At 37.3% G+C, this 72,089-nt stretch overlaps 6 protein-coding genes across 12 annotated transcripts in view; 3 read left to right on the top strand and 3 right to left on the bottom strand.

The window, feature by feature from the left end:
- The window catches only part of stmn4 (stathmin-like 4), a 7,001-nt gene extending 3,408 nt beyond the window's left edge, over positions 1-3,593 (top strand). For all 7 annotated transcript variants that reach the window (XM_055149458.1, XM_055149460.1, XM_055149459.1 and 4 more), the window contains 2 exons: positions 1,750-1,941; positions 3,534-3,593. In XM_055149458.1, coding sequence (XP_055005433.1) covers positions 1,750-1,941; positions 3,534-3,593 — 252 coding nt within the window. The remainder of the gene's footprint in view (positions 1-1,749; positions 1,942-3,533) is intronic.
- A 1,748-nt stretch (positions 3,594-5,341) lies between these two features.
- Positions 5,342-13,286, bottom strand: il17a/f3 (interleukin 17a/f3). Its single transcript, XM_020919853.2, has 4 exons — positions 13,225-13,286; positions 12,065-12,270; positions 7,797-7,940; positions 5,342-6,835 (listed from the first exon to the last, which is right to left on the bottom strand). The coding sequence occupies exons 1-4, from the start codon at positions 13,231-13,233 to the stop codon at positions 6,712-6,714; spliced, it is 483 nt and encodes a 160-aa protein (XP_020775512.1). The 5' UTR covers positions 13,234-13,286; the 3' UTR covers positions 5,342-6,711.
- Positions 13,287-16,336: 3,050 nt separating this feature from the next.
- Positions 16,337-26,643, bottom strand: mcm3 (minichromosome maintenance complex component 3). Its single transcript, XM_055149624.1, has 17 exons — positions 26,470-26,643; positions 26,130-26,242; positions 25,352-25,560; positions 25,008-25,138; positions 24,295-24,533; positions 23,931-24,039; positions 23,688-23,841; positions 23,213-23,344; positions 22,415-22,623; positions 21,771-21,945; positions 20,950-21,076; positions 20,323-20,473; positions 19,505-19,645; positions 19,234-19,343; positions 19,060-19,133; positions 18,789-18,882; positions 16,337-18,054 (listed from the first exon to the last, which is right to left on the bottom strand). The coding sequence occupies exons 1-17, from the start codon at positions 26,542-26,544 to the stop codon at positions 17,856-17,858; spliced, it is 2,442 nt and encodes an 813-aa protein (XP_055005599.1). The 5' UTR covers positions 26,545-26,643; the 3' UTR covers positions 16,337-17,855.
- Positions 26,644-28,113: 1,470 nt separating this feature from the next.
- Positions 28,114-32,591, top strand: paqr8 (progestin and adipoQ receptor family member VIII). The gene is made up of 2 exons (XM_020918521.2): positions 28,114-28,250; positions 31,392-32,591. Exon 2 carries the CDS (start codon positions 31,427-31,429, stop codon positions 32,501-32,503), a length of 1,077 nt encoding a protein of 358 aa, XP_020774180.1. The 5' UTR covers positions 28,114-28,250; positions 31,392-31,426; the 3' UTR covers positions 32,504-32,591.
- A 15,969-nt stretch (positions 32,592-48,560) lies between these two features.
- Positions 48,561-64,469, top strand: znf395b (zinc finger protein 395b). The gene is made up of 10 exons (XM_020917702.2): positions 48,561-48,874; positions 51,011-51,117; positions 51,496-51,599; positions 51,706-51,818; positions 52,401-52,600; positions 53,332-53,432; positions 54,535-54,835; positions 59,971-60,063; positions 60,422-60,528; positions 61,330-64,469. Exons 2-10 carry the CDS (start codon positions 51,058-51,060, stop codon positions 61,439-61,441), a joined length of 1,191 nt encoding a protein of 396 aa, XP_020773361.1. The 5' UTR covers positions 48,561-48,874; positions 51,011-51,057; the 3' UTR covers positions 61,442-64,469.
- A 5,695-nt stretch (positions 64,470-70,164) lies between these two features.
- Positions 70,165-72,089, bottom strand: part of pnocb (prepronociceptin b) — a 5,157-nt gene continuing 3,232 nt past the window's right edge. Inside the window, exon 2 of the mRNA XM_020918678.1 lies at positions 70,165-70,695. Coding sequence (XP_020774337.1) covers positions 70,165-70,695 — 531 coding nt within the window. The remainder of the gene's footprint in view (positions 70,696-72,089) is intronic.

Raw genomic sequence — 72,089 nt, 5'->3', positions numbered from 1 at the left:
AATAACATTTTCAGAATGATGAAAAATTAGGACTGAAATTAACTATTTAAAACAGAAAATCCTGTCCTTTGAATGGTGAATGGTCCTAAAAATGTTTAATATCTGAGCTGAAACTGTGAATAGGTGTGAGTATAGCCAGTTTTTATTTACTTATTAATTTATTGCTCATACTATTATTTTGTTGGCATCAATTTAAAGAGAACCAAAAAAATCTAACAATTAAGAAATTCATATTCCAATTATTATTTTTGCCTTGTTTTTGCTGCCATGAACAAAAGGAATGGGAAGAAGATAAATCTTATAAACCCTGCTTTTTTCACAGATGAAATAAAACAAAATAAATAAAACATTTCTTTAAAAAATCAATCCCCACCCTGAACCAAATCACCAATGAGCCAAGCAGTAGTACTGAACTGTATAGAGCTAACTGCTGTCAGATATTAGTTTTAATATTTTTTCATGGATAATTTTGTTGAAAATCTTTTGTGATTTCCAGAACTGCAGCACAATGAAATCACTCGAGTTTTGTTTTCAGTGTAACGTGAACCAGGCGCAAAGACAACCTGTTCTATTTGTGGTTCATTGGAGCTTTGTCAAGGACCAACATCAGCCTTTGTAGCCACAGTGATTTATCAGGAAGCTGTGAGTATCTCAGGAGAGATCAGAGAAAGAGGATGAGAGGAAAGACGAGAGGAGAGAAGAGGAGAGAGGAAAGGAGGTAGGACAGAGGAGATAGGAGACAAGGGAGCAGGGCAGATGAAAGGGAGATGAGAGCACACAAAGGCTGCATTCACCAGAGCACAGAGAGGAGTATGTCTATCAATCAGCGCTCAGCTAAAAACAGCCCCCAGTCTGATCCTAATGGATTCTAAAACAATTCTGGACCAGTCAAAACACAGGATATTATGGAGATCTGTTTAAAGATGCACTATGTCACGTTTCTGGTGATCTGAGATAGTATAGCTGTGTCTGGATGCTCCACATTATGGCATTAAATCTATCAATCAATCTTATTTTATCAGTCTGACCTTTGACTTGGTTTGGTGGCTTCGCCTGCATGTAATACCATAGAATATTCCATTACATCGCTATGGAGACAAGCAAGAAATTTACATAGTGCATCTTTAATTCACTTGTATGCTGCACTGTGTATATTACATTATATATTCAGGCACGGTTTCCAAAACAAAGGATTGGTATTCAAAGATTTGTTTTAGATATTGTTTTTAGGTCTGTTCATACATTTCATGAAAGGACAGTGGCAAATAAAAATATGCTGTCTGGGGGCACAGATTTCCAGTCACACAGCTGTTCGTCTGCCCCAAGGCACCTGTGACCACATTTTAACTGTTGATTATTTTGTGTAATTTTATCAATTCAAATTTAAGGTGCACTGTGTAACTTTTTAGTGGGGGGTATGCCACCTGCTTGTTGTTGTTTTGCCTAGAATGTTTCACAGTATGGCATTAAACTCTAAGGAGGAAAAAAGGTCAGATCTGTGGAGAGGCAACCCCACTCACAGTAAAAATGCAGGAGTTTCAAGTTAATTCTAGCAATATAATCTGTAATTGAATATTGCAAGTTTAAATCTAAATAACAGCTCCATGGACAAGGCTATGAAAAGTTATACAATGCACCTTTAAGTAAAAAAATATGAAATACTATTGCTAAATTGTTCTTAATGTCCACTTTTAAATTACTTTAATATTTCTCTATTAATATGAGTATGAACCTGTGATTCCTCTGTAGATCCAGGAGGCGGAGCTGCGGAAACATTTGGCGGAGAAGAGGGAGCACGAGCGTGAGGTGATCCAGAAGGCCTTCGAGGAAAACAACAACTTCATCAAGAACGCCAAGGAGAAGCTCGAGCAGAAGATGGAGGCCAACAAGGAGAACCGCGAGGCTCTGCTGGCGGCCATGCTGGAGAGGCTGCAGGAGAAGGTACAGACTGTGACTAGGGGAGGTTTGCATAGAACACTGGGTGATGTAGATTTACTCAGGGAGCATTACTCATGAATATTTACTTATTATGAATAGCCTTTTGAAACTTGCTTTACCTGTCCAAAATATAACGACTGAAAATAACACATTGTAAAGAATAGTAATATGACTACACTTTCTACAGAACATAGAAAAAAAAAAAAAACAGGGATATGGGAACAGATGAGACAAGCCTTAGATGATGATGACACTTATTTAAATGTATGGACAATACATATAATTTTACTGGCCACAATTCAATTTAAATACTGCAGTTGGATCGAAAATAATCATATTTTTTCACATATTTTGGGTCAGTTTGATAGCCAGGCTGGCGCCACCTAGTGCCTTTGCTCATTTCATTTTTCTCCAGCGACTAGGTCAGGAATTGGAATACACTAGACAGTTTGCAAAAACCCAGAAGTGCGAGTTCAGGCACAAGCCAATCAGTGAAGAGCCATATATTCTGTGTTGGCAACAATTCCCGAGATCGAGGATTTAAACTCAGAACAAAGGGAATGTTTGATGAATTTTATCCAGGGAAAAGAAGTTATTGCCCTTTTTCCTATGGGGTTTGGGAAAAACTATATCATTTAGCCCCGTTAGCAGTGCATTACATACGTCACGACCAAATAGCACCGATTGGTTAAATGAAAAAAAGTACCCGCCTACCGTCGAGCGAACGAATTCTAACACTGAGAGGTCAGACGGTTCATCGGTTTGATGAGCTGAAACAAAGTCTGAGCAGTGCATATTTTGGTATCAAGTGTGGAGACTTAAATATGGATATTTAAAGTATATCAATAATAAAAAAGTTGTGCACATGCATCACTGACAGTGTTAGGGAGTAACTGAGTACAAGTACCAAGAATATTAATTTTGAATATCCGTATTCTGGCGCGGTTACTTTTTCATTTGGTGGTATTTTGAATCAGTTTAGGCTTCAAACTTCACAGAATTCAGTGAGAAAAAAAAAACAACCCAACCCTCTTACAGCATGTGCATGTGCAGTTTGTTCTTCTCCAATTAGTGATAGGAAATGCAGAACAAATGGTGAAACAAATATAAAGCTGTTTTTAATACTACATTGAGTCATAACACTATAATTCATGTGGATCTCAGTGTAAAAGCATTCTCAGTATTCAGAACACAGTACTCTGATTGGACCATGTATTGCAATATGTTACAAAATACATTTTAAGGCAAATATTCACTATTCTGTAATTAAACACTTTATGATCATTGATATGGTAACTGAAGAAGTGCATTATTCTGTGAGAGAATGAAAACTGATCACAACAAGAAATGGTCTTTTTTAACATTATGGTAACAGTTATAGAATTACCTCTACATATGTGCCTGTGTCTAGCCAGGAAGTTTAAAAAAACATCACAAAATTTTCAATCAAAAATAGAAAAAACACACTTTAAACTTTCATTTTCCCATATCAGTTTCTGGTTATAATCTGCACCTGCTCTCTTATGAACGCCAATGAATTCTGAAATGCTAATGCGCACCATGGTGTGTGTGTGTGTGTGTGTGTGTGTGTGCAGGACAAACATGCAGAGGAAGTGAGGAAGAACAAGGAGCTGAAGGAGGAAGCCTGTCGGTAGACCGGAGGAGAGAAAGACAGAAGACAGGAGTGAAAGAAGAGGAGAGGGGCTTCATTCAAAAAGAAAATCCAAAACAGTCATAAAAAACAAGAACTTTTGATATTCGATGTATGTTAATGAGTAAGCTGTACAAAATCACGCCAAAAATGTGTGTTTTTCAAAGATGACAGCGGGAGGGTGCTCTATCATGTTTTTGTTTGGCAAGGGAAAAAATGCAGGGAAAAACCTGTGCTAAAATAGAAAAAAATCACAATGAATGTTAATATTACAGACAGTTCATGTTTGCCAATGATTGGGTGTTTTCAGAACAAAATTGTAATGTTGTTAAAGATTTTATTTTCCAACTAAAAAAATCCACGGATCATTTGCAAAAAAAAAAAAAAAAAAGGAATATCTTTAGTGGCAAAGAAAAAATAGCCTTCCGAATCCACCAAATTGCTGTTTATTTGCCCCAAAATTATTGTGAAACCTTGAACAAAAGTACACTACTAGTATTTTCACCTTCTTTTCTTACCAACTGAAATGAAAATAGAACAAAGTCACAGAGTCAAGAGTCATTAATGTAATGTAATGACAGTCTTGAAACTTAAAACCGTATACACAATTATGTACATCTCTTCCTACAGTTTGACTCATATTACACAGGAAGCCTGACTTGTAAATGCATTTTGGGCATAACTTTATTGAATCATCATTATCTACTTTCAGTCTATTGAAGCTGCACTGTGTAACTTTTTTGTCTGGGGTTTGTCACATGTCTGTCTCCGTAGAGATCAACAGTATGGTATTGTACATGGATTTGCTCAGTTACAAGTTTTTATTGCTCAAAAATACCTTAAAAACATGCATTCTCACATAGATATGAACTGTACCTTGGCCGTCTAGCACTACTTATTTGTTATCTTTAATGCCATACTGTGAAACATTCCAGACGAAGCAAATACATCTCAATGGAGACAAGGAAGCTCCATTAGAAAAGTTACACAATGCACCTTTATCAAACTTTAGGCTTTAGTTCCACAAATACATTTTTGACTGCACTCATTTCTTTGTATCTCTTATTCTTATATATTTATGTGGAATTCTATCTCACCCTGCGATTTTAAATTTGTAATGTTTGTTCTTGAGGAACTGTATTTTGTGTTTTATGAATTGGAAAATGTTAATCACAGAACGAAGAAAATGCAAGACAGCTTATGTTTTTTGCGATTGTTGTAAAAGGGAGAAGAGTAAACAAAAGTACTGCTTTATTCTGCTGTTTCCTGGGTAGCCTGGCTCTGAGGGATAATAGACTGTAAGTGTAGATGTCAATTAGTGACATGTTTAGAAATATAGGGCACGGTTTGCACTCTTTTTGTCACTAAGCACAAGTCATAAGCACATATGCAAAGACAGACACAAAATATTGAATGTTCAGAATATACGTGGGGTTTTAGAATGTTGGAAAACTAGCACTGTAGCCATAACAACGAATAATTCCAAATCTCTTTCGATTCGTGGAAAGTGCTCAAAATGGCACCTATGAACGGGAAGTTTTGAAACTGGGACAGCTCCTCTGCTTTGGCATGTGACTGTGATTGTATGATTTCTAATAGTGAAAGGTTTGATGAGTCATACTGACTTTTGGAGCCATGTGTCGAGGGTTTGTTGTGGGTTTAATATAGCGCTCTGTCTGTGTCTACTGTTTGTCTAATGGCGATTGACTGTCTTGTTTTGGCATGGTCAGTAAAAGCAACTTGATTCAAGACTCACTATTCTCTGTTTATTATTTAAGCACAAGTCATAACAAGCTTCAATGTGACAGCAGTATTTGAGAAGCATTTTAGAAAATCAGCTATGACATCTACAATACAGCTTACAACATTAAAGTCTCCCAGTATCCTAAATGACAAAGTTAGGCTATTTCCTATTATATTCTATAATGCTATGTTAATGTTGTTTCATCTTCAGAAACACACCTGAATTTCTGTTCTGTTTCATTCACACAAACCCTGCATATAGGTTGAGTTCTTCTCTCATGCAGAAAACACTCGTTCCACCTTGTGATATCATACAGGAAGTGCTCCACTCTGTTTTTAAACTCAAAAAACCATCACTATGATAACTTCAGATAATCCCAGCCCTGGAATTTCCTATTTCTACTGAATAAAAAGGTAAAAGTTAGCTGCTAACTGCATTATATCAGAAGGTGGAACAGAGCATTTTGAGTTTTGAAAATGCATTCAGGCTAATAATAAAGGGTTACTGAAACTTGTGTGAATGAAACAAAACACAACTCCAGGTATGTTTTTGAGGAGGGAAAGCATTCTAAAATGGCTTAAAGCTCACAAGAGTCAATTTTGCGTAATATACATTTAAGGGTGTAAAACATGCAGTCAGTTAACATTTGTTCTCAAAATGTATCTTAAAAATGTATATAAGATTTTACTCATTAATGTACCTGGCATTTAATATTGGCCCTTTAAAGCAAAAACTGTAGAAGGGCACGATTTCACTTCTTTGTGCTTAACACATTGTTACAGTATGAAAAAGTTGCTAAAGTTTTGCTCAAACGAAATACAATAACAAGTCATAGTAAGAAAGGTCATTGTAGAACAGGGGTCTCCAACCTTTTTCTTCGGGTGAGCTACCTTTACAAAACGAAAATTCCTTTGAGCTACTAATTTTAGCGGCAATAAAGTATACATAAGAGCCATATCAAGACTTACCGGTAGATGAGGTACAGTTTGATAAAACATAAACCATTATTAATTTATGAATACACAAAATCAGTCATCAAAATGAAAAGTAATAATAGGCATTTCATTCATCAAATCTGAGTTATTCAGGACAATACGTGTAATTCTGAAATCCCTTGGCGAGCTACTTGAAAAGGGGTGGAGAGCTACAAGTAGCTCCCAAGCTACAGGTTCTCCATTATACAGGCTATTCCATTATAAACTTAAATGATAAATAAAAAGTCTCAGTATTCGGCATCCAAACAGAACATAAAGTTATATTACTTGTAAAATATTATGCTTTTATAAATAGTCTAAAACCTGTAAAAGTGCAAAAGCATTAAAGGCTGTGTCCACATGGGGGCGCCGTTGTCTTGTCCCTGAGCCTTGCGTGAGCGTCATCAGTTGAGCGTGAGCACGTTGGGCCTGACGCACGTGCAGCCCACAGACACCTCCTCCGTGCCCAGCTTGAAGTCGTAGCGCTTCTTGTCTCTGTGGAAGTTCTTTTTCTGTTTGCGCACGACTCTGAAGGAGAGATTTCAACTTGTAAAATATGACAAAATGAAAATCCATCAAAAGAGAAGGTCGTAGTATTGGTAAAGGCATTTTCATTTAATGGGTGAAAGAAAATGAGCAGTACGATAGTTTTATACCACAGGCTAGTATAGTAACTATAGTAACTGCCTTATTCCTTAATTAGCCATAATAATGTTTGAAGAAAGAGTTGATACATACTGAACAAATTGTTTGTTAAGAATTATTTGAGATGCCTTAGTAATTAATACCAAACTTGTTAATTAACTAAGCCTGAATCATTCTTATTAACCATAATGAGGTCTTTTGCTTTATTTACACTGTAAACTGTTTTCTATGGTCTGATTTTCATACTAATATTGTTAAAACATGATTTTGTGACTTTTCTGATTACATATAAATTGTGGTGGTAAAAGTGCACTGTGTAACTTTTCTGGTGGAGGGTCTGTCAAATGCTTTTCTACGTGGAGATGTTATTGCTTTGTCTGGAACGTTTCACAGTATGATATCAAACGTTTCTATCTTCATCAAGACCAAGCCAGTTTTTCTAGGTATTTTTTAGCTATAAAACCACCTGTAATTGAATAAATGCAAGGTAGAGCGGTTTAATATCATACTGTGGAACATTCTAAGCAGAGCAATCCATAGGAACATCAACAACAAGTTATACAATGCACCTTTAATGAACTAAGCCTGGATCATTCTTATTAATCATAATGAAGTCTTTTGTCATACTGATTTTGTGACATTTTGATGCTAATATACTCAATTCTGTATCTGTGTTTCTCTATGTATTCTAATATTGTCTGGCTTTTATTGTGACTTTTTAACATCTACAAAGGGACAACAGGTGGAAAACAGCCAGTTAGGTTAATTCTGATACAATTAAAAGAAATGTTTATTAAGGTACACTGTAAAATAAAGTAATAAATAAATAATTAAAACTCACTACCTGTGCAGGACCAAGAGCTGATATTTGATGGGTTTGGCCTCCAGATTCAGATCCTCTACTCCGATTTCAGGATTTATACAGCCCATGGTCAGGCATTCAGCGTGGTACAGACACTGAGGCACACGCGATGGATCACAACGCTTTCTGAACAACAAAACAGAGCACAAATGTTAAACCTGTCACCATAATTACTATATCAACTTATTGTTCAATATATGGAATGAAAGCCAGAACAACATTTTTGCAGGGGTCAATATTTATCATGTGTGCATTTTCTTTGCACCACTGAGACATTTTTGGTTATTTTTTGACCATAAGATAAGATTTAAACTGTAAAGGCATAGATGAATTAATAACTTCTATGACTCTTTACAGTACTCAAGTGTTTTATTCTGCTCCTTTTTCATTGCAGCTTATGTTTTTATACATTCAGAATAGTTTTTGTGGTTTAAATCTGCTCTTGGGTTATTGCGCCATTGACATAAATTAAATTCATTATCGTTTATCATCTATATTTACTATAGCAATGTATTATACTCCTAAGTTTGTTCTCGGGACATGTATAAATGTGAATGTAGTTTACACAAATTCAGTAAAACTATGAGGAGTGGCATGCAGTACAAAAGAGATTTTACTTTTTTTAAGATTCACTATTTAGTGTAGTAGCATCAAAACCATTGACTGTTTAAAGAAGTGGACCGACTAAGCGAGTGTGACATCATCGATAGCATTTGGCTCCAAATGAGGCTCACGATGCTAGAGGTTATAAGAGCGAAACTGGCGTCTCTATATTATGAATAGGATCATGTAGAGTGGGTTAAAGAGAATAGGTCCTCATTTCCTAGTTAGCCAGAGTGTTGGAAACATGTGGAGACACTTTTTTAAATATTCCATCCAGTAGTTGTATTTGCAGAGGTCACTGATGCTACGCTAGTGCAAGTCAGTGGCCATAGTTACACTAAAAACAGTCTTACCCACTCCACAAAACACCCGAAACAAATCTGTTATTACGTCAGACTATCAATGTGAATGTCTGTGTTGATAGAATGAAGAAATAAAACTAAACTTGCATCGCACGAATCGGCACATGTTGAAGTACTATTTTCTCATATATCAGTCCGCCAGTTCCAAGTTTTCTATCAGGAAGTACATCTCGCTGCTCCTGCTCAGACATAAATCCTTCAAATGCAAGGTTGGTTTAACTTCTAAATTTTTTCTATTGACATAGACATTCACATCAACAGTCTGGTGTCATAATTGTTTTGTTTCGGGTGTTTTGTGGAGTGGGTAAAACTGTTTTTAGTGGCAGGCTAACTATGGCCATTGACATGCACTAGCCTAGCAATAGCGACCTCTGCAAATACAAGGACTGGATGGAATTTTTTTTTAAAGTGTCTCCACACGTCTCCAACACTCTGACTCACTAGGAAATGAGGTCCTATGTCCAAAATTCTGAACTGTTCCTTTAATATGAACATTTTAAGACCAAAATGACAAAGATCACCGCAACAGTTACAGAAAGGGGGGGTGACATTTTTTCAATGTAAGTCAATGGGACTCATGGACAGCTTAAAATTACAGTCGTTGCCAATAAAAGTTGTTGATTTGAACTGCAGAAACAGTTAGAAAATCAAACAAAATCAACATTGGTCAAAATAGAGTGTTGATTGACCAGAATGTGATCTGATCGGTCAGTGGGTCAAACTCACCCTGACAGAGAATCAGAGCAAATATGAAATAAGAAGTGGAAGAAGTACTCAATTTTGAATTTTGAAAAAAATGGAAGTATCACATGAAAAAATCCACTTAAGTAAAAGTATTAAAGCATATGTTTAAAAATGGACTTGAAGAGTAAAAAGTAAACATATTTCACGCAGATTTTCAGATCTAATAAAGCATCAGTGTTGTGTTTTTGATAAAGATTTGGGATGCATTTTGTTTTTTGTTTTTGGTGAATTTAGTTTTTTCACGTTTTCTTTGTATATTGTTGTGTGCTCAAACTACGAACATGTTAAAAAATAAACTCTCAGACTTTTTAGCAGGTCTTAACCAATAATAAAAAATATCATTACTTTTCTTTTTACCTGTTCATAAATGTAATGGGGTAGAAAGTATAGACACATGCTCTCAGTTCCTCTATTTTCTGATCTATGTTATAATGGTTTTTTTTTTCAGCCTTAGAATTATCTGTCTCTGATCTTTTATCACTGAATAAAAGGTAAAAGGAGTTGTTCACTTGAAAACTACCACTTTATGACATCACAAGGTGGAACAGAGAATTTTGAGCTTTGCAGATGTAGACAGACTAATAACTAAGGGATACTCAGACATGTGTGAATGAAACAAAACACAGCTCCAGGTATGTTTTTGATGAGATTTGATGAGTTTAGAAGCTTGGTGGTCTTTAGAATAAAGGAGATAAGATAGCGCCACCTAGAGGACATCTATAGCACTTGGATATCTGTGATTTTGGAACTGATCTTTACATCACTGTTCTGACTTTTCTTATCCTTAAACGACATATTGTAAAACCATCTAATAAAATAAAAGGTTAGAAAAAGGAACTAATTCTAAAACAGGCATCTACAGCTCAGCACAATGAGAAATATCAGTCAACTTTATGTAATAGATAACCCTATGTCAATCACTATTTCATCTTTGCAGTTTGCTCTTGTATATAGGTCATAATGTATTGTGATGCATCTGAATAATTTCCCTTGTGGGTCAATAAAATTTGTCTAAGTCTAAAAAGCTGTAAATAAAGCAATGATGAGTTCAAAATAATAGATTTGGACACATTAAAATAAGTGGATTTCCGTAAAAGATAGGTCAGTGTTTATGTCACACTCAAACATAATTCTCCCCTTGCGTGAATAATCCTAAATGATCTGGGCTTTCCTCCAGAGCTCAATTATCACTTCTTTAGTCTAGATCCAGAAGACTATAGTTGCACCATTCTACAACGTCTGACCGAGCTTTCCCATGGCCAATTTCAGGGCCTTGAGGGCAATGTTACGAAAGACAAATGATTTCCCTTGTAGATGTCTAAGTGTATGAGAACTGGGTGGATGTGCAGTTGTCAGTGTACATAGATAAATAATGACTACAAACCTGGATTAGTCTTAGTCCATGTGGTTTACACCTGTTGGTTTTGACCCAGTGTTGTTTCAGTCTAATCAGATCCTAAGCACGCACAAACACTACAAAACTAGTTATAATCTATGACACCTATGGATCATCATTTGCATATTTTCGCAATATTTATTTTAAGTCCACTGGTTTCCACATTAGGAAACTGCGGTGCCCACTGGGAGCTGATAGCACCTCTGATCTGTGCACGCAAGCAAACAGTAGATTTTTTTATTTTTATTTTTTTTAACCAAAATTACTATGTGATGCTGTTGAATCTTAAGTGTATCACAGATTAAGAAAATAAAATTGGAGAACGGAGTTAAATACAGAGCAGTGGGAATATACTGATGGTGGGGGAGAAAATGGAGGTTGATCGGCAATATGGCATCTTGAAAATAAGTGATTAAAAATTACTCAAACATGCATCACGCCAAATACAACTTCCAGAGGGTAAATGAGAAGAGGGAATAGCTATAACATGGTAAAAACCTCTGAAAAGCTTTGCATAATAGGTCAGCTTTAAATATTATTGGCCTATAGCAAGGGTATAGCTCTGGAGCTACCAGTAGCTCTCCAACCCCTTCAAGGGATTTGGAAATAATAATAATTATATATATATATATATATATATATATATATATATATATATATATATATATATATATATATATATTATATATTATTATTATTATTATTATTATTAATTAATAATAATAATAATAATAATAATAATAATAATAATAAAAACAATAATAATAATAACAATAATAATAATAATAATATTAAGTACATTAATTAAATAAATAAATAAGTAAATGAATTAATTAATAAATAAAGGGAAAAGAGGGAAATACTTTTTTTTTTTTTTTATAATAACATGCCTATTACTATTGTAAATCTATAATTCTGAAGCCCTTCATTTTTCACTAATAAATGCACAGTGGTTTATGTTTCACAGGCTCACCCTCTTTCTTATAATCGTCTCAATTTTTACGGCCGCTAAAATGAGTAGCTCTCCGGCATTTTTGTTTTGTAACGGTAGCTCACTGGAGGAAAAAGGTTGGAGACCCCTGGCCTATAGAATGTTGTGATGTGATCTGAAACCCAGAGAGAGGGTGGGGCACAGAGGGTCTTACCTGTAGATCCATGGAGACAAAGACATGTTGGCTGAGTTGCTGAGGGACAGGGGGAGGTTTGAGGACACATGTGTGGAGAGGGAGGGGTCCAGGATCAGCTTCACGGTCCGACCTTTTGCTCTTCTCATCCCTCTGGTCTGGACCTTTTGGAGTTTTCTGCAGTGAAGAGGAGTGAGCAGAACCAGCAGCAATACAGCCTTGAATACCTGAGACACACGACAGCAGAGAGAGGTGTATACAAATTAGGGCACAACAATAAATCAGACTAACCATTATTTGAACTGTGAAGGTGTGCTGTGTAACTTTTCTGATAAAGGATTTGCCACCTGCTTTTCTTCATGAAGATGTTATTGTTTCGTCTGAAATGTCCCAGCATGGCATTAAACGTATCCATCTTGCATTTGCCCAATAACTTTGAGCAAACGCAAACGGTATCTCCATGGAGAGAAGCAGGTGAAAAGTTACACAATGCACCTTTAAAGACACTAAAACACATGCTTAAAAGACCTTTTCACAAAGATTATTAACATTATTAACATTATTAAATCAAAACCACAAAAAAGAACTATTTGTGATTTTTATAAATACATATTATTATGTCATACGGTGAAAAATGTATTTAAAAAAAAAGTCTAACAAAAGAAATAATAGCTGACAATTGTCATCTAAAATACGTTGCAGCCGTAATTGAATAAATAAATCAATAAAACAGATGAAAGAAGAAGAAAAAGTAATAAATATATGTTTTAACCTATAAGTTTTAAATTCTGCATTTTCACTTTTAAGACATTTAACTTACACTACTTAGCACACAAATGGTTCTGGGAAGAGTTTTAAGCATTATTAACATCCTCGTAAAAAGTCTGATGTGATAAGGATCTGCAGTGCTGCACAATGTAAACAACAAAAACTAAAATCTAGATTTAAAAAAATTAAGATGACTTGAATTAAGAAAGTTTTATCATGATTTGAGTAAATTTCACTTGATGAGTAAAATGATCTAGCAACAGACTTCTTGTTAAAATATGAAAATATATCTTTCTATACTTATACTATAAGAAAAACAACAATTCTTTACACGTATAATAATTAATAAAATTGTATGTTGCTTACAGTACAATGTTTGTATGAAGCATGTTTAAGAAATGGTCTATACTCACTGATTTCATGTTGTCTCTCTCAGTGAGGCTCCCTCTGTTCCTCTGCTCTGATGTTCTCACAGTTTATACTGTGACACAGTGGGTGTGCTCTGTCTCTCATCTGACACAAGCTCTACACTTTTCAAACTTAAAAAAACCAAACTAATTTCTGTGTCACTGGTGTTTTCCTCCTGTCCTCATTACCTTTCAATACATGTTTTCTTTTGTATTGTCAATAAAGGAAATAATAAACTGAACAATATTTAACAGCTCAAAACTTTAATAAAACAGATGCATTATTATTATTATTATTATTATTATTATTATTATTATTATTATTTTGGCAGTGTCATGGACTGAGTCAGAGGTTCAGTCACCTTACGTCGTCCTTGGGTGAATGTGGGTCAGGAGGGTGCTGACGGGGCCCTGTGGTAACGAAACTGGGTAAGTCCATGATAAAATCTTTTCAGTGTAAAGCAGACACCATACACTTACAATCATAGTGATTTTATATTCAGATAAAGGAACAGTATTTGACAGAGACGTGCGAGAAGCAATGTGTGGGAATTACCTTTCGAAACTTTAAGTCAGAAAACAAAATCTCTCTCTTGGCATCAGCATCCAAGGAAATCTTAACTAAACGGAATCAGTAAAATATATATATATATATATATATATATAATTATTTATTAAACATCAAACATGACTAGCCTGGAGAAATCACTTTTACTCAGGACAAAAACTCCTAGTTTTCGTTCTAGTTGTAGTCTTAGATGTTTTGTAGTCTTAGATGTTTTGTAGTCTTAGATGTTTTGTAGTCTTAGATGTTTACGCTACACCACGTAAAAACAACACAACAACAGCACTTTGATTTTTTCTGAGAATGCAACATTCCTTCTTGTTGTTTCTAGCCCACTTCCTTCTCTGTAACTGTAGACACCACAGACATTAATCTCATCAACATTTAATCAGAACTGATGAAAAGAACAGTTTACTTACATAACTCCACAGATGCACATTCTTTCAAATTCACTACAATAAAGTTTACTTTCAAAAACATTATCCACATTTTAGCATCCTATTATTCTATTTGTTTTTTTGGGGGGGGGGTTTTCTTCTTTTTTTTTTTTTTCTGATTTTAGGTAAATCTTATATTTATTCAATGACAGCATTTTTAAGAATTAATTTGTCAAGGTTTTTTTTTTTTTTTTTTTAATAGTTTATAATTAAAGGTGGTTTGTGTAACTTTTCTAAACCACCACCTACTCGTCTCCTGGAGATACTGCATTGCTTGGAATGTTCCACTGTATGACAATAAACTTGTATATTTTGTGTTTATTTGCTTAAAAAAAACATGCATTCTTAAAGTAAGCCTCTCCACAGATCTGACCTAAAACTTGGCCTGGTTATTAGTTGTGTACATGGAGACAAGTTCAATGCCATACTGTTGAACATTTCGAATGAAGCAATAATATCTCCTTGGAGGTGTGCAGACCCTCAACCAGAAACCAGTTACACAGTGCAGCTTTAAATATTGATATACGATTTACTCATATTTGTTGTTGGGTTTTTTTACGCAAAAATATTCTGAAAATAGGCTGCAGACTGGTACATATACATTTACCATGGGACAGTGGTTGCGTAGTAGAAATAGTTGATTTATCTTTTTGTTTGAACGTAAAGCATGCATTATGCCTATTCCATATAAATCATACAAACAAAAACCATAAGGAAATGACAATACAGGCTACATATAATTTGGCCTATAATCAATCATCTCTGAAAAGAGTGTCAAATAAGAAACAGGTGAGAAAATCCAGTAAATGAGTCAGATGTGGGTGTACTGAAAGTCTGCAATCGCTGGGTTAGAGTTGACTGTTACACTGATGGAACTGTAGGTGGGCTAAAGGGCTCTCGTTTATGCTAAATGCAAGAGACATAAAAATGACATGTCATCAGAATAGTTCAAATGCATGAGTGGAAAGGACTGAAAAGTGAAATATAAAACTATAATACATTTTAATCATGAACTCACATCAGTGCTAATTGCTAAACATCATTTAGCTACCATTTTGAATTTCCAGGGTACAAAAGTCTTATATTACACCAAATTGACTCCAGTGAGCTTTAATGTTGTTACTTCTTCAAAAACTTACCGGGAGTTGTGTTTTGTTTTTGCAATCCTTTATTAATCTAACTACATCTCCAAAAATCAAAATGCTCTTCCACATTGTGATGTCATGAAGGGGTAGTTTTCATGTAAATAGCTACCTTTTATCTTTTGTTCAGTACAGTTGGGCAATTCCAGGAAGAAAAAAAAAAAAAAAAAAAGAAATTGGAGCACTCATAGCACATGACATCACAAGGTGGAACAGTGTTTTCAGTTTGAGAGAAGAACTCAGCCTAAATATGCAAGGTTTGTGTGTTAAATATGTGTGAATATAACAAAACACAACTTCAGGTATGTTTTTGATGAAGAAATAATATTTTTAAAAATAAACAAATAAAATAAAAATAGTTTGTCTTTCATTTGCATTTTACTTTGACAAAAATAGTAGCATCTGTGGTTAAGTACGTCATAAATCTGAAGTTGAACTAAACTAGAATTAAATAAGTTTTCTTCTTCCCGTTTTTTTTTGGGCAAATTTTTTGTTGTAGTCATTTTCATTTCTATTATGATTTCACTTATGTTATATGTTCCATTGTATAAGAATGTAAATCTCATGCATGAATGTAAATCCTAAAAATAATGATTTTACTTCAACTAAAATCAGTGCTACCCAAAAGGGTATAATTGCCGTAACATACCTTAAAATGCATTTTTTCCAACCATACATGTTTTTTGTTTGTTTTTATATTTGCTGAAACCATTGACATTTTGAGGCTAAACCAAATTTCTCAAGTGAAAGCACATTGTTTCACTTTGTTTTTAGTTTACAAAATTGCACAAGGTCTACAGAGTTCAAAACTAAAGCACTGGTCTATAGTTTAAAATAATGAGCATGTGTCTGCCCTCAGAACAGTGATGAAATCTTGTAACTTACATTTACCAAAGAAAACTGTTCTTTTTACGCTACAAGTTTGATACTGGATGCACCACCACCAATGAACCAGACAATTGCAAACACTGTACTTAAATTTGACCTCTAGATGGCAGTGTTAGTTGTAAACATACTCTCCATATTTGGCTGGCGTTTGCCTTTGCTAACGTTTACAAAAGAGCCAAATAATTGTCCACAATCAATTTTAAAACAACAAAGTTTCTAATGATCACCTTGTAGCCCTTGTTTCACTCTGGTCACATAGTATTAGGCTTCACCCCATAGACTCCAGACCAAATATTTATAATACAAATAAAACATTTCTTAACACAATCTTCTAACACATTTTACATCTTCATTTCAAAACAGATTTCAGTTTTGTTTGAATAACAAATCCACCTTCACATCTGCCTTAAATCAACTCTGTTAAATATTTGGCATGAGATATTGGCCAAGCTCCGCTCTACAATTAGCTATGGTTTGAAAAATCTGTACAAATAACAAATCATTTATTTTTTTCAATACACAACAATTCAAAACATGTTTATGTACAAAACCAGACACAGTATTTATGTCATTACAAACTATAAAAATTGCTAATTTTCTTTGCTCTGATGTGGAGGGAGCACAAAGCAACTGGTAAAATGTGCATTTAGACTAATTTTACATTTTTAGCATATTAGCACCCCAAACCCAAGTACTTTGAAATTACACAGTGCTGTGCATATCAAACTGCATACTGTTGAAAGTTGGGAGTATCATATCAATGTTCTTTCAGTCCATATTGAAATTACTGGCTCCAGGCAAAAAGGAACAAACCAGATTTTTCAAAAAACCCAACAGCTTCTTCAGTTTTTTGTTTCACCACAAAGGAGAGAGGGGGAGTTTGTGCAGGGCAGTGGCCATGTCACGGACAGTAGACTCCTGTGCAGGAATGTTGTTGTATTTCTGGAGGGGGATTTCCAAGTGATATACGGAAATTGACTACTGCCGGAACAGGTCGTCTCAGTATTGCTGAAAGACTGAGGCAAATTAAGAACACATTTTTCTCTCAGGGACTATTTCGTCTTTGAAAACATGTTGTAAAAGTTTTATGTTTCATATTTAAGTCAACCCCAGTTTTGTAAGCCATCTGTGTTCTCAAATTAAATAAAATCAAAGGTTATATCAGTTGGAAATGTGGAGATTAACAAAGTCCAATATCTCACCTACTTATGGAACCCTGCCTTAAAAGGGCACTGTGTAAATCTTCTGGTGGCAGGCCCGTCACCCGCTTGTCTCCATGGAGAAGATGGGCATATCTTCTCCATGGAGGTGCTTTGCCTAGGATGTTACACAGTATGGCACTCATCTCCACAGAGAAAAGTAGGAGACGCCACCAGATATTTACAGGTCAGGTCTGTGAAGAGGTGACCAAGCTCACAGAATGCATGCTTTTAAAAGGCAAGTTTAAGCATTAAAACGGAACAAATACATGTTAGACAAGTTGAAAACCATACTATGAGTCCACTAAGGAGATGTTACATAGTGGAGCTTTAATACCTCTAAACTGAGTGGGACCGAAAGCAGCAGCACATTTTCAATTTGGCTTTGATTTTTGTAGTAAAAGTTCTAGATGAGGAAGATGATGTCATCAGCCATCATGACCTGGTTGTCATCTTGCATTCGTGTGAGGGCCATGCGGATCTCAGTGTCACTGAAGCTCTTCTCTCGCCCTTTGTTTAGGTCTGTCTTCAGCTCCTTCATGTTGATGGACTGAGCATGTGCGGATTGGAACACTGAGAACAGTGACGACTTGAACTCTTTCAGCCTAAAAAGACAAGATCCAAATAATGTTAAAAATACACTGATTGACATATTTGTTGGTCATACCGGCTTGTCAAAGCCTGATCCCGTCTGATCTCAGAAGCTAAGCAGGGCCGGGCCTGGTTAGTACTTGGAAGGGACACCACTGTGAATTCCAGGTGCCACAGTGGGGGGCCAGTGGTAAAAACTCAAAGTCATCGTGTCCTTAGGCTAGACACTTACCCACATTGCCTAGTATGAAAGTAGTGTCTGAGTGAGTGATGGTGGTGGTTGGAGGGGCTGATGGCGCAGATTGGCAGCCTCGCTTCCATCAGTCTGCCTCAGGGCAACTGTCGCTACAGTAGTAGCTTATCACCACCAAGTGTGGAGGGAATGAATAATGAATTGTATAGCGCTTTGGGTATCTTGAAAGGCGCTATATAAATGCAATGATTAATTCATTAATACAGTTTCATATAAATGTAAAATGCCCCTATATACAAGTCTGACTTTTTGCACGACAACACCAAGCTCAGAAGTGGGCTGAGTTGGTGAAAAACATTTTCTGAGATCTATGGCCTCAAATGCAAGACAATTCAACATTACTCAAACATGCACAAATCAGAACACAACACTGAGTAAGACAATGAAGGATCACCATTAAAAGTTCACAACAGAATTGAACAAAAACTGCATTTCAGAATCTCTGATCAAGAGAATAATATAACTTAAATAAATTAACTTGATAAAGACACATACCTGTCTGCTGATAGTTCCTCTCCCTCTGCAGTGGCATCCATAGGCTCCTCCTGTTGTCCTTTTGCTTTGGGGGGTTTAGGGCTCCGGGCCTGAACTACAAAATAACAGAACAATGTAAATATTCAAAACAAAATGAAGAGGAACAGCCAAGAAACTACTTATGACATAAAAACATAACAAGCAAACCTATGTGCGATCTTTTTCATATTAAAAAAAAAAAAAAAAAAATGAAAAAGGCTGAAACAAAATATCTATTAGCGGTGATGCTTACTCTCAGGGACATCCTGATTTTCTGTGAAGTCATAGGGGCTGTAGGGCTCACTGCCTTGAGAGCCACGGCGCACCCTGCAGGAGAGAAGTGGAAAGGAGAAAAAATGTAATTCACCCAATTTCAAGCTTAAATATTAATGTTAATTTACACAAGCAGAAGTATTAAAAGTATTACCTCTTCCTCTGTGTCTTCTGTGAGCGTTGGGTCCCCGTCTCATCTTCCTCCTCTTCCTCTGAGCCTGAGTCATGCTCTTTTCTGGAGCGTTTCTTTTCTTTCTCCAGAACCTAGACCAAATAAATCACATTTCAGAGTCTTACTTCTATGATGTATTGTAAATATTTTAATGTAGAAATTGAAGAATGTGGATAAAAATGCAATTAAGGAGTTAAATACTCTTGATAACACTGTGTTGTGTATTGTTACTTTCCTAATTAGTGGTTTGTACCTTTTTGAAGTAAGCATACTGCACAAGCTCCACAGCAACCTCTGAGTCCTCCAGCTCAATGGCTTTGCTCATTCGGGCTTTAGCGTGAGCCGTGGACAATCGGATCAGAGTCTCCAGGGTTCGAGCAGTCACTGGGGAGGTCTGAAAAAACAATTTAGAAATGTTTAGGGATGCAATGGTCCAGCCTTTTCTGTTCCAACCAAAGTCTATACTATGGCTTTACATATCTGCCAATAATCAATATCAACTGATACTGGGGCCGAGACTGATCGTATTTATTGCCTTTAAACAAATGATGTATTGTAAACAATTATCCAAAATGTGTTTTGCTGTTAAAATGTATTTATCATGTGAACTAACAGCAGAACAGCTTTGGAAAAAATGAATACGTTCAAAATTAAGAGGTGTTTTGCGCCTTTGTTTGTTTTTTTACACCTATTTATAGACCAAAGGATATCAACCAAACAGATACCTTGGAACAGATATCAGTTCCATAAAGATGTATTGCTGCAATATCCAATACCAGTACTGTATTGATTATTTGAATAACTAAGAATAATAACAGTATATAGTATATACAAGTTACTGTTAACTGGATGACTCCAAGATTCTAAAATACATGCCAACTCACCAACCAAATTAGGACTGCAACTAATTATTTTAAAGACCATGATAGGAAGTAGCTTGTTGGTAAATTAAAATCAGCCCATTTACACAATGCAATTTAACTGTACTGAGTGATGTTTAATGTGCAAAGCCATCTTCAAAGTCTAACATGTTTTGAGTGTTTATTTTCCATTTGTCCCTGGTCCCCTCACCCTGGCGATGTCCGTGCCCAGCTGGTCCTGGGACCTTAGGCGGGAGTACTCTTCTGCGATGTGATTGGCAGCCTCCTCTGTCAGCACCGGCGTCACAGCTTTAGCGATGCAGATGTACTTCCTCATGAACTCCTTACTCACGATCTTTTCCCTGAGACACAGCAATTAGACCTGGTTTAGATGTGGTTCATATAGTACTGGTAAATTATACCTAGTTTTCTTAAAGGGTCAAGGGTTATCGTTACATTTATTTTTTTAAAGATTAATTCAAGCTAGCATGGAACAAAGATATTGCCCCCAAGGTTAAATTTAAAGCACTAGTTTCATTGTAAGTTGTAGAAGTTGTAGGAGAGTCAAAAACTTTTGGCTTGTTAACAATCGAATTTTCTTTTGCCTGAGTTACAATGCATTTTTGTACAAATCTCATTGGTATTGGTTAAATTTTGCAATACTTGCTACAATGACAGGTATAACTCATCAGTGAGGGGCAGGGAGACATATTCCTGAAGTTGTTGTGGTGCAAAATATCTGGCAACAGCGAGGAAGGTTTTGTATTCATCTTTTAGTTCATCCTTTTTGTGAACCATCGTTGTTACTTTAAACTTTGTGGTTGTAGAATAAACTCACTTCTTTCTCTTGACTCCGTGCAGCAGGTTGTTGTGTTTCTCATAAACCTGAAGCTCCTCCTGCTCTTGTGCAGCTGCATCAGGGTCGTCTGTGGCCAGGACGTCCACAGTCCCGCCCAAAGCCATGGCTGCACACACAAAAGAAACATGATATAAGTCAACGTTCACGGGCCTAAAACAGGTAAGCTTATTTCTATAGCACAATTCACACAAAGTAATAAATGCATACTAAGAATAAGAAATACAAACAAATCAAAACATAAATTATAAAATTAAAAAAAGAGACATTAAATGAGAAAAGTGCAGATGACTGAAAGATTTTCATTCTGCACAGCTAAACGGAACCATTTTGAGCCTGGATTTAAAGTAGAGGCCTGTCTCACATCTTCAGGAAGGCTGTTTTGGTTTTAGCTGCATAAAACTGAAATGCTGACTCCAGTTTAGTCCCGACTCTGAGGAGCTCAGGGACCTGCCTCTTGTTGGTACCCAGAGGGCAAGATGGTTCATATGGCAGCAACATGCCAGAGATGTACTTGTGCTCGTACTTCCTGGTTTGTGTCAGGACCTGAGCAGCAGCGTTCCGGATGTACCACAGCTGTCTCACAGCTTGTTTGGAAAGGCCAATGAGTAGCCTGTTACAGTAGTCTAACCTACTGAAGACAAATGCATGAATAAGTTCAAGTCTGCTTTAGACAGTATACCTTAGATTTTTGCTATGCGTTTTTTAGACTGTAAACTACTCATTCTTGTAACGCTTTACTAATATCTCAGTTTTTCTACTAGCATATCAATAGACCATCAGCCCCTTTAATTCTATAGTACCTGCTCCCTCCTGTTCACGGGGGTCCCTGTAGCGGTGCATTCTCAGGACGTGGTCCGAGATCTCGCGGTCCTGCTCCGGGTCCATCTGGTCCAACATGATGAAGAGGAGGTCGAAACGAGACAGAAGAGAATCCTGCAGCCCGATGTTCTCCATGGGAGTCTTATACTGATCATACTGCACACATGGGCATAAACAATTTTAAATCATTTAGTATACCACATTCTACTTCAGAATTATCACAAAAATATCCAGATGGTAGCATTTATTTTTATGTGGGGAACATTGGAAAATATAGCTGGTTGGCCTGTAAAGACAAGGCATATTGTTGGATGAGAACCATGTGCTTCTTGATTGCTGTTTCTCTGGTTCCTTTAAGAATGCAGGTGGACTTTAAATGTGCACTGTGCAACTGGTGGAGGGTCCGTCAAATGCTTTTCTCCATGGAGATGTTATCACTTTGTCTGGAATGTTTCACAGTGTCATATTAAACCTTTCTACCTTCATGGAGACCAAACCAGACCAAGTTACAATTTAGATGTGTGGAGAGGCAACCCCGCTCAGTCAGAATGCCCATCATATCCATAGAAAAGAGGAGATGGACCCCCAGCCAAAAAGTTACATTTGTGCACCTTAAATTTCTTACCCTGCCATAGACCGGGTTAGCAGCAGCCAGCACAGAGCAGCGAGCATTGAGTCTGGCGTGAATCCCAGCTTTGGCAATGGTGACCCTGCCTTGCTCCATCACTTCATGAATGGCCGTGCGGTCCATGTCAGACATTTTGTCAAACTCATCAATGCACACGACGCCGCGGTCAGCCAGAACCATGGCTCCTGCCTCCAGACGCCGCTCACCTGTGAGAAGAGGGGGATTTTAGATTTGTTATTATCATAGTACAATCCCATAGTCATCGTGCAACTTCTGGTGGCGGTTCCATCACCTGCTTGTCTCTGTGGAGATTTTAGTGCTTTGCCTGGAATGTTCCATGTTATGACTTTAAACATGCCCATCTAGCACCTATCCATTATGGGTGTCTATTGCTCAAAAAGACAATTTTCTCTGCAAATTGGGCTGCCTCTCCACAATAAAGTAGCCTATAGTTGTCTCTTGAGATAGTTCTGATCTCACATTCTAGACATTCTAGATAAAGCAATAACATTTCCATGGAGACAAGCAGGGGACCCTTCACCAGAAAAGTTACGCAATGCACCTTCAATTCACAAAATCTGCGATAGATATACATTTAGTATATACACCAGGCTTAGTTCTAGTTCTAGTGTGTGGACTCTCAGTATAAACATTTATAGGTATATGGGTCAGATTAGAATAAAGAACGTAATTGGAGGGGCATTAATTGTTAAGGAGTTGAAGTTAGAGCAGTTAAATTGGTTATGTCAGACACACTTCTATAGCAGCCTTCACCTTTATCACAAATGTATTTACCAGTCTCCTGGTCGGTGGTAACTGCAGCAGTGAGACCTACACCGGAGGACCCGCGGCCAGTTGTGGGGATGGCTCTGGGCGCTGTGTGCAGCACGTAACGCAGCAACTGGGACTTTGCAACTGACGGATCCCCTGGAAAGGCAAATTTAATGTTAATAGTTATCAACCTGTATATGGACTAAAAACTCAAGATTAGTCTTGGCATCTTCAAATCATACTTATTTTGGGCACCTTTAACATTTAAGGTCACCATACAGCAATAAAAATGTACTATTAAAATGGGTAATTAGCACAGTGAGCAGCAGCACCCAAAATGCACTAGAAATTATTATTTTCTTTAAGTAATTACTGATTAATCTGAATTACCTTTATAGTCCTAAAAGGAAGGATTGAGAGAACCTGTATGTTTATCCTATTATCAACATAAAAACAATCTCGACAGTCACTTGGTTCAGTGTTAACTCTTGTTTCGTACCGATGAGCAGGACATTGATGTCTCCTCTGAGGCGAGACCCGTTCTCCAGGACCTTCTCCACTCCTCCCAGCAGCATGCACAGGATGGCCTTCTTTATGTACTCATGTCCGTGGATACTAGGGGCCAGGGAGCGCGCAAGCTGGTCAAATGGGTCCTAGAACATTGACAAAATGGCATTAGGTGGAAGTGGATAACTGCTCCAGTTTTTAAATCTTAATTTTATTTATATCATATTTTACTTACAATGGAGCGTGTCTGACTGAACTTCCTGATCTTGGCCACATCATCGGCAGAGAAGGATGGAGAGACTTCTTTACTCATCTGTTTGACATGACACGCGATCATGATGGTCCTGAGGAAAGAGTGGATTTACACATAAGTATTAGGACAATCATCAAAGAGCAAAATCATAAAATTGTATTTTATTTAATTATATAATTTTAAAGTAAAACTTTAAAAATTTAAATACTTTTTTAAACCAGTCTACCAGTTCTTCTTTTTGCAAATTATCATGTAAAGCCAAACCAAGGTAATGAAAATTTATACAAAACATTGCCACTCTTGAAGTCAAATGAAGACGGTTTAACCTACACCTCAGTATTCTCACCTAAAGGTCCCTGAGGTGAAGCCCCCCTTTTTGCCAGGCAGACAGCGGTAGGTGCCCACCACCTGCACACGGTCCCCGGGTTTGACCAGGTCTACCAGGTCGTTGTCCAGTATGATGTCCACAGAGCGGGGCAGCTGTCCAGCAGGAGCCTTTTCTGGCATCTCCTGAACCGTGATGGTCTGGTGGTCTTTGTAAATGGAGAGGCCAAACTCTGTCTCCAGGGGGTTGTTCTCCTCATCCTGTGGAGAATAAACAAACATGAGACAAAAAGTTATGCAGAAAATGAAAATTACACTAACCTTTCCATAGTTGGGTGGTCTTAATTTCAACCAACTATATCCTATCTCCTACGATATATTTCAACTTAATGGTCACTAGCTTGGCTAGTGACCATTAAGTCACCTTGTGCCTTTTATTTTTGTATTATTTATTCTTTATTGCAGACCGATTATTATTATTTGGCCCCTAGGTAAAAAGAAAAAACAAGATACAAAATCTTAATGACAGTTAGATTAGTCCATGAAGTTGATTGAGTATTGAGTCTCAAGAACAAGAAGTCATTTTTGAAATGTTTACAGAAAACTTTAACTGGTAACCTGGAAACTGTTGGGCTCCATTGAAGATATTTGGCTTTCATTATTTTGACACAAGCAAGCAGAAATCTTGGGGGGCAAAAAGAGGAGTAGCTTATGTCCATCGTATCCTTCCTTTACCTTTGTGGGGTAGACGGCGCTGGATGGGAAGGCGTCCAGTGAAGTCAGGTCTGTGTATTTCCGTTCCAGGGTCTTCTTGGTGGCGGGACAGTAATGGACGCTGCGCACCACTTTGGGACGCACCAGAGAACCTACAACACCACATCTACAGTCAGTATTCCAAAATTAAACTTTGACTGAAAACACATTTTGTTAAAAATTGTTCATCTCTATGGCAACATAATTCTGAAACCCACGAGTAGATGTAATTTAAATATGAAATGCTGAGACTGAAGACTATACTGCACAGTCCTCTCACTACTTGGATTAATTAGGTTTATTATCAAACCTATCATTGCACTCACATTTGGTGACAATGCCCTCCACACACACCATGCTCCCAAGCAGGCGGGATGTGAGGGTGCGGGGGCTCACGTGTTTGGCACCAAAGCTACCCTCCAGCCCCACGAAGAACTCCTCATGCTGTTTGGCATAAGTGGCATCAACTGAGGCCACCAGGTCCTTCAGAGCGCGCTGGAACGCCAACAGCTCCTCAAATGCATTGTTCATCAGCCTAAAGACAAGCAAAGAGATACAATTACATGGTTATATTAGGAAAAATAAATGTTTTGTTAATACTTGTTAATTAACTTAGTAGATTGTAAATGAGAATACATTTATTTTATTTATTGTCTTTTTTTGTGTTTATATCAATGAAAAATCAGGCTTTTATCGTTTTTACCACAATTTTGTGTTTACAAAATGTGTAATTTCAGTGTTTATCGTACAGTTTTATGATCTTTTTCTCTATAAAATTTTAAAACAAAACCATACCATCTGTCAACTGGACATTTGGTAGACACAATAGCATAACAGCACTTCAGCTTTCACTTGAATGGACAATATACAATATACTGCAACAGGTTATAACAAAACAACTAGTTTCCATTCATGTTATTTAATTAATAATATTACCATTCATATTTTTTCAAGAATATGGACATTAGAAACTAAAGATCAATAGAAAATTTAATAATCTGGGATTTGCAATCAAACATGTCTGACAAACTCATAAGAACTCAACATGGATTCTCATTGGTCCACACAGTCAGACAAGTTATTTCTTCAGTAAAATACACTTACTTCGCTGCTCTGCCCTCATTTTTTCTCCTCAGGTCGTTCACATTCACAATCAGCCGAGCTTTGTTCTCACTGATCATGTCCCGCACTTTGCTTTGGTAGACACCCTGGTCTTGCTGCAGATTACAAAACGAAACAATATGCATAAGCTTAATTGTAATACATCGGTAAGGCACACTCATGATCTGAACTAGTACAATTTAACATTTTCTACAACTTATGGATCAAAATCACAACTAAACACCTAAAAACAAGAAATACGGTAGCTACGTAATACTCATAACTTATGTAGACCGCATGGCTTCCTTTATTCTGAGATTTTGAAGTCATTTTAAAACCTTACGTCGTCATCCAGAAAGTCCAAATAGTCCCGCTGGGCCTCCCTCATCTCCCTGTCGTCCAGCACGTCGGTGGCCATGGTTTTAAATTAGTTTTTTCAATTCCAAATGATTATAAAGTAACAAATATTCGAGCTGCTGTCTGACCTGCTTCAGCCTCTACAGACAACTGAAGAGATTTCGCGCCACGACGTACCGGCTCCCGCTAAAACGTAACTCGGGATTGGTTGAGCCGGGCACGTGTTGTTTTACTGAACGTCTGCGTAAAGGTGCTTTTAGCCAATAGGAGGGCGAGATGGACTGACTGAACCCGCCTTCTGCAACAAATGCCGCGAAAATGGCACAAGAAGGAAGAAGCCCCCCCTTCTCTCTTCCTCCTTCTGCTCCCCTCATCTCTATTCTTTCTATTCTCCTATTTTTCTCTCGCCCTCTCCTCGCTCATTGCCCCTCTATCGAAACGAACGTAGGCCAAAAGCAGAATGATAATAATAATGTTGAATTAAAGGGTCTATATTACGCCATTTTCCAGTATATGTTATGTTATGTTTCTTCATCACAAACAGACCTGGAGTTGTTTGTTTCATTCACATATGTTTAGCACACAAATCCTTTATTTTGTTCTCTCAAACTGAAAACACTTTTTAAAAATTCCATACACTTTCACAAGAATCGTTTGTATAATTTCACCCCTGGAATTTCCCGTTTCTACTGAGCTAAAGTTAAAAGGTATTTTTTAACTGGAAAAAAGCTTCATGATATCACAAGGCAAGGCTAATAACAAAGGATTACTCAAACACAGCTCCAGGTATGTTTTTGAGGAGGAAACAGCATTCCAACATGGCTTAAAGCTCAAAAGAGTCCATTTTGTGTAATTAAGGGCCTTTAAAACATAGAGACGGGACAGGTTAGCCTTTTACAACACCCCTTAACATACACTTTGCAGTTGTCATGCAGCAAAATAGGCTGCCCGGGTGACCCAAAATCCAAAATGTATTAATAGTGCATGCAGTTAAATGGACTATTACGACACTTCACTCACTATGAAATGACATGCACTATTACAGTAGTGTTTTACTTTGGGAGTCCTGAAAATCCCAAATTCCTGTTAGACTTGATCATGCATACCAATTTCCACAAGATGGAGACAAAACAGTTTTCTCAATGTCCCTAAACGTTAATAAATAAAATGTTGAAGTTTTTGTAGGCTACACAATGCAGTTTATTTTTATTTTAAATGTTTTCGCTATAGGCATACTTAATTTAATAATGATCGGCTAGTAATTGGGAAATGATTTGATGTCCTTATTAGATGAACTATAATGACCAGCAGATGGAGACAAAGTCAGTGGATTTCTGTAGCGCCTATGTTCTTGATTCATTTAAAAGTTTGCAATGGTTAATATGCTCTGTTTCTGTAGGTCATAGGCTACTGATTCTTTATTTATATAAACTAATATTGACATATAGAGACAAGTGAATGAAAAGAAACTACCTCACTAAAACCTGAAAGCGCTGTCGTCTGACTTTAGTCCACTACTGTACATGATATTAGAATAACAGAGTTTGTGGGGCGTGACCAAGCACCTGGACTCCGCCCATTCACTTCCAGTTCTGCAGGTAGCCCCGGTGCGAGGATGTGGCTGCTCTCCTCTCCCCTTTTTCTTCTCCCAAATATAAAGTGGCGCAAGTGAAGCGTGTGGGACTTCACCGTAATCCTCCGAGCGCCAGTGGACTTCCGATTTCTGAGAAAGATCTCTTCCCAGAGGGGCCACAGCCACATAAACAGGTAAGAACTAAGGAGTGAAGCGGTTAACACTTGTGATTGGACGTTAAAAACAAAGCGAAGGGTTAATTTGAGACAGTTTGAGGCTATTTAATGAAATCTTGTATTGACCTTCTGCATGCAGGCTCCTTATAAAAGCAAAATGCTGAAGTCCTGTCTTAATCTTAAAGGAACAGTGCACTTTTGTATCTGCCTAATTATTTTGAATAACACAAATCAACTTTATTAGCCCGTGGATGCCTGTTACATAATGTTTATAGCATGCGTTTTGTTTTGACTCGAGTTAGTTTGACGAATAGTCTGTCTACTCAAAGGCTAGATTATCTGTTTTATTTAATTGTATGTTGGGTTTCAGTCTTGTCCAGTGTTGTGAATGCTAATACTATTTTAATTAAATTACTAAAATTAGAAGGTTTCTTTTTGCAATTATTGTATGATAAAACATCATAGAGACAAGTTTTGTAAATGCTATCTCAGTGTTCTCGCCTAAATTACTCATTTTGTATCCAGATATAGATGTTTTGACTTTAGTTATCCTTCAACTTGTATTCATGCTTAATTCAACTTGAGCTGCGTCTGTGTTTACTCTTCAAACTGTGACTCAGGCTGTACACGTTGTGCAATAAGGGCCTGGCTTTTGGGCTTCAAAGAGTGAAACAGTAAAACAACATCCAGCTCCGAAGGATGTGAGGTGGTGTCTCAGACTGTCTTTGGAGACACACCCTCCTGGGTAGCAATCCCGTGGAGGGTTCCCTACAGCTCCATGTGCTTTCTATAGTTGTCAACACAGAAACTAATGACTCAGTTACACACACAGTCAAGCAGATTTTTATAGTTTTTTCACACTTTATACTTTTGCTTGAATATTATTTTGAAGTAACTTTGAGATTGGAAGAATTTGCACATGTTTTTTGTCAAATCCAGCCCAAACTATATCCAGTGAGTCATTATTCTGATCATTCCTATCTCTTAGACATGAGTAATCTCATTTGTGGAATTATACTTACAATTTACAACTATTACGGAGCCCTATGTAGCCTTTCTGCAATAGTCCACAGTATTAACCTAGCATTAAGTGTATCTACGAGACAAGCAGGTAACTCCACCCAGGCAAGTTCTAGGTAAGATATGTGGGAGGTGACACTGATAAAAAGAAAATTTAAATGTTTTCCAAGGTATTTTTAAGTAATAAAACATCTACACAATTAATAACAATGAATGAATTAATTAAACATTTACAATTGAACAAATGCAAAATAGACAAGCTTAATGCCATACTGTGGAAAATTCCAACCAAAGCAATGCAGTCTCCATGAGAAAAGCAGATGGAAGACACCAGAAAAGTTACATAGTGCAGATTTAAGGGTGCATTGTGAAACATTTCTAGTGGAGGATCCATGTCAAATGTTTTCCTCCATGGAGATGCTATTGCTTTGTCTGGAGAGAAAATCCTACTCACAGTCAGAATGCATGTTTTTCTAGGTATTTTTGAGCTATAAAATCACCTGTAATTGAATAAATATAAGAGCTGTTTAATGTCATACTGTGGAACATTCCAGGCAAATCAATACCACCTCCATGAGAAAAGCAGATGGCAAACACCAGAAAAGTTACACAGTGCATCTTAACTACAACATTTGGGTGCTACTTTCTCAATATCTGGTTGTCAACACACCCGAAGCTCGCATCCATGGAGAGAGAGGCCTGTTTTGTTTTATACAAGTTCCACTGCATTCTTTCTGCATGTGCGTCTAGCGTGGGTGACTTGTCTGGGGAGGAATGCATGGTCCATGTAGATTCAAGTTTATATAATTAACTTGTTTTGTCTCATATACTTAGCTATTCCAGTTAGGTGGGAATGCAAACAGTGTCATTATACTTGTCTTTTCTGTAGTAGTTTCAAGTTGAAGTAAAACTACTCTTTAAGGTGTATTGGTAGAGTGTCCGTCAAATACTTTTCTTCTCTGAGATGTAATTGCTTTGTTTGGAATGTTTCACAGTATAACATTAAACCTTTATCTTCATGGACACCAAACCAGACCAAGTTACAGGTCAGATCTGTGGGCACATATCAGTCAGAATGCCTGTTTTTCTAGCTGTTTTTGAGTCATAAGACCACCTTTAATTGAATAAATACAAGAGCTAATGTCATACTGTGGAACATTCCAGACAGAGCAGTGGCGTGGCAATACAGTTGTAGTATTATTGTTGGTGAAGTAAAGGTTGCCTGACAGTGTTTAAGATTAACTGGGTGTGTTCTTAATGCAAACACTGCTACATGGATGAGCCTGTCAGAGGAAGATAATAAAACAATAAAAAATTTCTCAGTGTTATATACTGAGAGAGAAAATACCACAACTATTACTATTATTATATTAAATTGCTGTATTTGCCAATGCAGTACACAGTTTAATGAAATATTTTGTGATATTTTTCCCAACATTGTCTAATTGATTACAAAACAAAATACATATCTTAATAGGGTTCTCAAAAGTATCGTGCCCAAATATTAACTGATGCTAAAACTAGTATTAAATCTAGATATTAATTTGAGCTTGGCAAAAAAACAAAACAAAAGAACACACACACACACAAACAGGACCTTCATAACTATCATAATTATTCTAACATGGAAAAGAGCCTGTTAGTATTTTGTGTTGAAAAATCCATTTTATTGATACTTTGCGGCTGATGTCATCTACACTCCCTGTGCGTGTGATGCTTACTGTCAGCACTTTATTCGAGGCTTGTTAAAATTGCTAAAGATTAAAGTTTAACACAATCTTGCCAGACAGAACCAACTTTGATGAAAATACTATAGGTGAGCTGCACAGGACGATGAACACTTGTACTGATCACAGCCTCCTGAAAATGTGCTGTTTAAATCCATTTAGTTTTTTTCTTGAGTTCTCAGATGATCTTAAAACTTGTTTGCCAGTGTTTGCTACTGTGTGCATTGTGTCTCCATGGTGACCTCTGAACATTCCGCCAAAATACACATATATGTAGGACACCCCCAGCATGAGGTCACTGCAAAATATCATTTTTTTTCCTTGGCCTAGATCTCCAGTTTGAAATCTCAAGTATCAATATTGTGACAATACTACTGTACATCCAACTGACTGTGTCCATTTCTTGTTGTAGGTTGCCTTGGCGCCCTCCTGTGGCTCTTCCTCACCATGTCAGCCTTCGTGCTACAGCGCCTGACCACGCTAACCGTCAGCGTCAAACAGTTCGGCCGCATCCCAAATCTCGTCCAGTGCCTCCCCTCCTCCTTACCCTCTCTTAAGCCCACCGTGAGCGCATCCCAGGTCCCTTTGCTTTTCCGAGAGCCCTACATTCTCACCGGGTACCGCCCCCTCCACCAAAACTGGTACTGCTACCTCTTTAGCCTCTTCCAAAAACACAATGAAACCCTCAATGTGTGGAGTCACCTGCTGGCTGTGCCCATCCTGCTGCTTCGCTGGTGGAGCCATTTTGGGGCCCTGGGGAACCCTTTGGACATTTCGGTGCTACCTCTTTGCCTGTTCATTGCCTCCGTCCTGATTTGTTACTCTTGTAGCTCAGTGGCTCACATGTTTCAATCGCACTCCGAACGAGCTCATTACTGTGTCTTCTTCATGGACTATATAGGAGTTGCAGTTTACCAGTATGGCTGCGCACTAGGACATTACTTCTACACGTCGGCGCCCGAGTGGAGAGCTAGCATTTTCGGACAGTATTTTCTCCCTGGGACGGCGTTTTTGGGATTGATGTCATGTCTTGGTTGCTGCATTGCGAAATCCAGGTATCACAAACCGTATCCGATGGAACGTAAAATTTGCCAGCTGATCCCATCTAGCCTAGCGTACTTTTTGGGAATCAGCCCTGTTGTGCACCGTTTGCTAACTGGATCCTGGGAAGAGGAACCATCTCTGAACTTCCACGCCCTTCAGATCTTGTTTTTCTTCAGCTCTGCTGTCTTCTTCTCCTGTCCGATTCCTGAATACTTCTTTCCAGGAAAATTTGATTTCTTCGGACACGGACACCAGCTCTTCCATGTATTGCTGTCACTTACCACTCTTTGCCAGCTGGAGGCGTTCTACCAGGAATACGAGATAAATAGAGAGAACACTGTAGACATTTTTGGAGAAAGTCAAATTTGGTGGGCATCTGTGTTTTTCCTGGTTCTTGCGATTTCTTCCCTTTTTGTTGGCCTTGCCTCGATGAAGTACATGCAAAACAAACTGAACAAAGACGGAAAGAAGACTGTATAAACTTTGATTATATATTTAGTTTTGTTAAATTAAACCAGGACTCGTTGTTTCATGAATATGATTGTCAAAGTGTTATGTAATAAAAGAATGCGTCAAAATCTTGTGGCCAGTGTGGTTTTGTTTGCAGGTCCTGTGATATTTCAAAGTGGTAATCCAACAGGCAAACATTGAGTCAGTGATCTTCATATGGGCACACTGAACTTATTAGAGCTTATGATTTTATCTTTATTGTTATTTGATAATATTATCTAATGTTGGCACCGCAATCAAAAAGATAACTGGATTAAGGTGCACTGCAAAATCTCCGGTAGAGATTGCGACTGCAGATAACAAAACTTGCTTGTCTCCTTGGAGGTGTTATTGATTTGTCTGGAATGTTCCACAATATATAATTACACATACCTATTTTTTAGTAATATGTGTTTACCTTGTTTCAGACATACCTTGAAAAACATGCATGCTTACCTCTCACCTGCTGACCTGTTACATGGCCAGGTGGATGGCTCCATGGATATAGACAAGTTTAAACAGCCCATATTATCTGATCTACATTAGAATATTGTTTCCTCACCAAAAACATACCCGGAGTCGTGTTTTGTTTTATTCACACAGGTTTAACACAGAGATCCTACATATTTAGGCTGAGTTCTTCTCTGAAACAGAAAACACTCTGTTACACCTTGTGTTGTCATGCGATAATATAGGAAGTGTTCTACTGTGTTTTTAAACTTCATACACCTTCACTAACTACACCTTCATTTGTATAATTTTAGCTCTGGAATTGCTCATTTCTACAAAGGGAGCAAAGGGTAAAAGGTAGTTGTTAACTTGACAACTACAGCTGCATGACATCACAAGGTGGAACAACACATTTTGAGTTTCGGAGATTTAGACAGACTAATAATAAAGGATTACTCAAACGTAATGAAACAAAACATAATGCCAGGTATGTTTTTGATGAGGTAACAGCATCATAACATGACTTAAAGCTCACAAGAGCCAGTTTATGCAATATTGCCTACCATATTGAAGAACATTCTTAGCAAAGCAAAAATACATCTCTGTGGAGACAAAGAGGTGGTGTATCCTTCTCCAGAAAGGTTTTACATCTTTACAGTTAGGGTTGTAGAAAGTTCTAAATATGACTTCAAAAATTCCACTGAGTGATAAATGATAAATCTGCATCATAACCCAGATTAACTCCCTGGGAATATTTAGGGGAAATTGACACTTTCACCTATTTTGTTATATCTGAGGATCTGTAGTTTCGCTCTATGATACAGTGAGCTGCTCCGAATCCACTGGTGGCCGTGTCTCTGTGGATAACCTTACACCAGGATTGCCTCTTATCACTGCTCCTATGAGACACTATTACTACAGGCTAAATAAATAAAAAATAAGAAAAATAGTAATTTCATGGACCACTATTTTGTACTTCTATCTGAGTAATATTATTTTGAAATAACTATTTAGGTGAGCTCTTCTTTTCTTTTTTTTTCTTTTTTTTTAGCTCCTCTTTCCTCCTCTGTTGCTGTGTCTACAGTATTCTAGTTCTACTTAGAATTTGCCTTGCAGTCTCTGTTTCCACGTCTTTTGTAACAAACCCAGTGTTTCAGGTTGATACCCTCTGGATAGTCTGAGCAGTGGTCAATGTATAGGCGTGGGAACTGTACCTTACCTTTACATTGTGTACACAGGTAAGTTTAGAGAAGTGGGAGCAGTATGAACTCGCTGTAGTGTTGTGTGCTACTACAACTTCAATCAGTAATGTTAGAGTTAGTCTTACTAAGTAAAGTACAGAGATTTGCTGTAGATAAAAACAATCTTGTTCAGAGTGAAAAACAATATATTCATAAATTAAAAGGTAGGTTAAACTACTCAGTCACTCGCCAATTTTCTCCATGTATTTCTCTTTCTGCTGTGGTCCAAAGAAAAAGGTGCATTGTGTGACTTCTGTTTTAGGATCCGTCAAATGTTTTTCTCCATGGAGATGTTATTGCTTTGTCTGGAATGTTTCACAGTATAGTATTCTATCTTCATCGAGAACTAATGTGGTTGATAAGTCTCCATCAGCTTAAAAGGACCAAAGCTTTAATGTCATCCCTGTGTCTGCAAGATCCTTTGAATAAATCATGAAATGCAAAACATGTTTATATACGATATTTGCAGTCTGAGCTTGTTCCAAATACTTGAAAATCAGTTTGCAGTGCTTTAGGGAGAATGTACACAAATACCCTGAGGTAGAGGTAATGGAATGGTAAGGACAGAGCTGGGGTCATCCTATAGTAATCATCATAAAAAACTGAAGTTGTAATTATTTACATTATCTGTGCCTGTCACGATAATTACTATATCGACTTATTGTTCAATATATGGAAGCTGGAACAATGTATTAAGGGGTCAGTATTTATCGTATGTGTACAATTTCTTTGCGCTATGGGAAATTTTTGGTTACATTTTTGGCTATATGATAAGATTAAAGCCATAAAAGGTTGAAAAAAAATCACTTCTGTGACTTGTTATAGATACAAACTAAAGTGTAGTACTAAACTGTTTCATTCTGCTATTTATTTACTGCATGTTTTTTTTTTTTTTTTTTTTTTCCCAGTCATAAACTAGTGGCATAAACTAGTTATATATAGATATATGGAGGTGGGGAAGGAGAAACTGTGCAAAGATGAAATAGTGATTGACACAGGGTTATCTGTTACATAAGGGTGAGTTGTTGTACAGTTGTGTGAAGTACAGGTATGAATATAGTCCAGTATCTTTCACAGTTTCAGCGGAGTTATAGGAGTCAATTTGAGAATAGACTACAACAGTACAGAACACAGTGATGTCATCTTACACCTAGTCACTCGGGGTCAATGCAGGTTCGGTCTGATCTATGTGTGCATGTGTGTGTGTGTGTGTGTGTGTGCGCGTGTGTGCGTGCTTGTGTGTGTTTCTCTCTCTCTCTCTCTTACAATGGGCCTTTCACATACTCTGGGCCTGTACAGTCACATGTGGTACTGCCGGTTTAGACTTTAGCTCCGCCTTGTCCCAGCTTCCAAAGTATCCGGGTCTCTTTGTTTGCACTGTATAACAAAATATAAGAGTGATAATGTTCTGTTTAGCTGTGCATATGACTGAAAGGTTTCTATTCTCTCTTCTCTTTTAATGTAAATTTTATGGTGATTATTAATGTTTTGAGTTGTTTATATTGTGATTATTATGTCTTTCTTATTCTGCAAAGCACTTTGAATAGCTTTGTGTACAAATTGTGCTATACAAATAAACTTGCCTTGTCTGGTGATGAGTCAACTTTTTCATAATAAGTACAACATGAGAGTATATTGGAGTGTACTTAAAGGTCCTATATTACACAAAACTGACTATTGTGAGCTTTAAGCCATGTTATAATGTTGTACCTGGAGTTGAGTTTTTTGTCATTCACATGTTTAAGTAACTCTTTATTATTAGTCTGTGTACATCTCCAAAGCTTAAAATGCTCTGTTTCTCGTTATGTTGGAAATTCTGAAATCATCCAAATGATTCTAACGACAGTGTATGCCAGTATATACCACATGGCATCACAAGGTGGAGTGTTTTCTGTTTGAGAGAATAAGTCAACGTAAAAATGCAGGGTTTGTATGTTAAACATGTGTAAATGAAACAAAATACAACTCCTGGTATGTTTTTGATGAGGAAACAACTTTATAGCATAGATCAGAAAATAATGTAATGTTTCACCTAAAGGTATACTATGTATCTTTTCAGATGGAGAGTCCACCACCTGCTGGTCTCAGTGGGGATGTTTATGCATTGTTTAGAATGTTCCACACTATGACAATGTATCTGTCTCCATGGCAACAAACAGGTCCAGGCCCAGTTAAAAGTCAAATCTGTAGAGGGATGAACCCACTAGCAGCAAGAATGCTAGTTTTTTGATAAACTTTTTACCAATAGGAGCACTTCTAATTATAAATACATGATAAAATATTATACTGTGGAACATTCCAAACAAAGCAATACCATCACCATGAAGACAAACAGTTAACCAGAAAAGTGACATAATGCACCTTTAATTACATAATTTATTACATGCATTTGCTGTGTATCTATTGTTGGATTTTACATTAGCTTTGAATTCATTTCATTATAAGGATTTAAACAACCAAAACAAATTCAATGCTTTTTTATTGGCCTTTCTCTCCCGTTCAAATACAGTTCAGCTATTGCACACATACTGACTGACTGAAGACATTGAACTATTAGATCATGCTCATTTTGTAAAGCACCACTCTGGATTATTTCCTGTTTATTGTGTATTGACATTTGCAGATGAAAAGTCTTCATAGAAACGTGCACAGCTGCGTCTGAACTCGCTGTAATCCAATCCCAGTCCTCCAGTCGGGACCACAGCTCTGCTCTCGGACAATGGTCTCCTCTGCCTCCGGAGCTCCCCGGAGAGAGGCGGATTTGGAGCCATCAGCCAATCACGTTTCAAATGGAAACAAAAAGGAAAATACTATCATAGAGAGAGCAGACTGGTGTATTAGAACTGCTATGAGGAATAAGAACTATCCTGATTGAAAATTATGTTAATTTAAAGGTAATTTAATATTTCAATATTACACTATGTAACCTTTAGATATACATATTTTATATATGTATTTATTGCTTGTTTGATGAGAACATTTCAATATTATAATTGTTCATGACTGAAATAAGACAGGAACAGATGCCTAATGCAGCGCAATCTCCTTTAAGATGCACCACGTAACTTTTCTGTTGGAGGGGCCACATCTCCTTGTCTATATGGAACTGTTAATACTTCAGGAATGTTCCACAGTGTGACATTAAATCAATCTTACTTACATGTTTGTTTGTTTTTCATTTTTCATGAGTTTTTAGTCATGTTATAATCCAGTTACTTCCACAAAAACATACCTGGAGTTGCGTTTTGTTTTAGTCACATATTTGAGTAACCCTTGTTTATTAGTTTGTCTGCATCTCCAAAGCTCAAAATGTTCAGCTCCACTGTGTGATGTCATGAAGTGGCAGTTTTCAAATTAACAGTTACCTTTTACCCTTTCTTTAGCAAAGACTGGGAACTGCAGGTCTGAAAATCCAAGTGATTCTAGTGAAGGTGTATGGAGTTCAAAAACACAGTGGAGCACTTCTTGTATTACCACATGACATCACACCAAAAGTGTTTTGTGTTTGAAATAACTCAGCTTAAATATGCAGGATTTGTGTTTTGAACATGTGTGAATGAAACAAAACACAACTCCAGGTAGGTTTTGTCATGAGGAAACATTATAACATATATCAAAAAGTAGCAGAAAATAATAAGGGCCCTTTAAAAAACATGGATTATAACTGTGAGCTGGGTGGCTTCTCTCTCCACCGACTTGACCTGAAACTTGTGGGTGGAGTCACTTGCTTTAGTGACAGATGTGTTTAGAGTACTTGTAATTACACATGATTTCCAGTGTATCAGGATGACAAATGAGTGTTCTGTTTCAGAAGACAGTGCATATCTTCTTAATCCCCACCTACCTGGTATGTTAATTAAGGCAGCCAGTAGCGGTCCTACCCCCCACCCCGGCCCGTGCCTCGAACCGCCCCTGAAGGCAGCACTACCTGTCATAGTAGCAATCAGAGTATCGTTCCATTCATTTTTGTCATAGTTTATACACTGCAAAACCTTGGTAAATTAAAATGACTTAGATTAAGAACATCTTACTTGATTTGAGTAGATTCAACTTGTGTAGTAAAATGATCTACCTATAAAATAAATGTGTTTTTCTTAACTCAAACAAAATTAGATTGTGTTTCTTATTTTAAGTGCAAAGAGTTGTTGTTTTTCTTATCTTAAAGGTGCATTGTGTAACTTTTCTTGTGGAGGCTCCATCCAATGTTATTGCTTTGTCTGGAATGTTTCACGGTATGGTATTAAACCTTTCTATCTTCAAGGAGACCAAACCAGACCAAGTTACAGGTCAGATCTGTGGAAAGGAGACCCCGTTCAAAGTCAGAATGCCTGTTTTTCTAGGTATTTTTGAGCTATAAGACTGCCTGTAAATTCATAAAAGTAAGGTAAAATTGGTTTAATGTCAGACCAGGCAGAGTAATGACACAAACAAGCAGGTGAAGGACCCCTCATACATTGTGCATACAAGTGTAGCAAGAAGTATTTTTATTTTTTTTTTACGTAGTTAATTTTTCTTGTCAAGTGAATATTACTCAAGTCATGATAAAACTTTCTTAATTCAGGCTTAACTTGCTAGATTTTATTTTTAGGAGTGTAACATACCTGGACATACCTCTTTGTCTGGCTCATACAGGGGCAGGGGCCGGGGCATGTGCAAGGGCAGGTGCAGAGCGGTGACACTAAACCAATAGATTCCGATGACAAATGAAAGCACTTCCTGTTTGCCATAGACACTGGTCCCTCCCTGTAGTCTCTGTATAAAGCCTTGGCTCATTCACTTGACTGACAACATTGACCGAGCTCGTGGAGTGACAACACAACACCTGTAATCAGAGGTAACGCCATTCATCTACTCAATATTTTATCATACATATGACTTGTGAATTGTACTTATATTGCATCATAACACACTTTTTATGTCTACTTTTTAATATTACTTGGAAGTGTCTATATTCTCATTAAATAATATAAAATTTCTGTTCATTCTACCCACTGATACTTGTAACTGTTACTCACAAGCTTACAAAATCTATTAGAAGATTGGAAAAGTGTGTGTTAAAGTGTTCATGTTTTAACCTTTTATTTAACTTGTCCATCATAAATTTGTTTGCCAATCCAATAGGCTTCATTGTAATTAAGTATATTCACATTTTCATCCATCAAGTTTCCATAAGGACTAAAGAGTTCTGTTTTATTAGCTACTCTTATTTACATGCTTTCTTCTTATTTTCAAGCAACAATTCACTTACATTTTTGGCTACCTTACCCACATCTGCCTGTGTGACACCGCATGCAATTCAAAGGTATATCAGTTATGATTTTACTAGTATTGATGTGATGTACCTCTTTGTTTCTTGCAGGGTTCAGTTCATATCTGGACACACTATGGCTCCAATTGGGTTGGTTTTGGGGGAAGTCATTAGCCCCGAAGTTGGCATCATCTCCGCTGTAGTCTTCCTGGTGCTCAGTATCACAGGGTTAGCTCTGTGTGGCCAGTGTCAGTGAGTCAAACACAACTTATACTATAAAGACAATATTGTAATGTTTAAACATCGAATACACGTCTAACTGTACCTTACCCATTTTCAAATCGTAGGATTAATAATTATATAAGAAGCAATCCAATAACTGATTCAAATAATTTTTCAATCTAAAAATGTAAATTAAACAAACCTCATAACCATGTATAAAATGTGTTGGACAATATGTAGGAATAAATTGTGATTAATTACTATAATAATGACGTTATAACATAAAGTAATAAACAACAAATTTGCTTTATTAACTGCTTTTGTAATGTTTAGGTGCCAATACTTACTTTTATAACACTAGTATTTGAGTCTTATTTACGGTTCAGTACACCCATAGAATTATCTCACTTCGAAAATATTTAGTAGTTTAAAATTACCAGTTCTACCTGTGACCACATATATTACAAATGCAAAAACAATGTAAGTTCAATACCAAAATAAAACAATGTCAGCTTAAGATTTATAGCCACTAACTTTAGTTTTAGTCTTTGAAAACATGGAGAAGTTTGAATAGAAACTCGCATGTATACCTGAACATTAACATGGCTTTAATTGCTATTCTTCAGAGTGGAACATTGCATAAAGGGACTAGTCGAACCTGATGGGCTGTTTCTGGAGCTGGGTGGTGTCCCTTTAAAAAGCAGGAAGCACAAGCGGGGATTTTATTACCCACATAATATCGAAAAGGGCTGGGCTCCAGACATCAGCTTTCAAGGGACATAAAAAATACAAATATATAAACATGTAATAATCTAAAAATTTAAATGTGTGTTACCCCGGTCCGTGACACTTCTGATCCTGGGTTGGACCTGGTTTAGTTCTGTTCTAGCCCTGAAATGAAATCAATGTTGTAAAATTGTTGCTCCAACTGTGAACCACATGCAACATCACACAAATATTTGGAAGGTTTTAAGTCAGATGCCTTTCCCATGTCAACAAGCTAGAATTGTGACTAAAGCAGGCCGGATGTGGAGGGAGTGTCCTGCCTGGGGACACAACAACTGTATGTCCTTGAGTGATGCTCGAACTACCAATTCCCTGGATATATTTTAGTAAAGTATATCCAAACAACAAGAAATAATGAAGTATTCATTAGAAAATCTTCTGCCACTTGCTCAGTTGTTGTGTAATTTCTAGACAGATAAATAAGAAACTACTACTGAGTATGGATAAATGTAGCCATAACTTACTATTAATATAATGATTTTACATTCAGCTAGTCCTGTACATTACTAACACATGCGTGAATCTGAAGTCTTATCTGAAACATTCTTGAGGTGTTTTGAATGACAGAAATGCACCCTGTAATGAGAGATAGGAATCTTAGTCACAGTAACAGCTCACATTGTTTGAAGAGGAGGGGTGCGTACCCTGGCAACTTGATGAGTGACTTTACACAAACAGGGATTATGTTTAGAGTAGCAGCATTTGTCAATTTATGGTCCTGTAAATAACTCAAGACAAATGAAGGAATGATACTGTATGTATTTGGGGGTGGGGACAGAAGCTCCTGTGATACCACAGCATCACTCTAGTCCCTCTGACGTGAACTGGTGACTTTAAATTAGTGAGCAAATTAAAGAATGAATTGTTCTCTATTATGACAGCGTTTATGAGTAATTGTATAGTAATTATTTAGTATAATAATTGTCCAGGGTGTATCCCACCAACTGTAACTAGGGACTGGGATAGGCTTCTGTCACGTGGCCACGACTTGGGAAATGAATATCAGCCTGTAGTTGTAGAAGCTGTTAGATCGCTATACATATATATGTATATATATATATATATATATATATATATTATTTTTTATTTTAATTTTTTTAATGGAGCAGTGCAATATTGGTCAAACCACATCCACATTAAAACAAGCAAGGCAAAGAGTCAAAGTCAACATATTTGTGTATAAAGTGGATGATAATGATTTGCCTTGGCACAAAGCCAAAAGGAAAAGGATATGAATGTCTTTGATGGTAATTTAATTGGTATAAACTGAAGTAGAGTTTGAGTAGCCAAGGGCAAAGCTGTTTTCTCCAGACTCTTAAATACTTTATTCTACTCTGTTCATAGGAAAAGTGGAAATGCATACGACGTGAATAGAGACACGGTATGGACTACACACATCTCACTGTCTCTCTAATCTGTGCAGTAAAACACTTTACACAAAGTACTTTGTCAGTTAAAACAGGTTTACACAGACTACTGTTCAAAGCTCAAAATGTTTTGTTCCCCAATGTTTCATGTTATGGTGTGAGAGGGGCTGCCTCTCCACAGAGCTTGTCTCCACTGAAATAGATACCTTTAATGCCAAATAGTGGAACATTCCAGGCAAAGTAATAAAATCTCCATAGAGACATGCAGATGGCAGACCCTTCTCCAAAAAAGTTACATAGTGTGCCTTTATAAAACTCCCTCCCTCTTGTGTTTGTGTTCAGATCAAAGCAAATGGGACCAGTGATACAAGGACAGCAGACACCACTGGTGAGTTCTTGTGTGAAAGAGATTTGTGTCTTGGTCTCATATTTTGTAAACTATTATTTAACAATTTTTTAACCAATTTGGATGCTAGCAGCTAGTTAGCTTCACTCCTCATGCTTGCCAGCAGAAGGCACAGAATAAAGTCAGGGCTTACTTGTTTTATCAGCCAAAAAATGCATATGTCTACAAGAGATTTCATATTAAGACCTATCTCTGCTGTGACTTATAGACGCCATAGCCTTCTCCCCATGGAGGGACCACAAAGACATGCCCCCGAGTACACTGGAGCGGCCAAAGGCATACACACACTAGCAACAGTCCAGACTCAGAGCACGTGGAGAACAGTGAGGACTTTCCTCTCCGCATGGGCCCAGCGGATGGACAGAGCCATGGAAAAACAGAGGGAGAAAAAGAGGAGAAGTGGCTCCGACTGCGCCAGGCTACTGACCAACCACACCTTCACTCACTGTCAACAACTCTCAGCACCCTGAACATGACCCAAGACACAAAAAGACTGCTTTCAATGACAAAAAATGCATGTTTGTTTATTGTATTGTTGTTTGTCTAGTTTGTAAGGTGAGCCTTTAAAGGTGCACTATGTCACTGTCTTGCTGGAGGGTCAGCCACCTACCTTTCTCCATGGAGATGATAATGCTTTGCCTAGAATGTTTCACAATACAACATTAATCTTGTCTATTTGCATGGAGAAAAGCAGGTAATATGACCAAGTCAAGTTACAGCTTAGATCTATGGAGAGCCGACTCTGTGCACAGTAAGAATATATATTATTCCAGAAAGCCTGTGGCGGACCCTCCACCAGAAAAGTTACATAGTGCACCTTTAAAATCAAATGGGGACTTTTTCCAAGGTTTTTCAACATGAAATGTCTTACTTTTCAACTCCAAATATATAAAAAATGTGTTAGTAATAGTCCAGTAATTGACCATGATTTATGCCATTTTAGCCAAATTCACTCCACATGGCAAGGCTCTACAATGTCCCAAATATTGAACTATTGAACAAATCAAAGCCTTAACAGCCTCATGTGTATTCTGCAAAATGCACTGCCATCTGCCATGTTAACAGACACTCATCAAATTCCACGATGAGCAAAGACAATATGCACAGTTTCTCATCAGACTGAAGTTTGTCTTTATCACACTTTTGATACATTTTTCTGTATGGACCTCCCCTATTTCCAAGCACTTTTGTAAACAATTCCTGTAATATCGGCCTCAATATCAAAATACAAAGCCTTAGTTCTGTGTCTACACCTCAACTGCTAAACTGTGACATTTTCAAATCAATGCAACAAGACATAAGTCATAGCCAACCAGAGTTCTAATATAATATTTCAACAGAGTATGGTCTTCTGATAAAATAGTTTTAGAACATTACAACTTTGTTTTTGTAATGATGCTTCTTCTGAGCAGACAGCAGTAAACAATGACAGCTAACAGGGCCACAACAGTGTTTTTTGCTTGTTTGTGCATTTTTATTTAATTTTTTCTTAAAATAATTTTGTTTTTTTTTCTAAACTAATTTAGTTCACAGCAGTGGTTCCCAACCTTTCTGTACTTCCTTACAATCTAATACTTTTGATGACTAGTCAGATACACTGTATATGTATATATATAGACATAGCTAACCGCTGCATTCCAAATAAGAAGTGATCATGGGGGCACTTTTCGGTCCATCAAGTCTGGCTCCAACTAACTTTGCATGGAGAAATTCTCACCCCTCTCTCTGTAACTGCTGCAGTGAGCCTCATCACTTAAAATGTTGTATTAACCCGCTCTACATGATCCTGGATTCTTTAAATAGCTATTTTGTCCGAATATGGATCTTGACTCAAAATTCACCCCTATAACCACTACCATTGTGAGCTTCATTTGACTGGAGCCAAATGCTATAGGTCTACAGTCTACGCTCTGAACACATTATATTTTAGAGCTTAAACAAGGCGGTAAAGGCATGTGTGTTTGAGTAGCACTTATCTTTTGTTTTAATGTTTCTGGGATGTGTAAAATACTTTTACTTCTCTCATATTGTACAAAGGACAATCTTGATGACACTAATAAATTCTTAGCATATAAAAGATCTCTGTTTAAATCTGCCGAGTGAGGGTTTCGGGATGGGAGCGGTGTCTTGTCCGACAGAAACCTGGAGATTAATCAAAGGTCTGACAATGCGGGTGAGGCTGTTCTTGTAATGCAGCTTCATACCATGCAATTCTAACTAAATAAACTTGCTAAAACCCTGCCTCAGTGCTATATGTTCATCATTTGTGTTATATAATACATTATTTAAGTTAGGTTCTAGCAGCTTGTACCTGTAAGATTAAACCACTACTGCTGATACTTGATTATAAAGTTGTAAACAGAAACAGAAGTTCATTTGGATTACTTGGAAAACATTGATGAATCTGTCCAGAGAAGGTAAATGCACCATTATCTAACAATTAACAGAATTTACAATTGATGCACCCAGATACAGGGCCATGTAATTATGGCAACTCAGTAGCCTTGTATATTTGCTGTTACAAAATTGAAAAACACATACAATATAGAAAAGCCTAATACTGGTAAAAAGTCACACAGACACAGCTATTGTGTAATGCTGTGCACATGGCTAATTTGCATAAATCTACATGTTTATTTATGGACACTACACCCATTTCCTGTGTAGAAATTAAGTACAAAATATTAAAAAAGAAAACTGAATGCTAAGACAAATTTAAGAAGTATAGTTTGTTCAAAATTTTACCTAAAATTGTATCTCTTTATTACCCAACACTGCCTAACTCTAGACAGAAAACAGTGGGTAAGTTGTAGGCATCTATTTTGCGCAGCTACAAGGTGCAGTGCTGTGATTGAGCTCTGCCCAAAAGAGCTGCTTGGTGTCTATTGTTGTCAAAGTTGATTCCTGACATAGTTTGTGGCCTTTATTTTAACACTTTTGTCAACACACTGATCAAGACACACCCAGGCTGCGCTGATATCCTGATAACCCCAGTGACTCTGGTGTTGTTTCAGAGCAGGTGCAAAACAGATGTCTACTGTAATGTCTTTTGGACAGTTTGCAAATATAATAAATATAAAATTCTTCACTGCTGTTCTCACTGATGTAAGATGTGGGCTAATGCAGTTCGGTTTTACCACAACACGTACAGTGCCTCAAGTCTCAAATTTTCATAGCTTTTAAATGACTATTAGATCCAAGTCCAAGTTATATGTTTATAAAGTAATTCTGATTTTGATAATGAAGAATCATCTTAGTTGACTTGTATATATCCAATATTTCTAAATGAGGGCCATAAAAACTGTTGTGGTTTAAATGTTGTTTACAAAAATATCCTGGAATGATTGTGATTCTTGTATTAGTTTAGCAATTAAAATATCCAATATAGTCCTAAATGGACTCTTGTCTAGTCATGTTATAATGTTACTTCATCAAAAACATATCTGGAGTTGTGTTTTATTTCATTCACACATCCTTTATTATTAGTCTGTCTACATCTCCAAAGCTCAAAATGCTCTGTTCCACTTTGTGATGTCATGGTGCAGTAGTTTTTAAGTAAACCACTTCATTTTACCTTTTGTTTAGCTGCGACTGGCAATTCCAGGGCTGAAATTATTCAAATGGGTTAATTCAGGGTGTATAGAGTTTAAACCATAGTGGAGCGCTGTATTACCACAAGGTGGAACAGTGTATGTTTTTAGTTTGAGAGAGGAACTCATCGTAATATGCGGAATGAAACAAAACATAACTCAACAAAATTATAACATACATCAGAAAAATCATAATATGGGTCCTTTAATATCAGCAAGCAATCCTTTAATTATAAATTCCCTTAAAAAACACACATTTCTGTATTTTCTAATCTAAACCCATTATCTGTCTCAGTCTGGGAGTGTTGTGGCAGCTGCCATTGGCCCAAAGTACTTAATGAGTGTAGACTGGTGGAGAGGGGCACAGTCTGGGCACAGTCTGGGCATAGGGCACAGGATTGGGTTACTCTCCCTGCCTCTAAAATCCCTGCTGACTGGATGTCTGGTGGGACAGGGCACAGACAGGGCGCTCTAATCCGCCCAACGCAACACACAGCCTGGACCTGACAGAGCCGCACAAGGCTAATTTGTCATGTGATTATCTGGGAGTGGATACTGTTACATTCACAATATTTAGTAACACTTTAAAATCACTACACTTTTAATAGACTTAATAAAGCAATAAAGGCTTAATTTATAATGAACAAATTGTGTTTTAAGAATTAAGTGGTTAAGATGAGTTAATTAAAGGTCCTGTATTAAACAAAATTGACTCTTTTGAGCTTTTAGCCATGTTCAAATGCTGTAACCTGGCCACTATATTGTGTAGTAAGTATAAAGTACTCCTGTATTTTAGCAACTTTAATAAACACTTTGTGCACTATGTGTGCAAGTTTAGGTTTGCTCACAATGCATACTCTCTACGATAACATAATATGTCTTGATACTGTATATGAAGTACTTTACCTACCTTACTTGTATTAATGTTTCAGTGGAGGTGGGAGTGAGCATAAGCACAGAATGCCAGGCATACTTCCATCAATCTGCCCCAGGTCGGCTTTGTCCATCTGAGTCGTCAAGTAAAGAAATAAAATAAAAATAAAATTTTAAAGCAAATTTCTGTAAATAAATGTGCTATATGACATTATTTGTATTTTTATTCTTGCTACTATAATAATAACATTTACTTTGACTAATGTTTGGGGCATGATTCATTGTGTGGTAATATCTGTGGAAAGATGCATGTTCCATACTGTTAAAATGGTGTACCCAGCAGCACAACTTTCTCCCCACTGATATGTCTTTATGTTATAGAGCAGTTGCTATGGAGCCTGTCCTCTGAGTATGAGCTTCAGCACAACAAACACCTTAATATATGGATTCAGAGGAAGATACTGCCTACTGTGCCTAGAGCTTGTTTACCTGCCATCATTTTAAAAATAGCGGTTGTTTTAAACTGCACTATAAATGGCATGGAAAATTAACCAGATGACTAAATATATGCTGAAATTAAACAGAATTTACAAGACTGTAATAGCTAAGAAACATCACTTTGAACACTGCTCAGTCACATAATTTTGCTGGTACCCTCCTAATATTTTAAGTGAATAATGAAAACTAAACAGAAATAAATGAAGGAGTGAGGATTACTTACAAGGTCCACTTTTCGATCCCAGAGCCCCAGGCAAGACTGGACAAAATCAACACCAAGGAACATATCTGTGCATGTCCCATCGACAAATGCAATACCATTTATCATAGTTAAAATAACATTAAAATTACCTCTTGTCAAAATTAACACTGTTTATATGTATTGTTGAGTGATAAATAGAGTGTCCATCTTCAGTTAGTTTTGACTGATTCCTGAATTTCCAAGCTACACTGCATTATATAATATTTTGCACATTTAACTTAAGGTCCTATATTAATATTGACTCTTGTGAGCTTTTACCCATGTTATAATGCTGTTACATCCCAAAAACATACCTGGAGGTGTGTTTTGTTTCATTCACAAATGTCTGAGTATTAGTTTGTCTGCATCTCCAAACCTCAAAATGCTCTGGTCCATCTTGTGATGTTATGAAGGAGTAGTTTTCAAGTTAACAGCTACCTTTTACCTTTTGTTCAGTAGAGATTGGAAATACCAGGGATAAAATTATCCAAATATTTCTTGAGAAGGTGTATGGAGTTTAAAAACACAGTGGAGCACTTCCTTCATCATCACATGGCATCACAAGTTGGAACAATGTTTTCAGTTTGAAAGAAGATAGAAGCAGAATTTGTGTGTTAAACATGTAAAAGAAATAAAACACAACTTCAGGTATGTTTTTGATGAGGAAACATTATAACATAGATCGGAAAATAGCAAAATATGGGCCCTTTAAAATGTCACTGCATGCATCTTTCCAGCAGCTATTTGAGTTAGTGATTAGTTTATAGTCTTATATTTAATGCCGTAATAAACTATGGTGACTAAAACATGTTGTCTGCAGAAAGTGAATTCAGGTGGAAGTGTTTTTGCAAGATTCCCCTCACATGTTATGCTCTGGAATACAATGACATCACCCTGCACAGTGATATAAATAGCCATGATGAGTCTTGCATTTAACATGGGTGCAGTGGATGCCTTAGGTTTCCATTGCATCTCAATAAAATGTTGCAAAAGTTAATGCATATTAGAATAAAACTCATAACAGAAGAAAATGCATGTTATTGTGAATGCAACCAGACCAGAATAAACAGGAACCATGAGATAAACACAGTGATGCGTTCAGGGTTCGTGGGGACAAACATGTACCAGACAGACAGACGGACAGGAAGAGAGAGGAGGAGGATGCAACTGCCGCTTCTGTGCTGCTGGTAACCCCTCACCTACATCATCCTTTTGTGGACGGTGGTCGCGCAGTAGGCTCGGATCTCGTGTACAGCTGTCACCCCCCGGCATTGGTCCGATCAGCGCGCACACGTAGGCGCCGCTCCGACCCACCCCCTTCGCTCCTCGGCTGCTTCTCCCCGGTGTAGACAGACATCGAGCCGGCGAGGAGGAGGTGGACTGACGGCCAACTTTGAGCCAACCAGCCCGGTCGAGGTGCCAAGACAGGACACCAGATCTGTAAGTGCAATAAATACGCTATCATTGTGCGTAAAAATCAGAGTTTATGGCGGAAAAGGCGAAGTAAAATTGTTGTTTTCGTTTGGCTCGGTGAGGGTGGGAGGGGGAGCTCTTTCACTTCGTCTTAAATCTGCGTTGCCGGGTGGAGAACAGCGATGGAGTCAGTTTACAACACAATAAACTCGACAGATTTTGCAGATAATGTTGAATAAACTTAACATTTATGCGTATGGTAGTTTTGATCGTTGAATATGTGGTTTTGATTGCGTCTTTGGCTATGCAATCGGTAAACACACGACTATTTGAAGCTTAATGCGCATTATTTTGTGCTATTTTTATCCATTTTGCTGCATGTTACTGGAAAATGTGTAATCAAATTTGTGCATTTCAAATGAGCTTCTATTTAATTGCAAGCGTCATTTTTTAGGGGTAGTTTTGTTTTCATTGGTGGATCTCAACAACCATTTTTCGCTTATTTTGACAATATTTTTCTTTCTTAACATGCACAGTTTCACTTTTTACACAAATATTGTGATCGGTGTTGCTATAGCAGTTTTATTGGTTGCTCGTTGGCTTTTGTAAGTTAAAGATCTCATTTTCCTCGCTATTCGGGCGTCCTGCTCCGACCCTCCCGGCGAAACTCGTGTCCGAACACGTTGCAGACGCGGAGGTGTGTACAGCGAAATCCGAACGCAGCCAATCACAGGCCTCGCTCCTCCCACGCACCGCTGCTTGTTTACTACGGATCCTCGGCGCTGATTGGTCGAGAGCTGCAGGAAAATGGGCTTTGAGATACGTTCAGGCACAGAGAAAAAAAGGAGAAATGGGTTGTCCCCATTTCAATTCATTTAGGTGCAATAAATATGAAGGCAAAAGCAGTAACAGTGTGCTAGAATGAATAGGCCTAGGTTGGACTAATTAAAAAGAAAAAAAAAATGCCTTGAATTTAAAGAAATGTTGCATAAACTGCCCTTACATGAATGTATTTATTAAGTGCGGTATTAGCAGTAAAGAAAGCAAATGCATTAACTGAATACTTAATAGAATATTCCAAGGCAAATTTCTAGATAAAAATAAAATTAAATTGACCAACATCATGCATGCTACTCAAAGAAAATGAAGCTATGGGTTCAGTTTTTTTCTTTTTCTTTTTTTTCTTTTTTTTGCCAGCAATATACAAAAATGTTTTATGAAAATCTGGAAAATTTTGCATTTGTTATTTAAAACCCATAGTGCACAGTTTTATCACTTATGATTTATATTTAGTAAATTATTACCAATACCAATTTCCTGCCTTCATTCCATACACTGTAATTAAAGGAATTTCTAGGTTGCTGTAGATATGCAGTAGACATTTTTTCTTGTGTTCCCTGAATGCACTATTACCCCATTTTACCCCTGTAGCTGCAGGCCTCAGTGAAGGCACCCAAACCAGAGATTAAGTCTGAAGAGCACATTATCACCAACGTCCTCCTGCCGGTAATAAAACGCGAGATCTGTCGACATCCTGCTGCTCTGAGATAATCAAATTAACTTCTGATTTAATTGGCGATAAACGAATAGTATTTGCATGGCATCTGCGTACTATGGGTGTACTGTTTTATGTTTCCCAAACATGAGGCTGCCCACATATTTCAGATATGATTGGGCATAGGCCTGTCACAATAGTTACTATATCGGGTTATTGTTTAGTATATGAAAGCTAGAACAAAATAGTTTAGGGCTCTATATTTATCATGTGTACATTTTCTTTGCAAAAGTGGGGAGCTTTTTGTTATTTTAGTTGTAATATGATAAGATTTGATCTGTAAAAGGTTGAATAACTAACTTCTATGGCTAATTATTGGTTCATTATGTTATTTTTTTGTTGCAGCTTAGGCCTTTTACTGAAAGTCCTGAGCATGAAATGAAAGCCACTTAACCCATCTTGCCCCCAGTGTCTGCATACACTGGTGTATGAATGTGTGAGTGAATGGGTGAGTGGTTCCTTGATGTAAAGTGCTTTGAGTGCCTTGAAGGTGGAAAAGTGCTATATAAAAATGTGACTGTTGACAATTAGAAATGCCTAAATCTTGGTCTCATTTAAAATTCTGAGCCCAAATTTCAACCATTGATTTTAGTTCCTAATTTTTGTAGGGAGCAGTGTTGAGTGCTGAGTCCCTTTTACTGAGTGCGGTGGCACCATGGCAGCTATGGGACCAGAGGAGAGAGGACAACCCACCACCACAGCCCCTGACATGCAGGTCAATGCACGCTCTATGTTTAGGATATTTAGCAAATCTGAAAGACTGGCATTATTTAAAGGCCCTATATTGCACAAATTCAACTCTTGTGATGTAACCCTGTAGTTTAGATCTCTACAAAGATTATCAAAAAGTTTAGCAGTTCCTATTTCAATCTTAATGCTTCTGGGTGTGTTTCAAGTTTGAACTTTGAACAGAATCCTACCTTTTAAACATTAATCAAAACACACAACTGTAATGCATTTCAGAAAAAATTCAGTTTGATATTTATCCAGAAGCATTCAACCCTACATCTTATAGTTATTGCTTAGTTATTCTTAGTCTCTATAGTGGCCATTTAATACTTGTTATTACAAGTATGTCTTCATATGTCTTCAGGTATGTGCACAGACTGGAAAGGGGGAACTGAACAAGACTTCAAACTGGACCAACCTGTCACTGGGACCCTCCATGCAAATCACCAACGGAGACACATCCTGCAGGTGAGGGGCAGGTGTCTGATCATTTGAATGTACTTATATTGATATTTGATTTGAGACTGTAATGATCACCACAGGGGTTTAAATTGGTATTTTTGTATGTGTTCAGTTTCCGCAGCCCTGAGTCAGTGGAGATGGATGAGATCATGGCTGCTATGGTCTTGACCAGTCTGTCCTGTAGTCCAGTGGTGCAGAGTCCTCCCCAGACCGACCAAGGACCAGGTCTGAACCACATTACACTGCATAAACAGATTTTTAAATGAGAGATATTATACAAAAGAGTTTTAAAACATGATATGATCATGTCCCTCGTCATAAATTTACTCAGAGTTTAATTCTGTGATTCATCAATGTTTGAGTGATTTTGTATTTCCCTGCTCTACTGAATTATGTTGGGCTTCTTCCTCACTTTCAACGCACCCATCTTCATGAAATGAATGTGCAAAGTTCTCATTTAATTGTTTAAAATACCTGAAATACCTGTCTCCGTGAAGATTGATAAATGCCATATTACAGAACATTCCAGCCTAGACAATAGCATCTTCATGGAGACAAGCAGGTGACTTATTCATAATTATCATGAGATATTGCAGGTAAAACTAGAACGCATAGTACAAACATCAGAGACCAAGGTGTAGGAGTGGAACTGCTAGTGGCATCATCTGTTTAGTTGTGTCATTGGGCCAGACACTCTGCCTGTATCACTGTATGCCATTGGCAAAAAATAACTGCCTCACCTCTGTATTACAAAATAATCTGTCATATTTGAGTTTTTATAAATCTATATTTGTGTTATCCTTATAGCCGTGTCCTCCTCGTCCGTGGACATGGAGTGTGGTGGGGGCGAGCTGTCCGACAGTGGCAGTAGTGGATACTGGAGCTGGGACCATGGCAACGTGAGCCCCGCCCCCTCACCGTCCGTAATCGAGGCTGACAGTAGTCCTGACGAGGGGCTACCCATGGAGATGGAGCAGGCGGACGAGCACAACGCCAAAAGACCAAAAGTACTTACCACAATGTTCAGTCTCTGTCTCTGGATTTCTTATGATGTCTGTAGTTAGGGAAGCGATTTTCCTGTTTTGCAAATGTAAAGAAAGGATACCAGCTTGTAGTCTTTGACTGATATTTTTCACAACAGGGCATATTCAGTAACAAACAAGATTTAAAAAAATGTTATTGTTACTACTTCATCAATTCTGAAACTGAAATGATGAAAACCCATTCTCTAAATAGGTCAGTATCACCAACAATACCAAACCACACTGCGTCTATGATTGTCTGTGGCCAAACCACACTTTTGACTTTTCTTTCTTTCTTCATGATTGTAGTTCCCAGATAAACCAAATAGGTGGTATACATAACAAGTATATTTCTTAGGTACAGTATATGACTATTTATTGGTATGGTGTGAGGGGTTTAAGGGTTCAGTGAAAAGGTATTTTATGGGTGCATAAATACAACTAATTGATGCAAATTTTGAGACATTCAGTAAGTATGATAAGCAAGTTAAAATGAAACAGCGACAAGCAGTCACCTACACAACTCTGAAGAACCTGTCTGGTTGATAGTGAAATGCTGGCTTCAAAATGCTAAGTAAATCCACTTGTTTTTGTTTTAATTTGCATTTAACAACAGCCCAACCCCTCAAAAATCTATCTTTACATTAAAACCAGTCCAGAAGACAACCAAAGCCATGACTCAGTTTGTAACTTTTTATTTTATTTTCTGTTCCCAGAGCTCGTTCAGAGGTGTCTACAAGTGTCTGTGGCCCAACTGTGGCAAAGTGCTGACTTCCTCTGTGGGGATTAAGAGACACATCCGGGTGCTGCATTTGGGGTGAGCTACAATTTCATTACACAAATGAATATAATGCCACATCTGTATAACACTGTCATTAATCCAGTCACTTTGACTTTTTTACGATGTGATCATAATGTTACTTCTTCAAAAACATACCTGGAGTTGTGTTTTGTTATTTAGACTTAGACATATTTAGATTTAGACATATTTAGACTGAGTTCTTCTTTCAAATGGATAACATTCTGTTCCACCTTGTGATGTCATGTGGTAATACAAGAAGGACTCTACTGTGTTTTTAAACTCTATACACTTTCACTATGAATCATGTACATGATTTCAGCCCTGGAATTACCTATCTTTACTGAATTAAAGGTAAAAGGTAGCTGTTAGATTACAAGGTGGCACAGGGCATTTTGAGTTTTAGAGCTGTAGACAGACTCTTAATAAAGGATTAGTCAAACATGTGTGAAAACAAAACACAACTCCAGGTATGTATTTGAAGAAGTAACATCACATGGCTAAAAGCCCATAAGATTCAATTTTGTGTAATATAGGATCTTTAACAAGATCCTTTAACAAGAGATGCTCTTTCTGTCTCAGCACTCACAATCTGGGCAGAGGACTTGCACCTATAATATGCATTGTTACCCACTTAATATGAGAGACACATGTGATTTGTAATCATCAGTGATCAGCTTGTGTCTTTTTAACCAAGAGGTTACAGTCAGTTCTTTGTCAGTAACGACATATAGAGTAGTGCTCAGACTTTGGACCAAAAGATTTGACTAATACTACAAGTAATTAAAGTTTTTATTTAGACAAATTAAATAGAATAAAAAAACTGATAATTGAATAGGGGAAAAAAACATGTATTTTTTGTCATATTGCCCAGCTATACAATAGATTTTATGATTTTATTAAAATTTTTCTATCAGAGGAGTCAGGAACGTGGAATATTTTAAAGGACATTGTGTAAACTTGAGCTCTATCTTTCCAGACTGGAGATTTTTGAAAGCATCATTAAACATTAAGAGCAGATGAAATTTTCAGGAAGCAGTGTCTGGTAGAAGTGATGAAACATGTGGACCTCTCTAAGATCGCCTCTTTTCTGTCTGTCTGTCCCCCATTTGTCCTATAGTGGCTCAGAGCAGTCTCACAGAGAGGAGGACTTTTATTACACCAAGATCTCCTGTGAGGCTGTAGATACCTCCATCGCTCTGTCCCCTTCACCCCAGCAACAGCAGCTGGTGGGGGGGCAGGCCACGCTCATTGGTTGGGCCCCCGCTTGTGGTTCTTCTGGAGGTACTGGACTTCAGATACCTCCTGCACACAGACCCAGGTCCAACTCCAGTTCTGGATCAGGACACAGCAAACCCAGCACCCTCAGCCAGTCGGCCCCCAGCAGCTTTTGGCAGATCCACTCCGAACATCTCTACCAGGTATGTGGCAATTTGAGCATAGTTTTATGCCCTTCCTCTAGCAATTGGCAACTTTCTTACTGTATTGTAACTGAAGTATGCATTGTGGATGTTTTGTTTTCCGCAGTACCATTTCGAATTAATCTATATTTGGACTAATTCTGGGACTAAACATGAAATAACCAAATTTTAAATATGGGATAATCCTAATTAGGCTCCACCAATATATTGTCTGGCCGATATTATTGGTTGGCCGATACTATTGACTGATACGGGCACTCGGAGACGTATCAACTATAGGTCAACTAGCTGATATGGGCTCATGGGCAAGTTATACCTTGTTATAAAACTTAGACTCCCTATATTATCTCTATTTAATCCAATTTACAGGCAGATAAATGTCCTAACGTGACGCTGCATCAATATTTATCTACGGAGTAATTTGTCTGTGTCTGTGACACTGTACTGCCCTGAACGAACCCCCAGAGTCACGTCACATGATTCACGTGCTCTTGTTTACACCAGTCTGAGCTCATCATCTGCTCTGAGGCAGCACTGAGGCGCTAGCTTTAAATGCCCTTGTGTTTGATCTAAGATATTAACTATAAATAAAAGTGAACATGAGTGGTGAGTGTTGCAAATGTGTCGGTTCTGAAGCTACTTTTCATTCTTTGTACTTGGTTAGCACTTAGCTGTTGTAAGCTGCCACACATTAACAACCTGTTTTCTCTTACATTGGCCCACAGAGTGACTATAGTGGCTATATACTTGTAATGGAACCTGCATTGATATGTAAATGAACGGGAAATAGAGGTCTGAATGATCCACATTTATGCGTATCATTTATTATCGCATTTAGGATAACTGCTAAAGGCTAAGAGGTAGTTTATTTAAGCTATTGTTTATGGGCTAGAATGTCATGCAAAAATGCCATTAGACCTACCTACTGTCCTTAAATTTGAGTGTAAAGACGCAAAATAACAGTAAATTTTGCCTAAATAAACCCAATTTAAAATCCAATAGAGTAAACTCTAAGCTTTAGAATCAGTTGAAGATTTATCAGTGAATTTTTACATCACTAAATATATATTGGCTGTTATATCAGCTATCAGCACCTCCAAAGCCCATTTTCACAGTATCATATCAGATCCAAAAAAATCCATATTGGTTGGGACCTAATTAACAATACATATTCTACAGTCTACAAAGGAACGCGGAAACTTAACAAAACCATTAGCAAATAATAAAAGTAAAAAACGAAAATGTCTAACTAAAAGACTGAAAGACCAGTTTAGTCATGATGAAGACTTGGTTTGGTCCTGTTGTGGTTCTGGTTTAGTCAGGGTCTAGTCCTGGTCTAGTCAAAGTTTAGGCACAATTTTGATTAGATATGTGTACGCAAGTGTGAATGATATTTGTTTCATTGTCACAGTGGAATAGAGCCAAAATTGAGATTCCTTAATTTGAACCCCTACTTTCTAGCTGTCAAGCAACTAACAGAGGTATTTAATACACACAAGCTACACAGCATTGTAACAAAGCATAAAAACATACTTCAGATAGTCTCCTTTATCACCTAATCTATGTCACCCATGATGTCATTAGTTAGATGGTAGTACTGTGGGGGTTGAATCAGTTTATTGACAGGCTTTGTCCTAATCTTTTCAGCCATATTGTTTTTTGTTCTAGTCCACTGTCTGTATCTCACTGTCAGTCATACCTTATCCCTTCTACTCTATAAAACAAGCTCACTTGTCAATCAAAAGCCATTCAGTAAACCAGCTTTGTAATATTGACTTAGCCTCTAAATGGATTGTGGTTTTGCAAAGCAACTCAATAGGAAGTAGGATTTCTGTATCCACCTCGCCATGGAAATCACAAGCCTTTATTGTATTGTATATTTACTTTGGTTCAATTCACAGCCAATATTTGCCTCATATTGTCCTCAATTATTCTGTCTTCTTTTATCAAGTAAACACTGTTGCCCAGTGACTTTTTATTCAGTGTTGTTGCCAACCATGTGCTTTTTGGTATAAGTTTACACTACAGTGCAAGCTTACATTGCCAAGGTACACAACAAAAGTCTTTCAGATAAGGTTGGAATTGCCAGCCTTCTGGCTTGAGGACAAATACTAAGGTCAAGGTATTTTTTAGCAATAAATATGCCTAATTGAATAAATGCTGGATAGATATTTAATGCCATACTTTGGAACTTCCGAGACAAAACTATCTTTTCTATGGTGACAAGTAGGCGGCAAGTGACTCTTCATCAGAAAAGTTACACAGTGCATCTTTAAAGTTAAATGGTAACTTTTCTTGTGTAGAGTCCGTCGTAGGCTTTTCTCCACGGATATGTTCCTCAGTATTGCATTTAACTTAACCTTCTTTTCTATGGAGACAAGCAGGAGATGAAGCAGGAGACCAAGTTATGGGTGAGATCTTTGGAGAGGCACTGGCAGTAAGAATGCATGCTTTTAAGGTACTTCTTCAACTGTGGCAGAATTAAATAAATATAGATATGTTTTATTGAGAGAAATTAGTCTTATAATAACAACTGTAGTATTTTTAGTTCATCCCGTTGTTGTGTTTTTTTTTTTTTTTTTTTATGCATGAGCTGACAGCACATGAGTGGTGACCTATGTTTACCCCAGTCTGACATGTATGCTCTGTGACAGTGAGAGGGGCTTGGTTACCCCTGACGACACTGCAGAACTCAGAGGAACCCACATGTTAACACTTTAATACTATGCAGGGAGAGATTGCTCATTTTAGAGAGATATTAGAGACATATGATTTATCAGTAAGTGTAGGTGTGTGTCTGTTTAATCAAGCTACTCATCTACCATGGACAAATATTATGTAACAGCAGAAGTGGTGAGGTCACATACGTTTGAATTATGAATATTGATAATGAAAACACTCCCTTTAAACATTTTGAGTCATGGAAAGAGAGATTTGCATTTGCAACCCTAAGCATACCATAAGAATTTACAACAGGGCCCAGTCAAGCAGAAGTATAACAGCACGGCCAAAAATTCAAGTTAATGCATCTGATATAAAAATTTATTCAACAGATACATATGTACTCTAGTTTATGAAACTGTTTACCTTTTTTCTGTACCATTTTTGGTTCTAAAGTTACATATGTTTTAAACAGACCATGTATGTAACATGGAACAAAAATTATTTCCCAAATTTCAAAGACCTGCAAATCATGTAAATAAATGGATGTATTTCATCATATCTTGTGTTATTCGATCTTTGAACTGTTGATGAAGGTACATGATTTTTCAAAACAAAAATGTATTTAAAATGATAAAAATTAGCTTGGAAGGACTGACATATTTTATAGAAATAGTTTCCTTTCATTTTGAAGTAATATTAAAGTATTCAGAAGAAAAAAGCTGACAAATTATGTAAAATCATGCACCTTCTACTTGCTTGCATAATTTTCCCTCCGTTACTTTTCCCTCCGTTACCATGACCTTTCTTAATAAAAAATCTCATTACTCAAAAAGTAAGAGGTTTTTCAACCTAATCTTGTACCATATGGTAGAAAACTATATGAAGCAAATATTCAAATCAGTTTGTTAAGGATATATAAGTGAAAATCGCGTTATCGCTGTTTATATTTATTGCCCAAAAAGTGCTGCATATTTCATTCCCTCCGTTACCGACATGAAGTTTTTTTTATTTTTTGTCAACAACTTGAAAGAATATCACAGGTTTAACTTTACCCTGTTGGAGTGTTAACTCTTTCCTACATTCTGATACCTTACTTATTTCAATAGTCCCTCTAGTTTCTGAATAAGAGCTATTTGAATGTAAAAAATCTGCCCCTGTTTCCCTCCGTTACCGCTTGACCGAACCCAACATTACTATATATCCTTTATTATGCAAAAGTAACTCTTTTGAGCTTTAGACCATTTTATAATGCCTCATCAAAAACATAACTGGAAATGTGTTTCATCGACACATGTTTAAGTTACCCTTTATTATTAGTCTAATATCTACATCTCCAAATCTCGAAGTGCCTCTGTTCCATCTTATGATGTCATGAAGTGGTTGTTTTCAAGTTAACAGCTACCTTTTACCTTTTGTTCATTAGAGCCTAAATATGCAGGGTTTGTGTGTAAAATATGTGTGAATGAAACAAACAACATTATAACATAGATCAGAATATAGCATAATATAGGTCCTTTAATAATAAACTTGGAACTGACATGTGCAGCTTTTCCCATCAAACACTTGGGGGAACACCCTTAATTATTTGTTTATGTGTTCTCTAAACAAAGGTGAGAGCTGTTACAGTGTGTTTGCATATTTGATGAGTGAAGCCGGGCAGAAGAGTGCACAGTCTGTCCTGTCTAAGCAGCTCTGGGTGAAACACAGGTCACCATTGGAGTATGTGTCATGGTGCTGCTGGCTGCGCACTCACGCTCGCTCACACACGCACACACATGCGCACACACACACACATGCACACACACACACACACACACACATGCACACACACACAGGCAGAGACACACACAGACACACAGAAACAAAGGGGGTTTCTGTGCCTCATGTGAGCACCAGACCAAATATCACTGCACTAGAGACAAGTCTAATGAGTTAGAGGAAGAGTTTTGTGAGATTTTGCAATAGTAACTGCAGTAATACAGTGCACTTATAACAAAAAAAATGAAGGAAGAATGTGAGTCATGGGACAAGATCTTGTGAGAATTGCGAAAATTGTCTCAAAGGTGTAGAATGTTTTTTTGTTTAACTTTTTATATTTATATTTCAAATTTAACCAGTCTTTTTTGAACAGCTGGAAAAGTTGGATGTGTTGTGCAAATGGATCTTGGACATTACTTGCATCTCCACTGAGCTTTACTGTAGATTATCCACTAGAGGGCATCCTGTACATTGTGAATGTACGATCTTCATTCATCTTCATACATGCGCATCAAAACTGGGACTTATCCTAGAACTAAACCAGGACTAGAACAGGACTAAAGTAGACTTAGGTCCAAACTAAGTCTATCTCAGGACTAAACCAGGAACAAACCAGGACAAGTACTCAATCTAAACAAAACACATTACAGTTATTCCATTTTTCACCAGATGAGTGATGGTGTCATTCAAAGTGTATTTGTTTATATTCCCAGGCATGCAGTCCCATCCAGGTGTCTGTGGCCCCCAGGAACTCCACTGCTCAGCCTTGGGCCCCCTCCACTGCCCCTGGACACAGTAACACTCCGGTGAGTCTCCCTTTTTTATCATTTTAAATTAAGTGGGTTTGACCAAAATGTTCATGTCAAATGCTGACCTTGTTTTCAGGATCATTCTGAGATGTTTATATTTTTAGTTTTGGTGCAGGGGCATTTTGTGGATTTAATTTAGGATGTTTCCTTTGAACCTTCTATAGAGTAGTCAGTAGCTTTGGCTATAATATTCCATAGTATGGAATGATAAAACTCATCTGCGTCCATTGTGAATGTTCCTGAAATATGTTTTTTAACTTTCTACTTAAATGGAATCATGCAGGGCCACCTCCAGAATGTTACACAGTGTTGCTTTAATCCAGCTTGTAATGTTCATGCTGTTGTCTGTTGTTAGATGGTGAAACCGCGCTGCCGCTCAGTCAGTGTGGGGGAACAGTGGCTCCAACAGAACAGACTCCAGCCCGTGAGCGCCTCCCCTTCTCGCACCCACTGCTCCTTCAGGTACATGGCCCAACCTATAGCTCGTTTAAGTGTTATTTGTATCTGGAAAATATATATTCCTGCATTTCAGATGACAGCATTCTATAAGCCATTTAGTGTTTCCCATTAGACTATGGTGCAAGTTTTACCCCCATAGTCTTAAAACAAGTTGAACAAAAAAGTGGTTACACTATTTAGTTTAGTTAGACAATAAGTGACATTTATTATCCATACATTCTGTTACATTAAATAGTTCTAATAAGGATCACTTGTGCCACCAACTAACCTAAGGTAAACACTAAATGAATATATTATTTCATGTATGCAGATTTTCTAGTGTGGTACTTTGATACACATTGGGGGATGAATGGACCTGAACCTTCTAAAAATGACAGTTTAACATTTTCCTTTTTAAATATTTCTGTTCTGTTTTGAAGTTTACTACATAATTTTATGAATCTTTCTGTATTTTCTGAACTTTGGTGATATTTTCTTAAAGTGACATTTAGAGTCCCTTTAAGTGCAGCTCTTCCATCTCAACCTTAGAAGATAAACATTATTCTGTGTTTATCAGCCCATCTCACCTTAAGATTTCTTTAAAGACAAACTCTCTGATGCTTCCTGGTGTTTGGTGCACAAGGGCCAGAGTGGAGAAAAAGTAAAAAGCAGCCTTTCAAACAACTACATAATACTACTACTGTTTTAACAGTAGTTAAAGCCCCAGCATGTAACTGCTTTATTTATTTGTGGTTGTTTGTTTTGTTCTACTTAAATAGTTAGTAATGATAACTTATGTCTTCCATGTGTCCATTGTGTGTACAGGAAGGGACGCAGTGAGGCCAAAAAGTGTCGTAAAGTGTACGGAGTGGAGCGTAAGGACCAGTGGTGCACGGCCTGTCGCTGGAAGAAGGCCTGCCAACGTTTCCCCGACTAAAAAAACATCCATCTGCGTTCAAAACCAGAGGTGCGAAATACCAACGGACCACCCCAAAACAGAGACTTCTATATAAAAAAACTGTTCTTCTTCTACGTGTTTTTTACTTTTATCTGCTTTGTTTCTCTCCCGACGGAATGCAAATATGGAGTTTTTGTGTATCCTCCTCGTAAGTCGTCCCTTTTTTCGAACACGGTCTGCGATGGTGCTAACTGTTGACTGACTTTGACCACGTGATGTGCTATGCCTCCAGTACTCTCCTGTTTTTATCCAAAGCTCAGATATTATCTCCCTGGTACGGTGGCCCTGAAGGGACAAAGCATGAGCAAATGATAAACAATAATTAGCACTTTTGTGCTCATTTCTGTTAGTGTGGGTAGATAGCTAGAGACAATCCCAGTAACTTTGGGCCTTAAGTGAACACAGACTATAGTTAATTAGTCACATAAAGTCGCTTAAAGGTACACTGTGGTACACTTTTCTGGTGAAGGGTCAATCAAATGCTTTTCTCCATAGAGATGTTATTTCTTTGTCTGGAATGCTCCACTGTATGGCATTAAACATTTCTATCTTCATGGCGACCAAACCAGACGAAGTTACAGGTCAGATCTGTGGAGAGGTAACCCCTCAGTCAGAATGCCTGTTTTTCTAAGGATTCTTGAGCTATAAAATTACCTGTAATTTAATATATGTAAAATAGAGCTGTTTAATGTCATACTGTGGAACATTCGAGACATTCCTCCATAGAAACAAGGACGGTTGGACCTCCAACCAAAAAGTTACATAGTGCACCTTTAGCTCATAGTCACACATGGTTAGAGGTAGAAGTTATATTGACAATTTATCTTATTGCAATTGTTGTTTTGTAGATTAGCAAAATAAGAAAACTGAGTATATAAAACTATTAAAAATGACATTAAAAGACAGAAATTTGTAGCATAATCTCCCCAAAAACTGTATATAGTGATATTTCTGCCCTACAGTGGTTATTTGTATGGTCAATTCACATTTTGTGTGATACTTGAACCTTAACCAAGACATAATAGTCATGTTATATATATATTGCTATCAAAATAATGCAAAAAATACATCCACTGCTAAACATGATGAGAAAGAAAGAAGTTTTTCTAATTAATTCTTACTATTTAGAGTTCCCTTTTGAGCTATATATGTATATTATTGGATAGTGATTGCAAAATATACAACTGCAGACTCTTCACACATTAGTAAGATTATGTGACAATCAGCTGTGGAATCAAAACCATGTTACTTATGGCCTATTGCACTAGTCGCTATAGCAACCTTTGTAGATATATTGAAAGTAGTTCACATTAAGATGTATTCTTCAATTACTCCACAATCACACAAAAATAGTGTGAATCAAACCGCCAACCTTTAGGTAAATGGGTGATTGACTTTGCCATTTGAGTCACTTCTGCTCATGCTGCTATTGCAAAACCCACCCCTAGACAGTCTGAAATAAGTATTGGTGTTGACGATTTTGTATAGATCTAATGTGACATACTATTTTTGCTATCTTTTATGTTTTTTGCAAACCGTAGTCTAATGTATTATGTAATGCTTATATAGCTTAACACGTCTACTACTATTTTTACACTTCTTTTGTTTTCAAGAAAATAATGTTGAAACATCGCAGAGAAAAAACTATAACGATTTATCTGTTAAGGGCTAAACACTATCAGAAACAATTGTAATCATACCAGCTCAGAATAATTAAGACTCAAGTTAATTAACAATTCTAACAATAATCAAAGAAATAGTGAAGGTTAACATACATACAAATTATTATACTGAATTTACTTTTTACTTTTTGTTGCCTATGAATGGACCATTTTTTCACATGTAGTCTGTCAGTGCCATTGAGATTGAAATAACGTCTTATGAGATAGCTTGATCCTTTCAGCTTTATAGATATAGAACATAATGGACTTCTATTTGAGTAATATTGTATGAAAAACCAATAGTTAGACATGCATTACTCTGCTGTCCTATAGCTTTGCTTCAAAAACGGTTTCAAAGCTGTGTAATATTCCTGTTTAATTTAAAGCTACTTCCTGGTTTCTTACATCCAATCTCAAACCAGCTACTTCCTCTTACATATCCTCTATTCTTTTATTTTTCTTACATTGATGGGTCTGCTTTTACCTTAAAACATTGCACAATAGGCTAATCTTCCAGCTATATTTTCCTATAATCCCTGTAAACTATACCTTAATGTTATTTTCCCTCTGCCCACATATATTTTTACATTTCAACGTTTGTCATTGTGCTTTGTGGTGCTTTAAATCTGACCCTTCCGAGTCACCGTACCCTCGTAGCTCACTGTAGTAGCTGTTATGTTATTCCAATTTTCTTCCAGTGGTAACACAGTGGTTCTAAATATGATGTACATTACTATTGTGTCCTTTGAGTTACGTATGAGTATTTTATACCTTTTTTAAATGTCTTGTTGGGCCCCTGTATTTGGGCACATAATGTTTTTTCTCTCTTTTTAATTTTGAATGATGGTTATTGGCACTTTGTTGAATATACTCACGAATAAGCTACATTTGGTTTGACTCCAGCCAAATTCCTTCCATGAGGTGTATTTCCTTGCTGCCCATGTGTCGGCATATGACCAGTGTTATGGTTGATCAATGAAGCTATGGGAGTGGACATAGGAGAAAGAGTTTGTAATAGCAATAAAAAGGAAATATATTGATAAACACAAATTAAACGCACTGACAATTTGACTTTTGGTGGTCTTTTTCTTTCACATTTATGTTATTCTTAAGATTTAATGTAACCTATTCAGTTGATGTGTTTCATCTTATACTCAACTGTTTTAAATGTTATTGCTTTGTTTGGAATTTTGGTAGAGACTTTCTATCTCAACTACAGGTTACATTACAGTTCAGATCTGTGGAATGGCAGCCCTGTTCAGAGACAATGTACTTTTGGGCAATAAAAACTCCCATAATTAATTCATGGTACATAGATGTGTTTAATGTCATCCAGGAACATTCCAAGTAAAGCATTAACATCTCCATGGAAACAAGCAGGTGACGGACCCTCAAAAAAGTTTTGCAATGCAATTTTAAATTGTTAATCACTATGGCAGCTGTCCTAATTGTCTTAATAATTAATCATTCTAAAACCTGAAGCTGACTCTGTGTTTTGAGGTCTCTTTAAAGGTACACTGATGGACAATCCTCCACCTGCTTGTCTCTGTGAAGATGCTATTGCCTGAAATATTACTTAGTATGGCATTAAACGTCTCTCTTTCTGGAGTCATGTAGGTGATGCAACCTGGTCAGATTTGTGGAGAGGTGACCCCAGGCACAGTAACAATGCATTCTTTTTTTTCTAGTTATAAGCTGTAACTGAAATGAACTGGAAAATAGATAAGTTATTTATTATTATTATGATAAATATTTTGGAACCTTCTAACATCTCCATGGAGACAAGCAGGTGGCACATCCTCCACCAGAAAAAATACATAGTGGTAAATATAGTTTGCCTTTATCTTATTATTTAAATTGCTCATTACAACTACCAGTGTGTGAAAATCAAAAGAACAGTCAAACTTATGTTGGGTTATTTATTATTAAGATTAAAAGTGTCTACTTTTTAAATTTTCTAGCATTCAAGATCTCAAGTTTACTTGTGTCTAGTTGCTGGGGGGATTTTTTTTGTCCTGTTTCGATATTTTGGAAGCATTTCACTTAATATAATTTGATTTATGTTAATATTAGCATCCCATAATCCAATTTTTATTATGCCTTCGATATAAACATGAGTCACTGACCAACACTCGGTAATCGTAGCTTACTAAGAATCCTTTATTTCAATTATAGTAAATTACCTATACATTTTCTATGGAAGACAATTAGTTTCGTCAAGTTTCGTCGAGTTATTGTAATTTTAATGCTGGTGAATTTTTTAACCCTGAAATAGATATGTTGGAATTGCTTTCATTTTGAATTTCAGTGGCTGAATTTTCAACATATGTTCTATTTTTAATCAAAATTCTTTTTTTAAATGTACAGTTCTCAAATTCAACTGTCTAGATTCAGAGTGTAACTTTTGCAGTGCAAAAGATCTGCTAACATAACAAGGCATTAGCTATCAATCCTAAATTAGTTCAAGTAACCAACAGGAACGGTTGTTTGCCAATATTAGCCTTATCAAACTGATTTCTTCACTGCAAATCGCGCCCACAGAAAAGAAAGCCGAATAAGAAATAGCCTACATTTATTTTTTTCACAGCACATTTTATACAGTCCCTGACAAAAGTCTTGTCGCTTATCCATTTTATAGAAACAAAAGCTTATAACTTGACTTTCAAATAATCGATTGGTTTTAGAAATGTCTCATATGAAAGCTAAAACCCTCCCAAATTATGCTCAATATACAAAAAAAAATTTGCTTCACTGAAAAAAGATTGATCATTTAATGAACACAGAAAGGTCAGATTTTGGCAAGACAAAAGTCTTGTCGCCTTGTCATATGATGCACCCAATCCTAGATTACAGCCTCACCTGTGATCAGATACTGATCAATCAGTTAGTGGGTGTGTATAAAAAGACCCCCAGCACACCAGACCTTCACATCAACTGCAACTTGACCTCTGACAACATGCCTAAGATCCACCCTGAGACCAAAGCGTTAATTATCAAGAGGCTGAAGACCAGATCCACTGCTGAGGTGGCTGACACCTTCAATGTGTCTCAGCGTCAAGTACAAAGAATAAGAAAAAGATCTGAAATGACTGGAGATGTTTTTGACAAGCCCAGGTCCGGCAGACCCCGCAAGACAACTGCTCAGGAGGACCGTTTGTTGATTCGAAAATCCAAGGCCAGCCCCTTTTCCACTGCAGCAGACTCCACCAGGCCTGGTCACCTCAAGTCCCTGTGTCAACCTGAACAGTTTGTAGAATTCTGTCTTGAAATGGCCTCCATGGTCAAATCAGTGCACAGAAACCAGCACTAAACAAAAGGCAATTAAAAAACCGTGTGGCATTTGCCAAGTCCCACAGCCTGCTAAAAGGATGGACACTGGAAAAGTGGCAGAAGGTGGATTTTTCAGATGAATCCTCGGTTGAATTACATCACAGCTGCCACAAATATTGCAGGAGACCTACTGGAGCCCGCATGGATCCAAGATTCACCCAGAAAACAGTTAAGTATGGTAGCGGAAAAATCCTGGTCTGGGGTTCCATCCAGTATGGGGCTGTGCGAGACATTTGCAGGGTGGAAGGCAATATTAATAGCCTAAAATATCAAGAAGTATTAGCTCCTCTTACATTCCCAACCATAAAAGGGGTAAAATTTTGCAGCAGGATGGTGCTCCATCGCATAATTCTATCTCTACATCAAAGTTTCTCAAGGTGAAGAAGATCAAGGTGCTCCAGGACTGGCCAGCCCAGTCACCAGACATGAACATCATTGAGCATGTCTGGGGTAGAATGAAAGAGGAAGCATGGAAGACAAAACCAAAGAATCTTGATGAACTCTGGGAGGCATGTAAGACGCTTTCTTTGCTATTCCTGATGACTTCATCAACAAATTGTATGAATCATTGTTGAACCGCATGGATGTAGTCCTTGAAGCTCATGGAAGTCATACAAGATATTAAATATGGATCTCACAGCACCACTACTTAATTCACTGACGTTATGCAACATATTTTTGTATTTGAAGTAAATTATCTGTTCAATTTTCTGTAGGCGACAAAACTTTTTGTCTTGCCAAAATCTGACCTTTCTCTGTTCATTAAATGATCAATCTTTCTTCAGTGAAGCAAATTTATTTTAGTTTATTTAGCATAATTTGGGAGGGTTTTAGCTTTCATATGAGACATTTCTAAAACCAATCGATTAATTTAAAGTCAAGTTATAAGCTTTTGTTTCTACAAAATGGATAAGCGACAAGACTTTTGTCAGGGACTGTACTCTGAATTTAGACTGAGGTCTTGAAAATATGTGATTAATAGGTTTTTATTTTGAATTTTTAAGCACATTGAAAATGTTAACTGCAAAATTCAGCAACTTTAGAATAAGAATTTTTTTTTTTTTTTTTCAAGGTTAAAAAAGTGAAAAATTCACCAGCATTTAAAATTCTAAATCTGATTAAACAAATCTATTTTTCTATTTCCTGTACCACTGTTACTGCGCATGTCTCCTGCAGAGCCGCTGTTTTGTCTGTATCATGCCAGTCGATTGCACCAATACTTCTGTACCAATGAAAATTTTAAATGATAATCAAGCAGCAGAAAGAAAGTTTGGAGTGAGCGAGAAACTTATAAGGGACTGGCTAAAGGCGCGGATGGCGAACACAGCTTCACGGCAACCTGGAGGATGCGCCATGCAATTTTCCTGGAACTTTCCATTTACCCAAGGATCTATTAAAATAACTTGCCTCTGAATGTCACGGAGTTGCTCAGAAGTGACACCAAGGGTGAAGAATTCAGTGGATTTAGGTAAACTTGTTATGTTATGTGGTTTATGCTATAGCTATCTGAATAACTTAATGTCTTGCGTTAATGGCCTGTTGTTCTCTGTTCTATTGTTATTACTAACACTGTCCTTTCAAGATAAAATGTGTGTTCTTGGTCTCTGATTTTATAAAATACATTCCTCCCAAAAAGTGTGACTTGTAGGTCTTTACTAACTTAAATGAACTTGTCCTCCACACTTTATATTGATTTTCACGACAGTCCACCAAAGAAATAGCAAACTATTTTATTGTACTTTTCCATCTTCAACAATGGTGTCATGTGATCTAAAACTATTCACAAAGTTGTATTTTGAATGCCAAGATATTTATTATTTACACACAGACACACATGCACGTGCACTCTCTCTCTCCTCAGACACTCACTCAGAAGCATACGAGACTGTACATTTGTTCAGCACAAAAACACCAGTAAAATACTTTTGGATGCAGTGAAACGGACTAAACAAAAGAGCAAAAGCTGCAACTGTCTTTCCAACAGTGGAGATGATCTTTGGTCCCTACATATTAATCTTAATATAATCTGAATCAATAGTCCAGGATTGAGTGACACTGCAAATATCTTGAGAACTGACCTGGGATCAGTATTCAGATGTATGTTCACAACGATATAACCTTTTGTATTGTAATGGATTTAATTTTTATAATTTACCAAATAATGTTACTTTATTTTTCAACTTAATTACAATGATTACGTGCTTCAGTAGCCTAATGTGAGACTGCTTATAATTTAATATCAATATAGATATTAAAATATTCCATAAATATGCAGAATATTTAGATTTAAAACAACAATTAATAATAGGAACGAATTTTGGATCTGTTTTTTGTAATTTCATAATTTATATTTAAATATGTTTCATTTATTTGGAGGATCATTTTCAAATTCATGATCAGAAGAATGAAAAATGATAGAAGTAGAAGTACTTGAAGTGCCTGAATTGTTTGCCTTGTGTGATTAGTTTAGTTATACAGTTACATCACTGATCCCAGATGAGTCTCAAAAACTACCCAGTGTTGTTACAGAGATGTCCACTAGAGGCCACTGTTGCTCCACCAGTCTGAGCTAACCCACCGTCTCCATTGTAGCTCTGAATTAACAAATCCCACAACAGCACAAGAAAATGGCATATTTTATCACGACTCAGCAGGAAGCCACAAAAAACAGGCAAGATTAGGAACGAGACTCATTTTGGACGGACAGGAAACCAATTTTATATCTCTTTCGTTAATTAATTAAGTCCCAAAGTAGAAGATTAGACTCTTATAACATTAATTAACAGTAGCCACTAGCTTCAGCTAAAGTATGGCTATATTTTTAAGAGAAAGAATAAAATTACAAATTACATACGAGTTTAGGGAGATTTATAATTCATTTTCATCATTAATTAATTTGATTTGATTAATTTAATACATTAAGAGTTATTACACAAAGTACAGAGTGCAAAAGCTGCTGAAGCCGTGATGTTGAGTCCACAGCAAAGTGCATCAAAACACAAATCCAATCTCATTTGGCCCATTAGATCAAAACATAAAATACAGCATATTCAATGGCACTTCTCCAGGCAATCTTTTATTCAACAGAATGGCATGAAAATGTGCTTCAAGAAGGGCATAAGGTCAAAAGAAAAAAATATGGAATTCAGTTTGTGCCAAAAATAATAAAGGAAACATCTTCTGGGTAGCATAACTTCAAGGTTTGACAACTGTTAAAAATTTGATACATTTGACTCTTTTGCTAATATTTCTGTTCTATTTTTCACTAACCACTTTTAGGGGTGACTGTTCAGATTGGTGTAGCTATGTTTATTTGAGTGAAATCTTGAATGTCACTGTTTTGCACTGGGCAAAACACCAGCAAAATCTGACTATACTGCTGTGCTAAATTAAAGGTGCACAATGTAACTTTACAGGGGCAGGGTTTACCACCCCATATTGTGGAACATTCCAGACAAAGCAATAATAGCTCCATGGAGACAGTTTCCTAGTTATACCCTATACCCTAAAAGTTGCACAGTGCAGCTTTAATACATTTCATTTCTGTAATAGAGATTTTCTGAAATACAGCTACTTATGTTTCGTTTTACTTTTTGGCACATCTTAAACTCCACAGAACATTCCTTGTTGGGACAGACAGAAGGTGCAGTCTGTTTGTGACATCACAGTTCAGAGTGGGACACAGCGGTGAAGGCGGGCTAGGGCAAGTATTTACAGAAGGGGGGCAGATTCGTCCTCTTCTCTCCACACACGGGTGACTGGGCGACCGCTACGGCTGCTCCTCATGCCCAAGTACTGCCTCAGGAGCTGGTTCACTCTCTTCTGACTGTTCCATTTTCTCGCAGACTTTCTCACGCCAATAAAGCCCCCGTATCGTTTCTGCAGCGGCCTGATGGGGGTGCTGAAGATTCTCCTGTAACCGTGACGACCCCGCTGGAAGCCCCCGAAGCGCTTGGACACAGCCCTGGAAGCATTATCTTCCTCGTCATTGGGTGCTAGCGGGCTCTCCTCTTCCTCCGCATCTCTGCTCTCCCTCTCCTCTGTGGACTCCGTGAGGACAGAGTCGTACTGGGGTTCCTCTGCGTCCGAGTGGAGGTCCTGGGGGGTCAGTTCCTCGCCCGTTCTTTTGAAGAGCAGAGGGGTGTTGGAGAAGGTTGTTTGCTGGGACAGAGGCACGGCGCGTTTACAGACCTCCCACGTGAGCGAAGAGGAGACGTGACCTTCACACTCCAATAAGCACACCTGCACAGGAGCAAACAGTTAAAAAGAGTTCAGTCAAGGCAGTTTGATCCATTTCTCATCCTTCCTTGGGTAACCTTTTGGTAATAACTACTGTACCAAGCCTTGTTTAACCCTTGTTTAGCTCCTATTATTTACCTGGTTTAGAGCTTTTGGTACTTGGAAAGTCAGTTTTTGTTTTAGATAAAACTAGGAGTGAAAAGGTTAAGAACAACTGGCCTATGGATTAGCACATTTCCATGGACAATGTTTTGCCCAGAATATTCCTTTGTACAGCATTAATCATATCTATCTCCAGGGAGAGAAGTAGGTGAGGCCACTAGGCCAAGTTACAAGTCAGAGAGATGACACTGCTCAGAACAATGAATGTTTTTTCAAGGAATTTTATAGCATTAAAAACACCTGTAATGCAATGTAATTGAAATGCAAGATAGACAACTTTAATGCTATACTGTGAAACATCCCAGGCAAAGTAATTAAGTATCTCCATGATAAGCAGGTGGTGAATCAAGGTACATAGTGCACTCCACTATATATCTATATCTATATCTATATCTATATCTATTAATTTTCATAATATAACAAATTAATGAGAACATTCTTGATAAAATGGCTGGCAGACTCTTTGATTTTGAGAGAAAAAAAAAAAGCTATAGTTCTATCTGCATATAAAGAGAAAGGTGCCACTGCGACACCTCCGTCACTTCTTAAATTTGACATCCACTTGTAGCGAGTGATGGACAGCACCAAATTAGAGCAAATTGCCAGAGGTTTTGATAGACAGCTGCTAAATGAGTTCCTTTTCCCCCAAAATGATACTTTTCAATGACTCCGACATGTGCAGTTAAAATGAGAGCTGACGTCTGGGAGTTTTTCGTCAGCGATCTGGAGCTGACTTCACAACGACCTACATAATTATCCTCATACCTGACACTCAGCGCTTCCCACAGTTTACGTAGTTTTTGAATGTTGTAATATTGCAATTAAAATGGTAACGCACAGTGTCAAAATGTTGAGTAACCTGCTGACTCATTTGACCATGTACCAAGGGATACATACATTTTGGTTGCATAGTTTTTTTTGTTTTTTTTTTAAAGGTGTATTATGTAACTTTTCTGGTAGCGGTTGTCTCCATAACCGTGTTCTGCTGTGCCTGGAACATTCCACAATATGGCATTAATTACAGGTGTTTTATTGCTTACAAATACCTCAGAAAAAAAACACATGTCTGACCACAGATTTGACCTGAAACTATAGGCTTAGTAGCGGAATCTGCTTGTCTCCATGGTGATAGATATGTTTAATGCCATAATGAGGAATATTCTGGGCAAAGCAAGCAAGCAAGTGGCAGACCCTTCACCAAAAACAGATTCATATTCCTTTCTGCCAAAAAAATT

Source organism: Boleophthalmus pectinirostris, unplaced genomic scaffold, assembly GCF_026225935.1.
Source record: "Boleophthalmus pectinirostris isolate CB_2022bp ecotype Guang Dong unplaced genomic scaffold, ASM2622593v1 HiC_scaffold_13, whole genome shotgun sequence".
In the NCBI taxonomy this organism is placed as follows: Eukaryota; Metazoa; Chordata; class Actinopteri; order Gobiiformes; family Gobiidae; genus Boleophthalmus; species Boleophthalmus pectinirostris.
The sequence above is the reverse complement of the archived record's forward strand: the minus strand, read 5'-3'. Positions and strand labels throughout refer to the sequence as shown.

Coding starts and splice junctions, on each gene's coding strand:
- il17a/f3 (XM_020919853.2), bottom strand. Junction 7,941..12,064: donor TTGTCTCCATGGATCTACAG/GTAAGACCCTCT, acceptor TTTGTTGTTCAG/AAAGCGTTGTGATCCATCGC. Junction 6,836..7,796: donor CAGCTCTTGGTCCTGCACAG/GTAGTGAGTTTT, acceptor TCTCTCCTTCAG/AGTCGTGCGCAAACAGAAAA.
- mcm3 (XM_055149624.1), bottom strand. CDS start 26,544: ATGGCCACCGACGTGCTGGACGACAGGGAGATGAGGGAGGCCCAGCGG. Junction 21,077..21,770: donor CCGTGAACAGGAGGGAGCAG/GTACTATAGAAT, acceptor TTGTGTGTGCAG/CCATGGCTTTGGGCGGGACT. Junction 20,474..20,949: donor CACGGAGTCAAGAGAAAGAA/GTGAGTTTATTC, acceptor GCTGTGTCTCAG/GGAAAAGATCGTGAGTAAGG.
- paqr8 (XM_020918521.2), top strand. CDS start 31,427: ATGTCAGCCTTCGTGCTACAGCGCCTGACCACGCTAACCGTCAGCGTC.
- znf395b (XM_020917702.2), top strand. CDS start 51,058: ATGGCAGCTATGGGACCAGAGGAGAGAGGACAACCCACCACCACAGCC. Junction 51,819..52,400: donor CCAGACCGACCAAGGACCAG/GTCTGAACCACA, acceptor TTATCCTTATAG/CCGTGTCCTCCTCGTCCGTG. Junction 60,064..60,421: donor CTGGACACAGTAACACTCCG/GTGAGTCTCCCT, acceptor GTCTGTTGTTAG/ATGGTGAAACCGCGCTGCCG.